General features: G+C 48.8%; 1 protein-coding gene and 2 long non-coding RNA genes across 3 annotated transcripts; all 3 read right to left on the bottom strand.

Moving 5' to 3' along the window:
- Positions 1-10,114: 10,114 nt before the first annotated feature.
- Positions 10,115-19,018, bottom strand: LOC137840416 (uncharacterized). The gene is made up of 6 exons (XR_011087054.1): positions 18,914-19,018; positions 18,566-18,736; positions 18,343-18,420; positions 16,725-16,815; positions 10,383-10,412; positions 10,115-10,234 (listed from the first exon to the last, which is right to left on the bottom strand). It is a non-coding gene; the product is annotated as an uncharacterized lncRNA (long non-coding RNA).
- Positions 19,019-19,849: 831 nt separating this feature from the next.
- LOC137840475 (janus kinase and microtubule-interacting protein 3-like) lies at positions 19,850-21,620 on the bottom strand. The gene is made up of 7 exons (XM_068651455.1): positions 21,488-21,620; positions 21,302-21,367; positions 21,172-21,240; positions 21,017-21,094; positions 20,727-20,957; positions 20,522-20,647; positions 19,850-20,152 (listed from the first exon to the last, which is right to left on the bottom strand). Exons 1-6 carry the CDS (start codon positions 21,518-21,520, stop codon positions 20,531-20,533), a joined length of 594 nt encoding a protein of 197 aa, XP_068507556.1. The 5' UTR covers positions 21,521-21,620; the 3' UTR covers positions 19,850-20,152; positions 20,522-20,530.
- Positions 21,621-21,627: 7 nt separating this feature from the next.
- LOC137840476 (uncharacterized) lies at positions 21,628-22,604 on the bottom strand. The gene is made up of 3 exons (XR_011087152.1): positions 22,283-22,604; positions 22,000-22,062; positions 21,628-21,913 (listed from the first exon to the last, which is right to left on the bottom strand). It is a non-coding gene; the product is annotated as an uncharacterized lncRNA (long non-coding RNA).
- Between the last annotated feature and the right edge of the window lie 37,845 nt (positions 22,605-60,449).

The raw sequence follows: 60,449 nt of genomic DNA, 5'->3' as shown, positions 1-60,449 counted from the left end.
AGTTACAGTGGGTCAGACAGGAAGTGAACTATTTAGGTCACACTTTGTCAGCTTCTGGAAGACAGATACAAAGAACCAGAAAGCAGATTATTTCAGATACACCGAAACCTGAAACAAAAAAACAAATGATGTCATTTTTGGGGCTCTGCAATTACTGCAGAGCATGGATCCCATATTATGCGGAAAAAACACAACCGCTGCTGGATATTGTGCATGGAGTTCCCATGACAATGACAGAAAAAATCACGTGGACACCAGCAGCGGATGATGCTTTTGTAGTGCTGAAACAGGCTCTGATAGAAACCACAACTCTTATCTTGCCAGACTACAATAAAACCTTTGTGCAAACAGCAGACTGCAGGAATGGTTTTATGACCTCAGTGTTGCTGCAGAGTCATGGCAGCAAACTAAGACCAATTGCATTTTATTCAAAAAAACTGGATCCAGTGGCGCTGTCTTTGCCAGACTGTGTCCAAGCAGTGTGCGCGGCGGCGCTTGCAGTGAGACAATCTGCAGATGTGGTGCTCTTTCACAAAATGGAGCTGCTGGTTCCACATGCTGTAGATGTGTTGCTGCTGCAAAGCAAAATGAACTTTTTGTCACCAGCCAGACATCTGTCCTACACTGCTATACTTCTGTCACAACCACACATTGTGATAAAGAGGTGCACAATCCTTAACCCAGCAACGTTGATCCCGTTGCCAGGGGATGGAACACCACATAACTGTTTGGATGCTACAGAACATCTACAGCTGCCCAGAGGAGATTTAAGTGACACGCCGCTTGACAAGGGGGAAAAGTGGTTTGTGGATGGATCATGTTCAAAGGATCCTAAAGGGAACAATCAAAGTGGTTATGCAATTGTGAAATTGCCAAACCAGATTGTTGAAGCAGAGAAGCTTCCATACACCAGGTCAGCGCAGGCTGCTGAGCTGATTGCTCTAACAAGAGCTTGTCAATTAGCGGAAGATAAGGAAGTCACTGTATACACAGACAGTCAGTATGCGTTTTCTACTCTGTTCTATTTTGCAAAACAATGGGAGCGCAGAGGGATGACAACATCAACCGGTAAGCCGGTTACCCATGCCTCCTTGTTAAAAGACTTGTTGCAGGCCATTCTTTTACCTGCTAAACTAGCTGTGTGTAAATGTGCTGCTCACACCACTGGCAGAGATGAAGTCTCAAATGGAAACAGATTAGCAGACAAGATTGCAAAAGAAGCAGCTGCAGGGAGACATGGCCATGAAATTTTTTTAATGGGTTCAGAGGACACACAACTCATAGATAAGACTGTACTGACAGATATGCAGGGCAATGCTCCAATGGTAGAAAAACGAATGTGGACGACAAAAGGTGCAATAGTGGATACAGATAATATCCACCGCATCAATGACAAACCTGTTTTACCAAAATCACTTTTTAAGGCAGCAGCGCTTGCGACACATGGGCCTTGCCATGTGTCGACAGGAGGGATGAAGTCCATCATAGACCAACAATTCACTACCTTTGGTTTAGATGCTTACTTAAAAAATTTTTGTAAAGCATGTCCTGTTTGTGTGAAACATAATCCACAAGGAAACATGAGACCTAAGAGAGGCTCATTTCCAAAACCCTCTTATCCATTTCAAATCATGCATATGGATTTTATTGAACTCACACAAAGTGGACCTTACAAATACTGCCTAGTGATAATTGATGCATTTTCAAAGTGGGTGGAAGTAGTTCCATCTAAACGCGCAGATGCCTTAACAGTGGCAAAAGCTATCTGCAAAACCATCATACCAACTCATGGCATCCCCCAAACCATTTACAGTGACAATGGTCCACACTTTGTGAACCAAGTTGTGCAGAACATGGCTGTACACCTTGGAATAACGTTAAAAAACCACTGTGCTTGGCATCCTTCGAGCGCAGGCCTGGTTGAACGGGCAAACTTTACTATCAAAAGCAGGTTGAAAAAATGCATGGAAACAACAGGCAGACCTTGGCCAGAGTGCCTCGACTTAGTGAAGCTCTATATGAGAATTACTCCCACTTCAGAAGGACTAACACCTTTTGAAATCATACATGGGAGACCATATAGACTACCAGTGTTCCCTGCAGATTTGCAAAAAGCAGATGAAGAACAGACCTTGGCAGATTATCTAATCAGGACGCTCAAACTGAAAGATGTGTCAAATGCAAATTTACTGCCGCCTGATCTCTCCCCCTCACAGGTGGACAACCCCATCAATCCAGGAGACTGGGTCTACATCAAGGTCATCAAAAGAAAGAACTGGGCCAGCCCGCGGTGGGAGGGACCGTTCCAAGTTTTGCTTGCTACTCCCACGGCGGTAAAAATCTCTCAACGGCCCAGCTGGATTCACCTCAGCCACTGCAAGTTGCAGAGAGTGCTGGACCCCTAATTCGGAGTGGTGGGGAAGGCTGACTACAAAGGGGCCCTGTCGTTTAGGGCGAGGCGTCTCAATGTTGGTGAAGAATTCATCGATCCCCACTCCGCTAGGCGAGGGGATGTCCCAGTGTCTCTGCCATCCTAGTAGCAACGGGGCTCCATATGCCAGATGGATCCTCTGCTGCGTTGTGGTTGGAGCGTGCTATGGTCTATTGACTCATCTGAACAGACCAAATGACAATGTTGCCCGTGGTAAACGATGGTCACATGATGAGAACTTTGAAGACTGGTCATGGGACCCCACAAACCCATACGAAACCAACATGGCTACACCATCGAACGGAACATACTTCATACAGAATGGCTGGTGGCTTTGTGGTCACAAGGTTTATCCGATGCTGCCCGCCAACTGGACAGGAGTGTGTGCACCAGTGTGGGTGACAGACCACACCTACAGGATACGACACCATTTGTTGACAGGAGCACGTAACTCTACTGGACGCCGACGCAGAGCAGTTACAACCTTTGACCCTCATGACCCTGTCTGGGGTGTGAACGTTCCAGAGGACCATAAAGTATGGTCTGCCGGAGACAAAGTTGTCCTTGCGCTCTTCCCTCAGATTGGGGTTGGGAAACTATCGCTCTTCATCGAGACACTGAACTATCGTTTTCAATCCTTTGTGAATCTCTCGCTGCAAGTCAACGATGGACAAAATAGAGAGATTCGGGCTATCAGACTGATGGTCTTGCAAAACAGGATGGTTCTGGACTTGTTGACGGCAGCACAAGGTGGTGTGTGCCACATCATTGGGACTTCCTGTTGCACATACATACCAGGAGAAAATGACACCCACATCAACGACGCCATGAATTCACTGAAGAACTTACAGCAGGCCATGTCTAATGACAAGGTCCCACATCAGTTTGATTTCTTTTCGTGGTTTTTCTCTGGCAACTGGTGGCAACTGCTTTTGAAATTGCTGTCTCCTGTACTTGTTGTGCTGGTGGTGTTGTGCTCGTTTACGACCTGCGTTATCCCATGTTTGAAGTCTGCTGTGTCGAAGTTTGTGTCCTCTACTGTAGCCCAAGTTCATATACAACTTCTTAGAGATGACGGATGTGATGACGATAATGACACGTGGATTGCGTAGATGCTGTTCTGTTGAGCATGTTTTACAGAAACTTGATGATTTGACCATCGAAAATGCTTCGCAAGTGATGGATACAATGATGTACTGTTTCTATGTTTTTCTTTTTATTTTTTGTTATTCATAGCATTCTGGCCGCCTGTGGCGACGGGGCCGTGTAAGAATTTTCCTGCTAATAACATCTGGCCAGCAGGTTTTTCGCTTACACAATAAGTTTGATCTGGGGTGTTGAGGTAATGCCTCATCTTCACTGGAAAGTGTTGCTATCATTGTTTGTTGTTTTTATTTTTCCTATTCTTCTTTCTTCATTATACATATATATGTGTTTTTTTCTTACTTGTCTTTGTTGTTTGGGGTGACATAATCATATGATAAAACAGGAGGGAGATGTTAGGGTTTTCCAGGTTATCTTGATCCTATGATTATGTTGGAATGTAACCTGTAATACTTAAACTCGCCTGTCCTGTCTTAACAAAAGTAGTAGAACAAAGTGACTAGCTGCAGAGGAAGCAATCAAAGTTGTTTAGTTCACACAACATCGTGAAGGACCCCCTGCTGTGCTTTGATCAGCCAGGGGCTTCGGCCATTTGTCTACTCTGACCCCCACTCTCACCCCCACTCTGTTCCTCCTAATAAATATGCCCTTGCAGGAAGGAGGTTCAGACTTCATTCCTTCAACGAGTGAACTCTCCACCTGCAGGTGTCTAAAAGAACTTGCCTTGTCTTCTTGTGGTTCTTGCAAAATAAGTTGGAGTGAGCAAATCTCTAACAGTGACAACTACAGGGTGTGTCAGGGTTTTCCAGATTATCTTTATCGTATGATTATGTTGCTTTGACTTTGACTGCAACCTGTAATAAATATTATTATTTATCCCTTATTTATCCCTATCGCTTATCCCTTCCTACACAAAGTCGTAAAACATCCCTTGCTATGTTTTGACTAGAGGTCAAGGGCTTTCTCTATTCAATCCACTCTTACACCCACCCTGTTTCTCTTAATAAAAATGCTCGTGCAGGAGCCGAGAGTCAGACTTCATTCGTACAACGGATGGACTCTCCACCTGCAGGTGTCCAAAAGAACTTGTCTCCCGTGTGGTTCTTGCAAAATAAGTTGGAGCGAGCGCAACTCTAACAGGGTGCATTTTGCCACTAGCTGCCTACGGACAATGACGTCGCGCTCGCGGCTCATGGTTGACGGGCTGAGCAGCCGGGCGAGTCCGTCGTTTTCAGCGCACAGCGAGTGGCAAAGGCGCTGACAAAACGGGAGCTTTGAGCTGCTGAAAATGGCAAAACAAGTCTAAGGCGTGTTCAAACGCGTGCGCACAATGCTCCTGCTTGAAAGGTCGGAATTTAAGGGGCCAACTTTTTGGATGGCGGCCGCCGGCCAAGCTTTGGACGGAAAAGGTTTCCTGGCGACAGCGAGCGAGCGCGGGGCGCTGCCGTACGTGCACCGAGTTGCCTGCCTGAAGACCTTGGACAAGTCGTCGATGATGTGCCGCTGCTCCACAACTTGAAGGAACTCCATTTCACCGTCCTGCTGGCCGCAACCGCGCTCCAGGTCATTGAGCGAACTAGGCCTTCTCTGTGGAACACAAATGCAGTGGACTCTGTTGGCACGCCGCCGTTGTCCGCGTCGACTTACCAAGCTTGCCATCTCCTCGTTCTCCTGGGTGACAAAGCGCACTTTGTTTTCAAGGCGACACAGCACCAGTGAGAGTTCTTCATTCTTCCTGCTCAGGCGTTTGTTTTTGTACAGGAGTGGCAGAAACTGGCTTTCTGTTTCTCTCAGTCGCTTAAGCTGCAAGCATGAAGTGCGGGATGCGAAAGACGCACAACACGCGGGCCAGAACGTATCCATTCCTTTTGCATCGGTTTGAACGGAATCGTGGCTTTGGCTCCCAATAAAAGACATCTACCAGGCAACCGACTCGCCGCGCCGCTCAACTAATAAGCAAGCGCAATGGGTGCCTCGCTGGATGGCGCGCATCAAACGTAGCGCAAACCTTCAAGCGTGCCGTCAATAAATTACCAGTTCATTGCGCTCTTCAGAAAGCAGGGCGTTTCGATCCTCCAGTTTCCTGATGACTGCGCTGAGCTCAGCGATTTTCAGATGAAACCTTCGCGTGTCCCGATCCTCCTGAGACTGAAAACGCCCCGCAACACACACACACAACCACTCGTTCAAAGTTCAAAACTGTTTTTGTGCTACCTTCCTCCAGCAACGAACTAAGTCATGCGTACTGCAAGTGTGTGATGAGGTGGCTTACGCTATGAAGAGGATTGCTAGTAGCGCCGTTGACCCCACTTCCAGGGTAGTTTAGGCCCGCCCTTTGGGAATCCCTCAGGGCAGCGATCTGCTGCTCGGCAGCCTGAGTCTGCAGCTGAAGGCGGTGGACGTGGCCGGCCCCAGGGATTTATCCAAAACACTAACCGCTCTGTCTTTCAGCTTGATCTCATCCATCTGGATGTACAAACGGGGAGCGCTCAGGCAGGCGGGCAAACTCATTTGCCAGAATTGTGACAAAAACAAAGAGAGCAACCGGCCAATTTTTATCTTGAATCGACTAGAACACCATTGCTGTGACAAAAGCGAAGCGAGCAACCGGACGTTTTCTTCTTGTGAAATAGAATAGAATAGAATGCCTTAGGTGTCATTGCACTGCAGGTATACAACGAAATTGGGAACATAGCCACGCACCGCGCATCTGATCAGTCCTACCAGTCGGCGGATCTCCCTCTCGCAGTCTCTCTTGGTTCGGCTCAGCTCCTCCCGATGCTGGTGATGAGCCGATCGGAGCTCGGCCGCTCGGGACTGCCAGGCCTGCTGGGCCGCTGCCAGGGCTTCTTCCGCGCTCCTGGTGGAGGCGACACCGCTCGGTCTCCCGACACCGCCGCGTCTCCTCCACTTCCGCCAGCAAAGCGCCCCCGCTCCTCACCTGAGCAGACATTGCGCCACATCGGGCCGTTGAGACCGCAACGGAGCGCCGCGACGCTTACTGGGGACAAGCTACACAATACGGTAGCGGCCGCATCGGAGCCCGACGTGGCGTGCGGATAGTCAGACACGGATTGAGCGGATCACCTTGTCCATGGAGCCGTCCCTCAGGCTGAGGACCAAGGCATTCAGTCGCTGGATCTCTCCATCTTTGATTTTGATCACTCTCATCAGCTCCATTTCATGCTGCCGCAGTAATGTCTCCCTGGTAACGGCTAACTCTTTCTGCTTCTCCTCATGGAGTTTGCTTTTGAGTTCCGTCATGGCGGCGGTGGCACGGTGGTGCTCCGCCCGCAGGTCCTGACTTCTCTCTCTCTCCAGACAGCTGACCTGACATGACTTAGACAAACTTTATTGTCATCTTGTCTGCACATGGTGCATACAAAACGAAATTTCGTTGCACACGGCTTACAACAAAGTAGTGATATTGCAGTTGAATAGAAGTAACATATCCTATGAAAATATATATATATATACATATACTGTATATATATATATATATATTACAAATAAGTATAAAGTGCAGCAGTGCTAATTATGCAATAGTGCAAGTAGGCAAAACAGTATTCAAGAGTGTGCAGAGGAATGCTAAACCATGTATTAAACTTCTATTTAAAGGGTTTACACAAGTTCAGTAAAGTTGGTAGTGCGAGATAGTGCAAGATAGAGGTCCGTAGTGTCATAAAGTACAGTTCTGTGAATGTGTGATGCAGAGTTCAGTTTAGAGCTCAACAGTTCTAATGTTCAACAGTCTGATGACAGCAGGGAAAAAGCTGTTGCAGAACCTGGTGGACCTGCAGCGGATTGTGCGAAACCTCTTCCCAGAGGGCAGGAGGGAGAACAGTCCATGGTGGGGGTGTGATGGGTCATTGATGATGTTACGGGCACGGGACATGCAGCGCTGAGATGAAATGTCCTGAATGGAGGGAAGAGGAGCCCCTATGATCCTCTCTGCTGTCCTCAGCACTCTCCTCACGTTCTTCCAATCGGAGGCGGTGCAGCCTCCACACCACACAGAGAGTCAGCTTGTCAGAATGCTCTCTATGGTGCTCCTGTAGAACGTCCTCATGATGGGTGGGGGCAGGTGGGCTCTCCTCATCCTCCGCAGGAAGTACAAGCGCTTCTGTGCCCTCTTGATCAGTGCCGTAGTGTTCATAGTCCAGGTGAGGTCTTCTGTGATGTGGACCCCCAGGAATTTGGTGCTGCTGACCACCTCCACAGCTGAGCTGTTGATGATCAGTGGAGCGTGGTGAGGCTGGTTTTTCCTGAAGTCGACGATGATCTCCTTCATCTTCTCCACATTCAGGATCAGGCTGTTGTCTCTGCACCAGCCCACCAGCTGCTCCACCTCCTCTCTGTAGTCCAGGTCGTTGTTGTCTCTGATGAGCCCCACCACCGTTGTGTCGTCTGCGAACTTCACGATGTGATTGGTGGTGAACCTGGGGACGCAGTCGTGTGTCATCAGGGTGAACAGCAGGGGGCTCAGGACGCAGCCCTGAGGGGAGCCTGTGCTGAGGGTGATGACATCAGAGCTGTTCTGTCCGACCCGGACTGACTGAGGTCTGTTGGTGAGGAAGTCTAGCAGCCAGTTGCGAAGGGGGGTGTTGAAGCCCAGGTGTTCCAATTTTCCTACTAGATGCTGTGGGATGATGGTGTTAAACGCTGAGCTGAAGTCCAGGAACAGCATCCGAACATGGGTGTTCTTCTCCTCCAGGTGAGCCAGGCTCAGGTGAAGAACGGAGGAGATGGCGTCCTGAGTGGAGCGGTTTTGCCGGTCGGCAAACTGGAACGGGTCAAATAATGGGGGGAGTCTGGAAACGATGTGATCTTTAAGCAGCCTTTCGAAGCACTTCATCATGACCGGAGTCAGTGCAACAGGCCGGTAATCATTAAATGAGGTGATTTGAGGTTTCTTCGGCACCGGAATGATGGAGGCAGTCTTAAAGCACGCTGGCACTGTGGCTTGGCCCAGCGAGGTGTTAAAAATGTCTGTGATGACCCCAGCCAGCTGACTTGCACATTCCCTGAACACACGCCCAGGAATGTTGTCGGGGCCAGGGGCCTTACGGGGGTTGACTCTCCTCAGGGTCTTCAACACATCGGCGGAGTCAAGGCAGAGTACCTCCTCTTCCTGATGGGGGACAGTTTTAACTGCTGGAGTGCCGTTTAGTGCCTCGAACCTCCCAAAGAAGTTATTTAGACCATTTAGAAAGTCAGCATCAACTTCACCCACCGGGGGGGGGAGGGTGAGTTGTAGTCTGTAATCGCCCGTATGCCTTGCCACATACTCCTGGTGTTGTTGGCGTCGTGGAAACGATCCTGAATTTTTCGACTGTGGTCTCGCTTCGCTACCCTGATGGCACGGTTCAAGTTGGCTCTCGCTGTCCTCAGTGTCTCCTTGTCGCCAGACTTGAAGGCAGAGTTCCGCGCTCGTAGCGTTTGACGTACCTCCTCAGTCATCCAGGGTCGTTGGTTGCCCCGGGTGATGATATTCTTAGTGGTGCTGACGTCCTCGGTGCATTTGTTGACGTAGGCTGACACAGTCATGGCACACGCATGTCAAATCTACATCGGGGAAACTGGGAGGGAGGGAGGGAGGGCGGGAGGGAGGCAAGCAGGGAGGCAGGCAGGCAGGGAGGCAGGCAGGGAGGCAGGCAGGGAAGCAGGCAGGGAGGAAGGCAGTGTCTGTCTGTTGAGGTTTTCACCTTGTTCTTCTCCTGCTGAAGTTATAACTGGACGTCCATCAGTTTGGCTCTCAGCTCGTCATTGGCGGCCTGAAAGGCGTCCGTTCGCTCCGCCTTGACCCGCCCTGCCGGAGCTCGTTTGGACATCTCTTACTCGAGTCTCGCCCGGTCGTCAGTCAGAGATCACAACATTTGTACCTGGAGAGCACAAACGCAATGCTGTTTTCCACTGGCTTCGGACTCAACTTCAATCGGTACCGTAACGTACAACATCATAAACATAGATCTAGCTTGACTTATTCATTGAATAAATGCATTTGGTTCTTCAAAACTGCATCACGCAACATAGCGTGACCGAGACGGCCGTTATCCACCTGCGTGAAGTTATTTGGTGAAATGAATGAGATGTTTAAGACACCATCGTTCTGTCTCTATGTAGATGAAGGGAAATAATCGATTGCTGAAGGTCCAAAGGTGTTGTGATAAACAAATAAACATATTAGTGACATATTTGTGATAAACATATTAGGCAGGATAATCACATATGTTAACTTGACTGCCCACACTGTATTTATTTATGGTTATTTGTTAAATCGAGTACTGTTAGACATGAAACAGGAAGTGTTTAACATAAATGGACGACGAAAGGGGTACTCACCATTGTAGCTCCTGCTGGTCAATGATACGAGCCTCTTCTTGCAGTGGAAAACATACAGCCAACAAACACCGTGGAACCTAAAGGAAGGAAATTAAACATTAACATTTAGCCTCAACCAACATTCACAGATACAACGCAACGCAAACTACACAAACGTAAATCTTTTTAAACACAATGAGTTGTACTTACCGTGTACGCTCTAGACGGTCCACTTGCAAGCAGAAAATAAAGATATTTCTGTTGATAATCGTCGTGTTTGTATCCGTTGTCTCGCTCAAGGCCATTGCGCCCACAGATTTGAATTTTGGCGAGAGTTCAGCCTATTGACGTCATTTCCGCGGTGTAATACCTGCATATCTGAAACGGCAAAGTTAAGAGTAGAGTTAAATAAAGTTTTTAATCAACGCAATAATTTACAAACGTTGGCCAGTCGAAATAATCGTCGAAATTTCGCTTTTCAGGCCAACAAAAAAACATATTTTTCAAAACAATGAGTTGTAATTACCTTGTACGCTCTAGACGGTCAAGTTGCAAGCTGAAAACAAAAATATTTGTCTTGTTAGTCGTCGTGTTACTAACCGCTGTGTCTTGTTTGCCAGCATTGCCGCTTTCCTACTTCCTGTTGCAAGCCACGCCCACGGATTATAATTTTGCCATGAGTTCCGCCTATTGACGTCATGTCCGCGTCGCATGACTGCGACGTAATATTATCTAAAACTGTTTGTGTGGCATGGTGTTGTTCTGTGCGGTATTGTGTTATTCTGTGCGGCGTCGTGTTGTTCTGTGCGGCGTAGTGTTGTTCAGTGCGGCGTCGTGTTGTTCAGTGCGACATGTTGTTGTTCAGTGCGGCATGGTGTTGTTCAGTGCGGCATGGTGTTGTTCAGTGCGGCATGGTGTTGTTCAGTGCGGCATGGTGTTGTTCAGTGCGGCATGGTGTTGTTCAGTGCGGCATGGTGTTGTTCAGTGCGGGATGGTGTTGTTCAGTGCGGCATGGTGTTGTTCAGTGCGGCATGGTGTTGTTCAGTGCGGCATGGTGTTGTTCAGTGCGGCATGGTGTTGTTCAGTGCGGCGTAATGTTGTTCAGTGGGGCATGGTGTTGTTCAGTGCGGCATGGTGTTGTTCAGTGCGACATGATGTTGTTCAGTGCGGCATAATGTTGTTCAGTGCGGCATAATGTTGTTCAGTGCGGCATAATGTTGTTCAGTGCGGCATAATGTTGTTCAGTGCGGCATAGTGTTGTTCAGTGCGGCATAGTGTTGTTCAGTGCGGGATGGTGTTGTTCAGTGCGGCATGGTGTTGTTCAGTGCGGCATGGTGTTGTTCAGTGCGGCATGGTGTTGTTCAGTGCGGCATGGTGTTGTTCAGTGCGGCATGGTGTTGTTCAGTGCGGCATGGTGTTGTTCAGTGCGGCATGGTGTTGTTCAGTGCGGCATGGTGTTGTTCAGTGCGGCATGGTGTTGTTCAGTGCGGCATGGTGTTGTTCAGTGCGGCATGGTGTTGTTCAGTGCGGCATGGTGTTGTTCAGTGCGGCATGGTGTTCAGTGCGGCATAATGTTGTTCAGTGCGGCATAATGTTGTTCAGTGCGGCATGGTGTTGTTCAGTGCGGCATAATGTTGTTCAGTGCGGCATAATGTTGTTCAGTGCGGTATATTGTTGTTCAGTGGGGCATAATGTTGTTCAGTGCGGCATGGTGTTGTTCAGTGCGGGATGGTGTTGTTCAGTGCGGCATGGTGTTGTTCAGTGCGGCATGGTGTTGTTCAGTGCGGCATGGTGTTGTTCAGTGCGGCATGGTGTTGTTCAGTGCGGCATTGTGTTGTTCAGTGCGGCATGGTGTTGTTCAGTGCGGCATGGTGTTGTTCAGTGCGGCATGGTGTAGTTCAGTGCGGCATGGTGTTGTTCAGTGCGGCATGGTGTAGTTCAGTGCGGCATGGTGTTGTTCAGTGCGGGATGGTGTTGTTCAGTACGGCATGGTGTTGTTCAGTGCGGCATGGTGTTGTTCAGTGCGACATGGTGTTGTTCAGTGCGGCATGGTGTTGTTCAGTGCGACATGGTGTTGTTCAGTGCGGCATAATGTTGTTCAGTGCGGCATGGTGTTGTTCAGTGCGGGATGGTGTTGTTCAGTGCGGCATGGTGTTGTTCAGTGCGGCATGGTGTTGTTCAGTGCGGCATGGTGTTGTTCAGTGCGGCATGGTGTTGTTCAGTGCGGCATGGTGTTGTTCAGTGCGGCATGGTGTTGTTCAGTGCGGCATGGTGTTGTTCAGTGCGGCATGGTGTTGTTCAGTGCAGCATGGTGTTGTTCAGTGCGGAATGGTGTTGTTCAGTGCGGCATGGTGTTGTTCAGTGCGGCATGGTGTTGTTAAGTGCGGCATGGTGTTGTTCAGTGCGGCGTAATGTTGTTCAGTGGGGCATGGTGTTGTTCAGTGCGGCATGGTGTTGTTCAGTGCGGCATGGTGTTGTTCAGTGCGGCATGGTGTTGTTCAGTGCGGCATGGTGCTGTTCAGTGCGGCATGGTGTTGTTCAGTGCGGCATGGTGTTGTTCAGTGCGGCATGGTGTTGTTCAGTGCGGCATGGTGTTGTTCAGTGCGGGATGGTGTTGTTCAGTGCGGCATGGTGTTGTTCAGTGCGGCATGGTGTTGTTCAGTGCGGCATGGTGTTGTTCAGTGCGGCGTAATGTTGTTCAGTGGGGCATGGTGTTGTTCAGTGCGGCATGGTGTTGTTCAGTGCGACATGATGTTGTTCAGTGCGGCATAATGTTGTTCAGTGCGGCATAATGTTGTTCAGTGCGGCATAATGTTGTTCAGTGCGGCATAATGTTGTTCAGTGCGGGATGGTGTTGTTCAGTGCGGCATGGTGTTGTTCAGTGCGGCATGGTGTTGTTCAGTGCGGCATGGTGTTGTTCAGTGCGGCATGGTGTTGTTCAGTGCGGCATGGTGTTGTTCAGTGCGGCATGGTGTTGTTCAGTGCGGCATGGTGTTGTTCAGTGCGGCATGGTGTAGTTCAGTGCGGCATGGTGTTGTTCAGTGCGGGATGGTGTTGTTCAGTACGGCATGGTGTTGTTCAGTGCGGCATGGTGTTGTTCAGTGCGACATGGTGTTGTTCAGTGCGGCATGGTGTTGTTCAGTGCGACATGATGTTGTTCAGTGCGGCATAATGTTGTTCAGTGCGGCATGGTGTTGTTCAGTGCGGGATGGTGTTGTTCAGTGCGGCATGGTGTTGTTCAGTGCGGCATGGTGTTGTTCAGTGCGGCATGGTGTTGTTCAGTGCGGCATGGTGTTGTTCAGTGCGGCATGGTGTTGTTCAGTGCGGCATGGTGTTGTTCAGTGCGGCATGGTGTTGTTCAGTGCGGCATGGTGTTGTTCAGTGCGGAATGGTGTTGTTCAGTGCGGCATGGTGTTGTTCAGTGCGGCATGGTGTTGTTAAGTGCGGCATGGTGTTGTTCAGTGCGGCGTAATGTTGTTCAGTGGGGCATGGTGTTGTTCAGTGCGGCATGGTGTTGTTCAGTGCGGCATGGTGTTGTTCAGTGCGGCATGGTGTTGTTCAGTGCGGCATGGTGCTGTTCAGTGCGGCATGGTGTTGTTCAGTGCGGCATGGTGTTGTTCAGTGCGGCATGGTGTTGTTCAGTGCGGCATGGTGTTGTTCAGTGCGGCATGGTGTTGTTCAGTGCGGCATGGTGTTGTTCAGTGCGGCATTGTGTTGTTCAGTGCGGCATGGTGTTGTTCAGTGCGGCATGGTGTTGTTCAGTGCGGCATGGTGTAGTTCAGTGCGGCATGGTGTTGTTCAGTGCGGCATGGTGTAGTTCAGTGCGGCATGGTGTTGTTCAGTGCGGGATGGTGTTGTTCAGTACGGCATGGTGTTGTTCAGTGCGGCATGGTGTTGTTCAGTGCGACATGGTGTTGTTCAGTGCGGCATGGTGTTGTTCAGTGCGACATGGTGTTGTTCAGTGCGGCATAATGTTGTTCAGTGCGGCATGGTGTTGTTCAGTGCGGGATGGTGTTGTTCAGTGCGGCATGGTGTTGTTCAGTGCGGCATGGTGTTGTTCAGTGCGGCATGGTGTTGTTCAGTGCGGCATGGTGTTGTTCAGTGCGGCATGGTGTTGTTCAGTGCGGCATGGTGTTGTTCAGTGCGGCATGGTGTTGTTCAGTGCGGCATGGTGTTGTTCAGTGCAGCATGGTGTTGTTCAGTGCGGAATGGTGTTGTTCAGTGCGGCATGGTGTTGTTCAGTGCGGCATGGTGTTGTTAAGTGCGGCATGGTGTTGTTCAGTGCGGCGTAATGTTGTTCAGTGGGGCATGGTGTTGTTCAGTGCGGCATGGTGTTGTTCAGTGCGGCATGGTGTTGTTCAGTGCGGCATGGTGTTGTTCAGTGCGGCATGGTGCTGTTCAGTGCGGCATGGTGTTGTTCAGTGCGGCATGGTGTTGTTCAGTGCGGCATGGTGTTGTTCAGTGCGGCATGGTGTTGTTCAGTGCGGGATGGTGTTGTTCAGTGCGGCATGGTGTTGTTCAGTGCGGCATGGTGTTGTTCAGTGCGGCATGGTGTTGTTCAGTGCGGCGTAATGTTGTTCAGTGGGGCATGGTGTTGTTCAGTGCGGCATGGTGTTGTTCAGTGCGACATGATGTTGTTCAGTGCGGCATAATGTTGTTCAGTGCGGCATAATGTTGTTCAGTGCGGCATAATGTTGTTCAGTGCGGCATAATGTTGTTCAGTGCGGGATGGTGTTGTTCAGTGCGGCATGGTGTTGTTCAGTGCGGCATGGTGTTGTTCAGTGCGGCATGGTGTTGTTCAGTGCGGCATGGTGTTGTTCAGTGCGGCATGGTGTTGTTCAGTGCGGCATGGTGTTGTTCAGTGCGGCATGGTGTTGTTCAGTGCGGCATGGTGTAGTTCAGTGCGGCATGGTGTTGTTCAGTGCGGGATGGTGTTGTTCAGTACGGCATGGTGTTGTTCAGTGCGGCATGGTGTTGTTCAGTGCGACATGGTGTTGTTCAGTGCGGCATGGTGTTGTTCAGTGCGACATGATGTTGTTCAGTGCGGCATAATGTTGTTCAGTGCGGCATGGTGTTGTTCAGTGCGGGATGGTGTTGTTCAGTGCGGCATGGTGTTGTTCAGTGCGGCATGGTGTTGTTCAGTGCGGCATGGTGTTGTTCAGTGCGGCATGGTGTTGTTCAGTGCGGCATGGTGTTGTTCAGTGCGGCATGGTGTTGTTCAGTGCGGCATGGTGTTGTTCAGTGCGGCATGGTGTTGTTCAGTGCGGAATGGTGTTGTTCAGTGCGGCATGGTGTTGTTCAGTGCGGCATGGTGTTGTTAAGTGCGGCATGGTGTTGTTCAGTGCGGCGTAATGTTGTTCAGTGGGGCATGGTGTTGTTCAGTGCGGCATGGTGTTGTTCAGTGCGGCATGGTGTTGTTCAGTGCGGCATGGTGTTGTTCAGTGCGGCATGGTGCTGTTCAGTGCGGCATGGTGTTGTTCAGTGCGGCATGGTGTTGTTCAGTGCGGCATGGTGTTGTTCAGTGCGGCATGGTGTTGTTCAGTGCGGCATGGTGTTGTTCAGTGCGGCATGGTGTTTTTCAGTGCGGCATAATGTTGTTCAGTGCGGCATAATGTTGTTCAGTGCGGCATAATGTTGTTCAGTGCGGCATAATGTTGTTCAGTGCGGCATAATGTTGTTCAGTGCGGCATGGTGTTGTTCAGTGCGGCATGGTGTTGTTCAGTGCGGCATGGTGTTGTTCAGTGCGGCATGGTGTTGTTCAGTGCGGCATGGTGTTGTTCAGTGCGGCATGGTGTTGTTCAGTGCGGCATGGTGTTGTTCAGTGCGGGATGGTGTTGTTCAGTGCGGCATGGTGTTCAGTGCGGCATAATGTTGTTCAGTGCGGCATAATGTTGTTCAGTGCGGCATAATGTTGTTCAGTGCGGCATAATGTTGTTCAGTGCGGCATGGTGTTGTTCAGTGAGGCATGGTGTTGTTCAGTGCGGCATGGTGTTGTTCAGTGCGGCATGGTGTTGTTCAGTGCGGAATGGTGTTGTTCAGTGCGGCATGGTGTTGTTCAGTGCGGCATGGTGTTGTTAAGTGCGGCATGGTGTTGTTCAGTGCGGCGTAATGTTGTTCAGTGGGGCATGGTGTTGTTCAGTGCGGCATGGTGTTGTTCAGTGCGGCATGGTGTTGTTCAGTGCGGCATGGTGTTGTTCAGTGCGGGATGGTGTTGTTCAGTGCGGGATGGTGTTGTTCAGTTTGGCATGGTGTTGTTCAGTGCGGCATGGTGTTGTTCAGTGCGGCATGGTGTTGTTCAGTGCGGCATGGTGTTGTTCAGTGCGGGATGGTGTTGTTCAGTGCGGGATGGTGTTGTTCAGTGCGGGATGGTGTTGTTCAGTGCGGCATGGTGTTGTTCAGTGCAGCATGGTGTTGTTCGGCATGGTGTTGTTCAGTGCGGCATGGTGTTGTTCAGTGCGGCATGGTGTTGTTCAGTGCGGGATGGTGTTCAGTGCGGGATGGTGTTGTTCAGTGCGGGATGGTGTTGTTCAGTGCGGCATCGTGTTGTTCAGTCCGGTATCGTGTTGTTCAGTGCGGTATCGTGTTGTTCAGTGCGGTATCGTGTTGTTCAGTGCGGTATCGTGTTGTTCAGTGCGGTATCGTTGTGTTGTTCGTATTGTGTTGTGTTGTTCGTAATGTGTTGTGTTGTTTGTATTGTGTTGTTGGTATTGTGTTGTGTTGTTCGTATTTTGTTGTGTTGTTCATATTGTGTTGAGTTGTTCATATTGGGTTGAGTTGTTCGTATTGTGTTGTGTTGTTCGTATTGTGTTGCCTCTAACACTTAGCCTCTAGCACCTAGAAGGTAAATAAATAGGAAGGAAGGACTCACCGGTGACGTCGTCGCCCACGTCCAAGCGTTGTACTTTGTATTTTCATCCTTCTGACAGTGGAAAACATATAGCCAACAAACACCGTGGAACCTAAACGAATGAAAGAAAACTATCATTTGGCCACAACCAACATTCACAGATACAACACAATGTGACGTGCGGTGTTGAGGTTAAAGGTTGAGTGAAGGGCCCTCGTTTTAAACTACTTTTTTGAAAAGGAGTGGGAACAAGTAAGACGTATTTAATTTATTTATTGGGAAGTAGTAAGACTTATTAAATTTATTTAATCTACTTTTCTTCCCAGGCAAAATTTGATGTGCTGCAATTCCAAATTTCCAAAGTGAATGAAGGAATGAAATCCTTTAAATTATGATTTTGTATAAATACTAGGCATAAACACAAAATCTACGGCACAAAATGGGCAGACTTTACTTGTTTGAAAAGGACTGGTTACAAGACAGAGTTTTTTAATTTATTTAATGGGAAGAAGGCTTATTTAGTTTAATTGATCTATTTTTGTTCCCTGGCAAAATTCGATTTGCTGCAATTTCAAATTTCCAAAGTGAATGAAGGAATGAAGTCGTTTAAATTATGATTTTGTATAAATACTAGGCATAGACACAAAATCTACGGCACAAAACGGGCAGACTTTACTTGTTTGAAGAGGACTGGTTGCAAGACAGACTTTTCTGATTTATTTAATGGGAAGAAGACTTATTTAGTTTATTTAATCTCTTTTTGTTGCCTGGCAAAATTGGATTTGCTGAAATTGTATTTTGCCAAATCTTGACTTGAGACCTGATAGGAAGTATTAAACGCTCAGTTAAATCGATACAAGTTGGTAATAAGAGCGAGTAATGTTGGTTGAAGCGATGAATGAAGGTTAAAAGCAATTTAAATTATGACTTTGTATAAATACTAGATATTAACAGAACATCCACCTCGCAAAATGGGCAGAGTTTACTTGTTTGAGAAGGAGTGGCTTATTTAAGTCTAAGATTTATTTAATCTGTTTGTTCCCAGGCAAAATTGGATGTGATGCAATTCCAAATTTCACCACATGATGGTGCCAAATTTTGACTTCATAGGACATATTCAACACTTAACTATTATGTTCAAGGTAATCAGATTTGTTTATTATTCTAATGGCCTTTTCAAAACTATTCTGGATTACTACTTTGGATCTATTCTACATTACTTGGCAACAACATACTCTGTAACAGATTAGGCAGTATAATCACATATGTTAACTTGAGAGTGCCCACACTCAATCTACTTACCGTGATGTGTTAAATCAATTACTGTTAGACATTATTATTCTGATAATCTACCAAATCTTTGAATTGAAGAATTTGTGATTTAATTAATAGCTTGTTGTTATGTTCAGGGTAATCAGACTTGTATATAATTCTAATGGCCTTCTTTTGAAAACTATTCTGAATTACAACTTTGGATCTTATATTACTTTGCAACAATATACTCGGTGACAGATTAGGCAGTATAATCACATATGTTAACTTCAGTGCCCACACTGTATTTATTTATGGTTATTTGTTAAATCAAGTACTGTTAGACATGAAATAGGAAGTGTTTAACATAAATGTTATGGCTACTCACCGTTGTAGCTCGCTCCTGGTCAATGATACGAGCCTCTTCTTGCAGTGGAAAACTTGCAGCCAACAAACACCGTGGAACCTAAAGGAATGAAATTAAACATTAACATTTCGCCTGGACCAATATTCACACGTACAACGCAACGCGGCTACACTTCTGCTAGCGCCTCAGCTACACGTTGCTATTACAAACGTAAATCTCTTTAAACACAATGAGTGTTACTTACCGTGTACGCTGTAGACGGTCCAGTTGCAAGCAGAAAATAAAGATATTTCTGTTGATATTCGTCGTTGCTCAGTGGCTCACGGCCATCGCGCCAACAGATTTGAATTTTGGTGGAAGTTCAGCCAATTACGTCATATCCGCGGCACATGACTGCGACGTAATACCCGCTTATCTGAAACGGCAGTTAAAAGTAGAGTTACATCAAGTTTTCTTTTTTAATCAACGCAATCATTTACAACCGTTGACCAGAAAGAATCGTCGAAATTCGACGTTCCCCCCAAACGCCACACTCACTCGCTTTTCAGGGCAACAAAAGTACTTCTTTTTAAAAACGATGAGTTGTACTTACCGTGTACGCTCTGGACAGTCCAGTTGCAAGCAGAAAATAAAAATATTTCTCTCGTTAGTCGTATGTTACCATCCGCTGTGTCTTTGTCAACATCGCCATTTTCCTACTTCCTGTTGCGAGCCACGCCCACGGATTTAAATTCTGGCGGAAGAGCCCGCCCATTGGCGTCGTTTTCGCGTATAGCAAATCCGATTGGTTGGGAAGGGGGCGCGGTTATGCAGCCGAGGGGTCCTGTGATCGGTGGGATGTAAAGTAGGCGTCGACGTCACGTCCGCGTCACGTGACCACGACGTGGCAGACGTCATATAGCAACCGCTGTTTTGTTTAGTAGACTTACAGTTGTTATGCATTGACATAATGGCGCACACTCCAAATAGATTTAAATAAATTAAATAATTCTTCTGCCCACTCCCTTTTAAACAAGTTAACTCTCCCCGCGGATTTGAATTCCGGCGGAAGTTCTTACAGTTGTTATGCGTTGACATAATGGCGCACTGGTTAGCATGTCCACCTCTTAAGCATGATGTTGCGGGTTCGACGCCTGATCAATGTTAGCATGGAGTGAGCTGGAGTGCATGGCGCTGAAGATTTGAATCTTTGAAATGCGCTGAGGTCTGACGTATCAGGCAGAATGGTTTGCCATCACGTTCAACAAAAAATAGAAACTTTCCCACTCTGATAAAAACGTCCTGTGTTCATCTACATATTTTCGTTTTGCTGTGCATCTTTTCCCTGCCATTTCGAGAGCCCAATTGACACTAATAGTTTACTGGAATGTGTTTGCCCATCCTACTTTGTGGAATTTCACCACATGCGCTTTTGACGAAAATACTAAATTGAACTCAAGTGAAGCCAACACGCACAACCCCCCCCCCACACACACACACACACACACACACACAAATGTTGATATGAACATAAAAGACCCGCATGCGGTTCGGGAGTTGCGGCTTGGCCAAACCTGTACTATACAACTTTATTTGTGTAAAATTTTCACAACAGCTGTCACACAAACAAAGCGGGGAAAACCGAAGACGTGCGTGTTCCGCCCACGCTGGATTTATTTGCACCTTTGAAAAGACACCGTATTGCCGCAGATGTGGCAAAGAGTACTTTTGGGCATCTGAGACGGAAGGATGTCCAAAGCATCACGTCACCTGCTCTGGTAGGAATGGTGGTGGGACGTTGAGGTCAACCGCTTTGGGGTTGGCTGAATCTTTGGTCGCAGGATGCCACACACTTGAAGACAGAAGCAGAAAAGCAGAGCTAAATGCAAAATGTACTCACCGGTGACTCCAATTTTTTCCCCCCCTGAAGAAATGGATGGACGGGTGGCCCCGGCTGGCCGGTGGGACTCTTGTTATTCTGACCCTTTTTAGTGCGCGTTTGGGGCAACAACCGTTTTTTGTGGCGCTCTCTTCTGGTTCAAGAGTGCCCTGCATGTGAATTTGCCTTTCCTGCCTTCTGATTGGATGAGCGCCGGTGTGACGCGGTGCCTCTGTCACCGTGGCGGGGGGTATACGTCGGCATCGGAGCGTCTGCCAACGTCTGAGACCGGCTGGCAGTGTATCGGAGGTGTCGAGTGCGGTGCCGCTGGAGCTCACTCACCAGCTGGTGTTAGGGCCACAGAATGAAGGCCAAGGAGAAGACTAGAAAGAGAAACAGAAACTTCTCCTCCAATTGTTTGATTTGTCTCTTCTGAGCTTCGATGAATTCTTTCAGCTCTTTGTTCCTCTAGGACGGACAAATGGAAAGTAGCCTTCAAAAGCCAGTAAGCGTGCAAGTAAGTGCCGGGCTGGCTTTGGGCCCTTACCTGTTGCGCGCTGTGCAGCAGATCCATTCTCTCTTGGAGGATGCAAGCGTCGCGCTCCCTCAACTCCCACATCAGGGCTCGCTTCCATTGGTCCACGGCGCTCCTAAGCTCTTGTCTCTGATCCGCCGTCAGCACGTCATTCACGCCAGCGTGGCTGGCTTTTTCGCCGTCCGTGGCGGGGCAGTCCCGCTGCGGTAGCGCCTCGTACAACATGGCCTCCAGCTCCATGATCTTCTGGGCCGCAATCCTCGTCCATCAGTGGTCCGGCGGGAGATTTGAGGGCGGCTTACCTTATGAGCCTGGTCCATGGAACGCTTCCTGAAGTCCAACTCTTCATCCAGGTAGCCCTTCTGGTTGCAGAACATATCCTAGCACAGCTCAAGGTCAGAATTGTTGGGGCACATTGCCCCGAGTTCCCCTTGGCTGATGTCGCGTGTCTGTCTACCTTCTCACTTTCAATGTCCAACATCTTCTGTTGAAGTGCTGACTTGGTCACTTTGATGTATTCTAACCACTGAGGAAAGGCTGCTGTCACATAAGCAGAATGCGAGAGCGTGCGTGGACGTGCGCGTTACCTTCTCGGCTAGGGTGGGAAGGGTCCTGGCGTGAATCACGACCACCTGCTCCTCGTTGGTGAGATTCTGCAAGAGCCCAAAGGCACAGCGTCAACAAGGTTCTTTCAGCGCAAAGCCTTCCAAAAGTCACATTTGAGCCGCCGAGTCTCGTGGAGTGCGAACATAAGGAGTTCGACATACACTTACGGCGTTATCGCCCAGGATGTCCAGCTTCTTCATCAGATCACTGATGACGATGTCCTGGGGAAAGGCGCAAGGAGCAATGTAAGGTGTTCTGGGACCTCAGGTTAAGGTTAGGGTTGCGAGGGACGCCTTACGTACGCTCACGCCGTCGGCCTCGCAGTAGATCTGCAAAGGGCTGAGGCCGTCTGGGAAACGGACTTGCAGAAACTTCAAGACGGGGGAGCGCCACTCCCTCTCCTGAAAGGCAGAGGCATGCATCCGTCCGTCCGTCCGTCCGTCCGTCCGTCCGTCACATCTCTGGCCTCAACACGCTCGTGCGAGTCTTCCCACCTCCAGCTCCAGGATGCGGAACTCAAGCAGTTCGTTTTGGTCTCGGATATCCTGGATGTGCTCTTTCAGACGCGCTTCTTCCGCCTCCATCCGCCTGACCTGAAAAGACAGTCAGACCTCATCTGCGGGGCTTCCGGACGGGTGTGACGCCAAGCGACTCCGCCCAGCGCCTTTCTTTCCGTCACCTTTTCGGCCAACTGCTGATTGCTCTGACGCAGCAGCTGCTTCTCCTCCACCCACTTGACATTCTAGAAGAGACAAACGCGTGGACAGCTTTGGAATGTTGTGTCATTTTCATCCACAAATTCTTTGGTTGACTGGAAAATGACATTTGCTTTTCTCCGCATTTTCCCAGCCACGTTCAGGGGGGGGGGGGGGTTGGGTTGGTCCAGTAATGCCAGACGAATGAGTGACTGAAGAATGTAGCTATTTAGTCTGAGAAAAAGGTGTGCTCATTGATAAGCTTACCTGTCCTTGTTGCTTCAGCGCTGACTCCAGATCTGCTACTCTGCTTTGATAGTGACCCATTTCTACTGTCATGTAACATGGGGGGAAGAGATGGTGCAAATGGTAAAATATGGATTGTTCACAGGAATAAATTGGCAGAGCTGAAATTCCAAATTTGTCCAAAAGATGGCGCCAGACCAAAACATGAGACCAAAAAAGGGGCCAAAATAAGCTAAGCAAGTTAAAATAGAAATAAAACAGGAACACGGTGTCGGATTGTGAGTCACGCATGGACGCACAAATGTGATTTTTACTTTTTGATTTCTTTGCTTGGCTAAAAATGTATTCTGTAACAGCTTAAAGCAATATTGTTAGTCAATTCGATCAAGGGACCCGTCACTATGAGAATAGTGGCGTGACATAAATTGTTTGGAGAAGCACAAATGTGATTTTTACTTCTTGATTTCTTTGCTTGGCTAAAAATTGATTCCCTCTTTCATGAACTGTGTTTTGCAATCGAATTGTTCTGGGATTGAATGATTTTATTAACACGGGTATCAGTGGGTGAAATTGTTCGGTTTCTGGAGTGATTAAGATTTGTAATTCTATTTCATGTTTCTTCAATAAATGTGTTGTGTATATTCATCTACTTTGTTGTGCGCTGATTTGTACTGAATGTACAATCGATGGTTCGGGGTTGATTTGACAATTTGATTAATGTGCGGGGGGTTATTATGGTATAACATAGGACCGTAATAAATAAAAGTAACATCAGACAATTTTAGAGAATTGAATAACTTTCGTAGTTATTTGAGACACGAGTGAATTTCAATCCGTTTGAAAGTTTGCTTCGTCTGAATAAATTAACGGAAGTGTTTGAATCGGATTATCGGTTTGGTGTAGAACTGAAAGTAATTTAATTATTTGAAAGGTGCAGGCCCGTTTCCCCTTTTGACGGGCCGCGTAAAAAGTAACTCCGAACATGTTAGAGAATTAAATAACTTTCGTAGATATTTAAGGGAAGAGTGATTATTGAAAGAGGTGCGTTTTACACTACCATCAGCTTTTCTCTGGTCTGAAAGGAGGAGGAGGGAGGCTCCTCCTCCTCCTCCTTTCAGACCAGAGAACACCCGAGGCTGGGTGAGAACGGGGAGGCTGCGACCCGGCCGGGGGTTGCGGGAAGGGGCGCCACCTTGATCTCCTTCTCGGCGTCGTAGTCCCCTCCGCTGGTCTGGGCTAGCAGAGCGTAGGCTCGTTGCAGCGCTTGATATTCTTGCGTCAGCTGGCGGTAGCGAAGCTCCGCCTCCTCATGCACACACCAATGCAACACAGCACTAGTACCAGAATCAGTCAGACCGGCGACAAAGCACCCGCGACGCAAAGACGAGTCCGATTCCAGGCTGAAGAGGAATGTTTGGCGCCAATACGCTGGCAGAAATGGCGGGCTACCTCTTCGGGTTCCGTGTCGGGGGTTCTGTCGGTGTGAAAAGACAAGGGCGATCCGTCCGAGTCCACCAACACGTCTTCGTCGTAGCCGTAAAATGTTTCGATGACCTGCGGGCGCGGAAGCAAACATCTCTCTGAACAAACTGAAGCGACACCTCACGATGAATCGACGAGAGGAACGATAGCGAGAAAAAGGCCATTTCATCTTGCGCAACACCAAGCAGCCGCAAACAAACAGACTCACCTTGCAGGACCTCACGCTTTGTTCCTCCTCAGAGATTCTCGACGTCGGTATCGTAGCAGCAAATCTCTCTCCTGTCGACACAAATAATCCGCCTTTGAGATTCTTTGGATGCAAAGGGAACAAACGGCTCCGGCGCAGAAACAAACGCGACTCACGATGACATTTCTGACATGAGCTCCTGTCTCCAGAGCCTGAAAAACCCGTCACCGGCGATGATTGGAGGGACGCTCGTCTTTTCCAAAAGTGACAACTACAGGGTGTGTCAGGGTTTTCCAGATTATCTTTATCGTATGATTATGTTGCTTTGACTTTGACTGCAACCTGTAATAAATAATATTATTTATCCCTTATTTATCCCTATCGCTTATCCCTTCCTACACAAAGTCGTAAAATATCCCTTGCTATGTTTTGACTAGAGGTCAAGGGCTTTCTCTATTCAATCCACTCTTACACCCACCCTGTTTCTCTTAATAAAAATGCTCGTGCAGGAGCCGAGAGTCAGACTTCATTCGTACAACGGATGGACTCTCCACCTGCAGGTGTCCAAAAGAACTTACTTGTCTCCCGTGTGGTTCTTGCAAAATAAGTTGGAGCGAGCGCAACTCTAACAGGGTGCATTTTGCCACTAGCTGCCTACGGACAATGACGTCGCGCTCGCGGCTCATGGTTGACGGGCTGAGCAGCCGGGCGAGTCCGTCGTTTTCAGCGCACAGCGAGTGGCAAAGGCGCTGACAAAACGGGAGCTTTGAGCTGCTGAAAACGGCAAAACAAGTCTAAAGCGTGTTCAAACGCGTGCGCACAATGCTCCTGCTTGAAAGGTCGGAATTTAAGGGGCCAATTTTTTGGATGGCAGCCGCCGGCCAAGCTTTGGACGGAAAAGGTTTCCTGGCGACAGCGAGCGAGCGCGGCGCTGCCGTACGTGCACCGAGTCACCTGCCTGAAGACCTTGGACAAGTCGTCGATGATGTGCCGCTGCTCCACAACTTGAAGGAACTCCATTTCACCGTCCTGCTGGCCGCAACCGCGCTCCAGGTCATTGAGCGAACTAGGCCTTCTCTGTGGAACACAAATGCAGTGGACTCTGTTGGCACGCCGCCGTTGTCCGCGTCGACTTACCAAGCTTGCCATCTCCTCGTTCTCCTGGGTGACAAAGCGCACTTTGTTTTCAAGGCGACACAGCACCAGTGAGAGTTCTTCATTCTTCCTGCTCAGGCGTTTGTTTTTGTACAGGAGTGGCAGAAACTGGCTTTCTGTTTCTCTCAGTCGCTTAAGCTGCAAGCATGAAGTGCGGGATGCGAAAGACGCACAACACGCGGGCCAGAACGTATCCATTCCTTTTGCATCGGTTTGAACGGAATCGTGGCTTTGGCTCCCAATAAAAGACATCTACCAGGCAACCGACTCGCCGCGCCGCTCAACTAATAAGCAAGCGCAATGGGTGCCTCGCTGGATGGCGCGCATCAAACGTAGCGCAAACCTTCAAGCGTGCCGTCAATAAATTACCAGTTCATTGCGCTCTTCAGAAAGCAGGGCGTTTCGATCCTCCAGTTTCCTGATGACTGCGCTGAGCTCAGCGATTTTCAGATGAAACCTTCGCGTGTCCCGATCCTCCTGAGACTGAAAACGCCCCGCAACACACACACACAACCACTCGTTCAAAGTTCAAAACTGTTTTTGTGCTACCTTCCTCCAGCAACGAACTAAGTCATGCGTACTGCAAGTGTGTGATGAGGTGGCTTACGCTATGAAGAGGATTGCTAGTAGCGCCGTTGACCCCACTTCCAGGGTAGTTTAGGCCCGCCCTTTGGGAATCCCTCAGGGCAGCGATCTGCTGCTCGGCAGCCTGAGTCTGCAGCTGAAGGCGGTGGACGTGGCCGGCCCCAGGGATTTATCCAAAACACTAACCGCTCTGTCTTTCAGCTTGATCTCATCCATCTGGATGTACAAACGGGGAGCGCTCAGGCAGGCGGGCAAACTCATTTGCCAGAATTGTGACAAAAACAAAGAGAGCAACCGGCCAATTTTTATCTTGAATCGACTAGAACACCATTGCTGTGACAAAAGCGAAGCGAGCAACCGGACGTTTTCTTCTTGTGAAATAGAATAGAATAGAATGCCTTAGGTGTCATTGCACTGCAGGTATACAACGAAATTGGGAACATAGCCACGCGCCGCGCATCTGATCAGTCCTACCAGTCGGCGGATCTCCCTCTCGCAGTCCCTCTTGGTTCGGCTCAGCTCCTCCCGATGCTGGTGATGAGCCGATCGGAGCTCGGCCGCTCGGGACTGCCAGGCCTGCTGGGCCGCTGCCAGGGCTTCTTCCGCGCTCCTGGTGGAGGCGACACCGCTCGGTCTCCCGACACCGCCGCGTCTCCTCCACTTCCGCCAGCAAAGCGCCCCCGCTCCTCACCTGAGCAGACATTGCGCCACATCGGGCCGTTGAGACACAGTAAGCGCCGCGACGCTTACTGGGGACAAGCTACACAATACGGTAGCGGCCGCATCGGAGCCCGACGTGGCGTGCGGATAGTCAGACACGGATTGAGCGGATCACCTTGTCCATGGAGCCGTCCCTCAGGCTGAGGACCAAGGCATTCAGTCGCTGGATCTCTCCATCTTTGATTTTGATCACTCTCATCAGCTCCATTTCATGCTGCCGCAGTAATGTCTCCCTGGTAACGGCTAACTCTTTCTGCTTCTCCTCATGGAGTTTGCTTTTGAGTTCCGTCATGGCGGCGGTGGCACGGTGGTGCTCCGCCCGCAGGTCCTGACTTCTCTCTCTCTCCAGACAGCTGACCTGACATGACTTAGACTTAGACAAACTTGCAGTGCTAATTATGCAATAGTGCAAGTAGGCAAAACAGTATTCAAGAGTGTGCAGAGGAATGCTAAACCATGTATTAAACTTCTATTTAAAGGGTTTACACAAGTTCAGTAAAGTTGGTAGTGCGAGATAGTGCAAGATAGAGGTCCGTAGTGTCATAAAGTACAGTTCTGTGAATGTGTGATGCAGAGTTCAGTTTAGAGCTCAACAGTTCTAGTGTTCAACAGTCTGATGACAGCAGGGAAAAAGCTGTTGCAGAACCTGGTGGACCTGCAGCGGATTGTGCGAAACCTCTTCCCAGAGGGCAGCAGGGAGAACAGTCCATGGTGGGGGTGTGATGGGTCATTGATGATGTTACGGGGACGGGACATGCAGCGCTGAGATGAAATGTCCTGAATGGAGGGAAGAAGAGCCCCTATGAACCTCTCTGCTGTCCTCACCACTCTCCTCACGTTCTTCCAATCGGAGGCGGTGCAGCCTCCACACCACACAGAGAGTCAGCTTGTCAGAATGCTCTCTATGGTGCTCCTGTAGAACGTCCTCATGATGGGTGGGGGCAGGTGGGCTCTCCTCATCCTCCGTAGGAAGTACAAGCGCTTCTGTGCCCTCTTGACCAGTGCCGTAGTGTTCATAGTCCAGGAATTCAAATCCGCGGGGAGAGTTAACTTGTTTAAAAGGGAGTGGGCAGAAGAATTATTTAATTTATTTAAATCTATTTGGAGTGTGCGCCATTATGTCAATGCATAACAACTGTAAGTCTACTAAACAAAACAGCAGTTGCTATATGACGTCTGCCACGTCGTGGTCACGTGACGCGGACGTGACGTCGACGCCTACTTTACATCCCACCGATCACAGGACCCCTCGGCTGCATAACCGCGCCCCCTTCCCAACCAATCGGATTTGCTATACGCGAAAACGACGCCAATGGGCGGGCTCTTCCGCCAGAATTTAAATCCGTGGGCGTGGCTCGCAACAGGAAGTAGGAAAATGGCGATGTTGACAAAGACACAGCGGATGGTAACATACGACTAACGAGAGAAATATTTTTATTTTCTGCTTGCAACTGGACCGTCCAGAGCGTACACGGTAAGTACAACTCATCGTTTTTAAAAAGAAGTACTTTTGTTGCCCTGAAAAGCGAGTGAGTGTGGCGTTTGGGGGGAACGTCGAATTTCGACGATTCTTTCTGGTCAACGGTTGTAAATGATTGCGTTGATTAAAAAAAAAAACTTGATGTAACTCTACTTTTAACTGCCGTTTCAGATAAGCGGGTATTACGTCGCAGTCATGTGCCGCGGATATGACGTAATTGGCTGAACTTCCACCAAAATTCAAATCTGTTGGCGCGATGGCCGTGAGCCACTGAGCAACGACGAATATCAACAGAAATATCTTTATTTTCTGCTTGCAACTGGACCGTCTACAGCGTACACGGTAAGTAACACTCATTGTGTTTAAAGAGATTTACGTTTGTAATAGCAACGTGTAGCTGAGGCGCTAGCAGAAGTGTAGCCGCGTTGCGTTGTACGTGTGAATATTGGTCCAGGCGAAATGTTAATGTTTAATTTCATTCCTTTAGGTTCCACGGTGTTTGTTGGCTGCAAGTTTTCCACTGCAAGAAGAGGCTCGTATCATTGACCAGGAGCGAGCTACAACGGTGAGTAGCCATAACATTTATGTTAAACACTTCCTATTTCATGTCTAACAGTACTTGATTTAACAAATAACCATAAATAAATACAGTGTGGGCACTGAAGTTAACATATGTGATTATACTGCCTAATCTGTCACCGAGTATATTGTTGCAAAGTAATATAAGATCCAAAGTTGTAATTCAGAATAGTTTTCAAAAGAAGGCCATTAGAATTATATACAAGTCTGATTACCCTGAACATAACAACAAGCTATTAATTAAATCACAAATTCTTCAATTCAAAGATTTGGTAGATTATCAGAATAATGTCTAACAGTAATTGATTTAACACATCACGATAAGTAGATTGAGTGTGGGCACTCTCAAGTTAACATATGTGATTATACTGCCTAATCTGTTACAGAGTATGTTGTTGCCAAGTAATGTAGAATAGATCCAAAGTAGTAATCCAGAATAGTTTTGAAAAGGCCATTAGAATAATAAACAAATCTGATTACCTTGAACATAATAGTTAAGTGTTGAATATGTCCTATGAATTCAAAATTTGGCACCACCATGTGGTGAAATTTGGAATTGCATCACATCCAATTTTGCCTGGGAACAAACAGATTAAATAAATCTTAGACTTAAATAAGCCACTCCTTCTCAAACAAGTAAACTCTGCCCATTTTGCGCAGTAGATGTTCTGTTAATATCTAGTATTTATACAAAGTCATAATTTAAATTGCTTTTAACCTTCATTCATCGCTTCAACCAACATTACTCGCTCTTATTACCAACTTGTATCGATTTAACTGAGCGTTTAATACTTCCTATCAGGTCTCAAGTCAAGATTTGGCAAAATACAATTTCAGCAAATCCAATTTTGCCAGGCAACAAAAAGAGATTAAATAAACTAAATAAGTCTTCTTCCCATTAAATAAATCAGAAAAGTCTGTCTTGCAACCAGTCCTCTTCAAACAAGTAAAGTCTGCCCGTTTTGTGCCGTAAATTTTGTGTCTATGCCTAGTATTTATACAAAATCATAATTTAAACGACTTCATTCCTTCATTCACTTTGGAAATTTGGAATTGCAGCAAATCGAATTTTGCCAGGGAACAAAAATAGATCAATTAAACTAAATAAGTCTTCTTCCCATTAAATAAATTAAAAAAGTCTGTCTTGTAACCAGTCCTTTTCAAACAAGTAAAGTCTGCCCATTTTGTGCCGTAGATTTTGTGTTTATGCCTAGTATTTATACAAAATCATAATTTAAAGGATTTCATTCCTTCATTCACTTTGGAAATTTGGAATTGCAGCACATCAAATTTTGCCTGGGAAGAAAAGTAGATTAAATAAATTTAATAAGTCTTACTACTTCCCAATAAATAAATTAAATACGTCTTACTTGTTCCCACTCCTTTTCAAAAAAGTAGTTTAAAACGAGGGCCCTTCACTCAACCTTTAACCTCAACACCGCACGTCACATTGTGTTGTATCTGTGAATGTTGGTTGTGGCCAAATGATAGTTTTCTTTCATTCGTTTAGGTTCCACGGTGTTTGTTGGCTATATGTTTTCCACTGTCAGAAGGATGAAAATACAAAGTACAACGCTTGGACGTGGGCGACGACGTCACCGGTGAGTCCTTCCTTCCTATTTATTTACCTTCTAGGTGCTAGAGGCTAAGTGTTAGAAGCTAAGTGTTAGAGGCAACACAATACGAACAACACAACACAATACGAACAACTCAACACAATATGAACAACTCAACACAATATGAACAACACAACAAAATACGAACACAACACAATACCAACAACACAATACAAACAACACAACACATTACGAACAACACAACACAATACGAACAACACAACGATACCGCACTGAATCACACGATACCGCACTGAACAACACGATACCGCACTGAACAACACGATACCGCACTGAACAACACGATACCGGACTGAACAACACGATGCCGCACTGAACAACACGATACCGCACTGAACAACACGATACCGCACTGAACAACACCATGCCGCACTGAACAACACCATGCCGCACCGAACAACACCATGCCGCACTGAACAACACCATGCCGCACTGAACAACACCATCCCGCACTGAACAACACCATCCCGCACTGAACAACACCATGCCGCACTGAACAACACCATGCCGCACTGAACAACACCATGCCAAACTGAACAACACCATCCCGCACTGAACAACACCATCCCGCACTGAACAACACCATCCCGCACTGAACAACACCATGCCGCACTGAACAACACCATGCCGCACTGAACTACACCATGCCGCACTGAACTACACCATGCCGCACTGAACAACACCATGCCGCACTGAACAACACAATGCCGCACTGAACAACACCATGCCGCACTGAACAACACCATGCCGCACTGAACAACACCATGCCGCACTGAACAACACCATGCCGCACTGAACAACACCATGCCGCACTGAACAACACCATGCCGCACTGAACAACACCATCCCGCACTGAACAACACCATGCCGCACTGAACAACATTATGCCCCACTGAACAACAATATACCGCACTGAACAACATTATGCCGCACTGAACAACATTATGCCGCACTGAACAACACCATGCCGCACTGAACAACATTATGCCGCACTGAACAACATTATGCCGCACTGAACACCATGCCGCACTGAACAACACCATCCCGCACTGAACAACACCATGCCGCACTGAACAACACCATGCCGCACTGAACAACACCATGCCGCACTGAACAACACCATGCCGCACTGAACAACACCATGCCGCACTGAACAACACCATGCCGCACTGAACAACACCATCCCGCACTAAACAACACCATGCCGCACTGAACAACATTATGCCGCACTGAACAACATTATGCCGCACTGAACAACATCATGCCGCACTGAACAACATCATGCCGCACTGAACAACACCATGCCGCACTGAACAACACCATGCCGCACTGAACAACACCATCCCGCACTGAACAACACCATGCCGCACTGAACAACACCATGCCGCACTGAACAACACCATGCCGCATTGAACTACACCATGCCGCACTGAACAACACCATGCCGCACTGAACAACACCATGCCGCACTGAACAACACCATGCCTCACTGAACAACACCATGCCGCACTGAACAACACCATGCCGCACTGAACAACACCATGCCGCACTGAACAACACCATGCCGCACTGAACAACACCATGCCGCACTGAACAACATTATGCCGCACTGAACAACATTATGCCGCACTGAACAACACCATGCAGCACTGAACAACATTATACCGCACTGAACAACATTATACCGCACTGAACAACATTATGCCGCACAACATTACGCCGCACTGAACAACACCATGCCGCACTTAACAACACCATGCCGCACTGAACAACACCATGCCGCACTGAACAACACCATTCCGCACTGAACAACACCATGCCGCACTGAACAACACCATCCCGCACTAAACAACATTATGCCGCACTGAACAACATTATGCCGCACTGAACAACATCATGCCGCACTGAACAACATCATGCCGCACTGAACAACACCATGCCGCACTGAACAACACCATGCCGCACTGAACAACACCATCCCGCACTGAACAACACCATGCCGCACTGAACAACACCATGCCGCACTGAACAACACCATGCCGCACTGAACTACACCATGCCGCACTGAACAACACCATGCCGCACTGAACAACACCATGCCGCACTGAACAACACCATGCCGCACTGAACAACACCATGCCGCACTGAACAACACCATGCCGCACTGAACAACACCATGCCGCACTGAACAACACCATGCCGCACTGAACAACACCATGCCGCACTGAACAACATTATGCCGCACTGAACAACATTATGCCGCACTGAACAACACCATGCAGCACCGAACAACATTATACCGCACTGAACAACATTATACCGCACTGAACAACATTATGCCGCACAACATTACGCCGCACTGAACAACACCATGCCGCACTTAACAACACCATGCCGCACTGAACAACACCATGCCGCACTGAACAACACCATTCCGCACTGAACAACACCATGCCGCACTGAACAACACGACGCCGCACTGAACAACACCATGCCGCACTGAACAACACCATGCCGCACTGAACAACACCATGCCGCACTGAACAACACCATGCCGCACTGAACAACACCATGCCGCACTGAACAACACCATCCCGCACTGAACAACACCATGCCGCACTGAACAACACCATGCCGCACTGAACAACACCATGCCGCACTGAACAACACCATGCCGCACTGAACAACACCATGCCGCACTGAACAACACCATGCCGCACTGAACAACATTATGCCGCACTGAACAACACCATGCCGCACTGAACAACACCATGCCGCACTGAACAACACCATGCCGCACTGAACAACACCATCCCGCACTGAACAACACCATCCCGCACTGAACACCATCCCGCACTGAACAACACCATGCCGCACTGAACAACACCATGCCGCACTGAACAACACCATGCCGCACTGAACAACACCATGCCGAACAACACCATGCCGCACTGAACAACACCATGCCGCACTGAACAACACCATCCCGCACTGAACAACACCATCCCGCACTGAACAACACCATCCCGCACTGAACAACATTATGCCGCACTGAAAAACACCATGCCGCACTGAACAGCACCATGCCGCACTGAACAACACCATGCCGCACTGAACAACACCATGCCGCACTGAACAACACCATCCCGCACTGAACAACACCATCCCGCACTGAACAACACCATGCCGCACTGAACAACACCATGCCGCACTGAACAACACCATCCCGCACTGAACAACACCATGCCGCACTGAACAACATTATGCCGCACTGAACAACATTATGCCGCACTGAACAACATTATGCCGCACTGAACAACACCATCCCGCACTGAACAACACCATCCCGCACTGAACAACGCCATGCCGCACTGAACAACACCATGCCGCACTGAACAACACCATGCCGCACTGAACAACACCATGCCGCACTGAACAACACCATGCCGCACTGAACAACACCATCCCGCACTGAACAACACCATGCCGCACTGAACAACACCATGCCGCACTGAACAACACCATGCCGCACTGAACAACACCATGCCGCACTGAACAACACCATGCCGCACTGAACAACACCATCCCGCACTGAACAACACCATGCCGCACTGAACAACACCATGCCGCACTTAACAACACCATGCCGCACTGAACAACACCATGCCGCACTGAACAACAACATGCCGCACTGAACAACAACATGCCGCACTGAACAACACGACGCCGCACTGAACAACACTACGCCGCACAGAACAACACGACGCCGCACAGAATAACACAATACCGCACAGAACAACACCATGCCGCACAAACAGTTTTAGATAATATTACGTCGCAGTCATGCGACGCGGACATGACGTCAATAGGCGGAACTCATGGCAAAATTATAATCCGTGGGCGTGGCTTGCAACAGGAAGTAGGAAAGCGGCAATGCTGGCAAACAAGACACAGCGGTTAGTAACACGACGACTAACAAGACAAATATTTTTGTTTTCAGCTTGCAACTTGACCGTCTAGAGCGTACAAGGTAATTACAACTCATTGTTTTGAAAAATATGTTTTTTTGTTGGCCTGAAAAGCGAGGCAGTGTGGCATTTGGGAGGAACGTCGAACTCGGCGTCTGCTTCCAGCCACAGACGCCAAATTTCGACGATTATTTCGACTGGTCAACGTTTTTAAATTATTGCGTTGATTAAAAACTTTATTTAACTCTACTCTTAACTTTGCCGTTTCAGATATGCGGGTATTACACCGTGGAAATGACGTCAATAGGCTGAACTCTCGCCAAAATTCAAATCTGTGGGCGCAATGGCCTTGAGCGAGACAACGGATACAAACACGACGATTATCAACAGAAATATCTTTATTTTCTGCTTGCAAGTGGACCGTCTAGAGCGTACACGGTAAGTACAACTCATTGTGTTTAAAAAGATTTACGTTTGTGTAGTTTGCGTTGCGTTGTATCTGTGAATGTTGGTTGAGGCTAAATGTTAATGTTTAATTTCCTTCCTTTAGGTTCCACGGTGTTTGTTGGCTGTATGTTTTCCACTGCAAGAAGAGGCTCGTATCATTGACCAGCAGGAGCTACAATGGTGAGTACCCCTTTCGTCGTCCATTTATGTTAAACACTTCCTGTTTCATGTCTAACAGTACTCGATTTAACAAATAACCATAAATAAATACAGTGTGGGCAGTCAAGTTAACATATGTGATTATCCTGCCTAATATGTTTATCACAAATATGTCACTAATATGTTTATTTGTTTATCACAACACCTTTGGACCTTCAGCAATCGATTATTTCCCTTCATCTACATAGAGACAGAACGATGGTGTCTTAAACATCTCATTCATTTCACCAAATAACTTCACGCATGTGGATAACGGCCGTCTCGGTCACGCTATGTTGCGTGATGCAGTTTTGAAGAACCAAATGCATTTATTCAATGAATAAGTCAAGCTAGATCTATGTTTATGATGTTGTACGTTACGGTACCGATTGAAGTTGAGTCCGAAGCCAGTGGAAAACAGCGCTGCGTTTGTGCTCTCCAGGTACAAATGTTGTGATCTCTGACTGACGACCGGGCGAGACTCGAGTAAGAGATGTCCAAACGAGCTCCGGCAGGGCGGGTCAAGGCGGAGCGAACGGACGCCTTTCAGGCCGCCAATGACGAGCTGAGAGCCAAACTGATGGACGTCCAGTTAGAACTTCAGCAGGAGAAGAACAAGGTGAAAACCTCAACAGACAGACACTGCCTTCCTCCCTGCCTGCTTCCCTGCCTGCCTCCCTGCCTGCCTCCCTGCCTGCCTGCCTCCCTGCTTGCCTCCCTCCCGCCCTCCCTCCCTCCCAGTTTCCCCGATGTAGATTTGACATGCGTGTGCCATGACTGTGTCAGCCTACGTCAACAAATGCACCGAGGACGTCAGCACCACTAAGAATATCATCACCCGGGGCAACCAACGACCCTGGATGACTGAGGAGGTACGTCAAACGCTACGAGCGCGGAACTCTGCCTTCAAGTCTGGCGACAAGGAGACACTGAGGACAGCGAGAGCCAACTTGAACCGTGCCATCAGGGTAGCGAAGCGAGACCACAGTCGAAAAATTCAGGATCGTTTCCACGACGCCAACAACACCAGGAGTATGTGGCAAGGCATACGGGCGATTACAGACTACAACTCACCCTCCCCCCCCCCGGTGGGTGAAGTTGATGCTGACTTTCTAAATGGTCTAAATAACTTCTTTGGGAGGTTCGAGGCACTAAACGGCACTCCAGCAGTTAAAACTGTCCCCCATCAGGAAGAGGAGGTACTCTGCCTTGACTCCGCCGATGTGTTGAAGACCCTGAGGAGAGTCAACCCCCGTAAGGCCCCTGGCCCCGACAACATTCCTGGGCGTGTGTTCAGGGAATGTGCAAGTCAGCTGGCTGGGGTCATCACAGACATTTTCTCGCTGGGCCAAGCCACAGTGCCAGCGTGCTTTAAGACTGCCTCCATCATTCCGGTGCCGAAGAAACCTCAAATCACCTCATTTAATGATTACCGGCCTGTTGCACTGACTCCGGTCATGATGAAGTGCTTCGAAAGGCTGCTTAAAGATCACATCGTTTCCAGACTCCCCCCATTATTTGACCCGTTCCAGTTTGCCGACCGGCAAAACCGCTCCACTCAGGACGCCATCTCCTCCGTTCTTCACCTGAGCCTGGCTCACCTGGAGGAGAAGAACACCCATGTTCGGATGCTGTTCCTGGACTTCAGCTCAGCGTTTAACACCATCATCCCACAGCATCTAGTAGGAAAATTGGAACACCTGGGCTTCAACACCCCCCTTCGCAACTGGCTGCTAGACTTCCTCACCAACAGACCTCAGTCAGTCCGGGTCGGACAGAACACCTCTGATGTCATCACCCTCAGCACAGGCTCCCCTCAGGGCTGCGTCCTGAGCCCCCTGCTGTTCACCCTGATGACACACGACTGCGTCCCCAGGTTCACCACCAATCACATCGTGAAGTTCGCAGACGACACAACGGTGGTGGGGCTCATCAGAGACAACAACGACCTGGACTACAGAGAGGAGGTGGAGCAGCTGGTGGGCTGGTGCAGAGACAACAGCCTGATCCTGAATGTGGAGAAGATGAAGGAGATCATCGTCGACTTCAGGAAAAACCAGCCTCACCACGCTCCACTGATCATCAACAGCTCAGCTGTGGAGGTGGTCAGCAGCACCAAATTCCTGGGGGTCCACATCACAGAAGACCTCACCTGGACTATGAACACTACGGCACTGATCAAGAGGGCACAGAAGCGCTTGTACTTCCTGCGGAGGATGAGGAGAGCCCACCTGCCCCCACCCATCATGAGGACGTTCTACAGGAGCACCATAGAGAGCATTCTGACAAGCTGACTCTCTGTGTGGTGTGGAGGCTGCACCGCCTCCGATTGGAAGAACGTGAGGAGAGTGGTGAGGACAGCAGAGAGGATCATAGGGGCTCCTCTTCCCTCCATTCAGGACATTTCATCTCAGCGCTGCATGTCCCGTGCCCGTAACATCATCAATGACCCATCACACCCCCACCATGGACTGTTCTCCCTGCTGCCCTCTGGGAAGAGGTTTCGCACAATCCGCTGCAGGTCCACCAGGTTCTGCAACAGCTTTTTCCCTGCTGTCATCAGACTGTTGAACATTAGAACTGTTGAGCTCTAAACTGAACTCTGCATCACACATTCACAGAACTGTACTTTATGACACTACGGACCTCTATCTTGCACTATCTCGCACTACCAACTTTACTGAACTTGTGTAAACCCTTTAAATAGAAGTTTAATACATGGTTTAGCATTCCTCTGCACACTCTTGAATACTGTTTTGCCTACTTGCACTATTGCATAATTAGCACTGCTGCACTTTATACTTATTTGTAATATATATATATATACAGTATATGTATATATATATATTTTCATAGGATATGTTACTTCTATTCAACTGCAATATCACTACTTTGTTGTAAGCCGTGTGCAACGAAATTTCGTTTTGTATGCACCATGTGCAGACAAGATGACAATAAAGTTTGTCTAAGTCATGTCAGGTCAGCTGTCTGGAGAGAGAGAGAAGTCAGGACCTGCGGGCGGAGCACCACCGTGCCACCGCCGCCATGACGGAACTCAAAAGCAAACTCCATGAGGAGAAGCAGAAAGAGTTAGCCGTTACCAGGGAGACATTACTGCGGCAGCATGAAATGGAGCTGATGAGAGTGATCAAAATCAAAGATGGAGAGATCCAGCGACTGAATGCCTTGGTCCTCAGCCTGAGGGACGGCTCCATGGACAAGGTGATCCGCTCAATCCGTGTCTGACTATCCGCACGCCACGTCGGGCTCCGATGCGGCCGCTACCGTATTGTGTAGCTTGTCCCCAGTAAGCGTCGCGGCACTCCGTTGCGGTCTCAACGGCCCGATGTGGCGCAATGTCTGCTCAGGTGAGGAGCGGGGGCGCTTTGCTGGCGGAAGTGGAGGAGACGCGGCGGTGTCGGGAGACCGAGCGGTGTCGCCTCCACCAGGAGCGCGGAAGAAGCCCTGGCAGCGGCCCAGCAGGCCTGGCAGTCCCGAGCGGCCGAGCTCCGATCGGCTCATCACCAGCATCGGGAGGAGCTGAGCCGAACCAAGAGAGACTGCGAGAGGGAGATCCGCCGACTGGTAGGACTGATCAGATGCGCGGTGCGTGGCTATGTTCCAAATTTCGTTGTATACCTGCAGTGCAATGACACCTAAGGCATTCTATTCTATTTCACAAGAAGAAAACGTCCGGTTGCTCGCTTCGCTTTTGTCACAGCAATGGTGTTCTAGTCGATTCAAGATAAAAATTGGCCGGTTGCTCTCTTTGTTTTTGTCACAATTCTGGCAAATGAGTTTGCCCGCCTGCCTGAGCGCTCCCCGTTTGTACATCCAGATGGATGAGATCAAGCTGAAAGACAGAGCGGTTAGTGTTTTGGATAAATCCCTGGGGCCGGCCACGTCCACCGCCTTCAGCTGCAGACTCAGGCTGCCGAGCAGCAGATCGCTGCCCTGAGGGATTCCCAAAGGGCGGGCCTAAACTACCCTGGAAGTGGGGTCAACGGCGCTACTAGCAATCCTCTTCATAGCGTAAGCCACCTCATCACACACTTGCAGTACCCATGACTTAGTTCGTTGCTGGAGGAAGGTAGCACAAAAACAGTTTTGAACTTTGAGCGAGTGGTTGTGTGTGTGTGTTGCGGGGCGTTTTCAGTCTCAGGAGGATCGGGACACGCGAAGGTTTCATCTGAAAATCGCTGAGCTCAGCGCAGTCATCAGGAAACTGGAGGATCGAAACGCCCTGCTTTCTGAAGAGCGCAATGAACTGGTAATTTATTGACGGCACGCTTGAAGGTTTGCGCTACGTTTGATGCGCGCCATCCAGCGAGGCACCCATTGCGCTTGCTTATTAGTTGAGCGGCGCGGCGAGTCGGTCAATCTAATTTCTGTACGACGCCAATCCCTCTCAAGTCACCCTAAGCTCGAGCCGAGTAACTCAATTCGAGGCAAGACTTCGAAGTGACCGCATCGTATTGATGGCTCCCCGCTAATGTTTGAAGTTCTTATTATGTTACGGATATTTTTAGATGTCTTTGTTAAGACCTCAGGGATTCGTTTGTATAGCGCACCCTAGCACTAGTTTTGCCGAAGTAAATGTTGATATGGGTCCGTTCTACTTGGTCGCTCAAGCAGCGAGCCGACCAACTTGTTTATTCGAAAGAGAATCGAATTAATAAAAGTGTGACAATAATAGCATTTAAGGAGAAAATTAATGCACTTTACGTTATTAATTCTAACTTCTTATATGTAGATCTAGCACTTAACTGTCGGCGTGCTTCACCCCACTTGATTGCTTTAAAAAGAATAACAACTTTCTTAAAACGAATAAAAATGTCTTACTCTATTTAGATTTGCCCAGTAATTAATTTGGAAGGCAAGTCTATTTTTCGATCGTGTCCTGTTTAACTTTTGACGCGGCCCGACAAAATTAAGAACTGGGCCGCGCCCGACGGACAATCGAAATACTTTTATCCTTCACCAACTCAAATGATCTATTTTAACCATCGTCGTTATTTTATTTAGAGGAAGTAAATTTTCAAACGAATTCACTTTTGACGAAATTCACTCTTCCCTTAAATATCTACGAAAGTTATTTAATTCTCTAACATGTTCGGAGTTACTTTTTACGCGGCCCGTCAAAAGGGGAAACGGGCCTGCGCCCTTCAAATAATTAAATTACTTTCAGTTCTACACCAAACCGATAATCCGATTCAAACACTTCCGTTAATTTATTCAGACGAAGCAAACTTTCAAACGGATTGAAATTCACTCGTGTCTCAAATAACTACGAAAGTTATTCAATTCTCTAAAATTGTCTGATGTTACTTTTATTTATTACGGTCCTATGTTATACCATAATAACCCCCCGCACATTAATCAAATTGTCAAATCAACCCCGAACCATCGATTGTACATTCAGTACAAATCAGCGCACAACAAAGTAGATGAATATACACAACACATTTATTGAAGAAACATGAAATAGAATTACAAATCTTAATCACTCCAGAAACCGAACAATTTCACCCACTGATACCCGTGTTAATAAAATCATTCAATCCCAGAACAATTCGATTGCAAAACACAGTTCATGAAAGAGGGAATCAATTTTTAGCCAAGCAAAGAAATCAAGAAGTAAAAATCACATTTGTGCTTCTCCAAACAATTTATGTCACGCCACTATTCTCATAGTGACGGGTCCCTTGATCGAATTGACTAACAATATTGCTTTAAGCTGTTACAGAATACATTTTTAGCCAAGCAAAGAAATCAAAAAGTAAAAATCACATTTGTGCGTCCATGCGTGACTCACAATCCGACACCGTGTTCCTGTTTTATTTCTATTTTAACTTGCTTAGCTTATTTTGGCCCCTTTTTTGGTCTCATGTTTTGGTCTGGCGCCATCTTTTGGACAAATTTGGAATTTCAGCTCTGCCAATTTATTCCTGTGAACAATCCATATTTTACCATTTGCACCATCTCTTCCCCCCATGTTACATGACAGTAGAAATGGGTCACTATCAAAGCAGAGTAGCAGATCTGGAGTCAGCGCTGAAGCAACAAGGACAGGTAAGCTTATCAATGAGCACACCTTTTTCTCAGACTAAATAGCTACATTCTTCAGTCACTCATTCGTCTGGCATTACTGGACCAACCCAACCCCTCCCCCCCCCAACCCCCCCCCCCCCCCCCCTGAACGTGGCTGGGAAAATGTGGAGAAAAGCAAATGTCATTTTCCAGTCAACCAAAGAATTTGTGGATGAAAATGACACAACATTCCAAAGCTGTCCACGCGTTTGTCTCTTCTAGAATGTCAAGTGGGTGGAGGAGAAGCAGCTGCTGCGTCAGAGCAATCAGCAGTTGGCCGAAAAGGTGACGGAAAGAAAGGCGCTGGGCGGAGTCGCTTGGCGTCACACCCGTCCGGAAGCCCCGCAGATGAGGTCTGACTGTCTTTTCAGGTCAGGCGGATGGAGGCGGAAGAAGCGCGTCTGAAAGAGCACATCCAGGATATCCGAGACCAAAACGAACTGCTTGAGTTCCGCATCCTGGAGCTGGAGGTGGGAAGACTCGCACAAGCGTGTTGAGGCCAGAGATGTGACGGACGGACGGACGGACGGACGGACGGATGCATGCCTCTGCCTTTCAGGAGAGGGAGTGGCGCTCCCCCGTCTTGAAGTTTCTGCAAGTCCGTTTCCCAGACGGCCTCAGCCCTTTGCAGATCTACTGCGAGGCCGACGGCGTGAGCGTACGTAAGGCGTCCCTCGCAACCCTAACCTTAACCTGAGGTCCCAGAACACCTTACATTGCTCCTTGCGCCTTTCCCCAGGACATCGTCATCAGTGATCTGATGAAGAAGCTGGACATCCTGGGCGATAACGCCGTAAGTGTATGTCGAACTCCTTATGTTCGCACTCCACGAGACTCGGCGGCTCAAATGTGACTTTTGGAAGGCTTTGCGCTGAAAGAACCTTGTTGACGCTGTGCCTTTGGGCTCTTGCAGAATCTCACCAACGAGGAGCAGGTGGTCGTGATTCACGCCAGGACCCTTCCCACCCTAGCCGAGAAGGTAACGCGCACGTCCACGCACGCTCTCGCATTCTGCTTATGTGACAGCAGCCTTTCCTCAGTGGTTAGAATACATCAAAGTGACCAAGTCAGCACTTCAACAGAAGATGTTGGACATTGAAAGTGAGAAGGTAGACAGACACGCGACATCAGCCAAGGGGAACTCGGGGCAATGTGCCCCAACAATTCTGACCTTGAGCTGTGCTAGGATATGTTCTGCAACCAGAAGGGCTACCTGGATGAAGAGTTGGACTTCAGGAAGCGTTCCATGGACCAGGCTCATAAGGTAAGCCGCCCTCAAATCTCCCGCCGGACCACTGATGGACGAGGATTGCGGCCCAGAGGATCATGGAGCTGGAGGCCATGTTGTACGAGGCGCTACCGCAGCGGGACTGCCCCGCCACGGACGGCGAAAAAGCCAGCCACGCTGGCGTGAATGACGTGCTGACGGCGGATCAGAGACAAGAGCTTAGGAGCGCCGTGGACCAATGGAAGCGAGCCCTGATGTGGGAGTTGAGGGAGCGCGACGCTTGCATCCTCCAAGAGAGAATGGATCTGCTGCACAGCGCGCAACAGGTAAGGGCCCAAAGCCAGCCCGGCACTTACTTGCACGCTTACTGGCTTTTGAAGGCTACTTTCCATTTGTCCGTCCTAGAGGAACAAAGAGCTGAAAGAATTCATCGAAGCTCAGAAGAGACAAATCAAACAATTGGAGGAGAAGTTTCTGTTTCTCTTTCTAGTCTTCTCCTTGGCCTTCATTCTGTGGCCCTAACACCAGCTGGTGAGTGAGCTCCAGCGGCACCGCACTCGACACCTCCGATACACTGCCAGCCGGTCTCAGACGTTGGCAGACGCTCCGATGCCGACGTATACCCCCCGCCACGGTGACAGAGGCACCGCGTCACACCGGCGCTCATCCAATCAGAAGGCAGGAAAGGCAAATTCACATGCAGGGCACTCTTGAACCAGAAGAGAGCGCCACAAAAAACGGTTGTTGCCCCAAACGCGCACTAAAAAGGGTCAGAATAACAAGAGTCCCACCGGCCAGCCGGGGCCACCCGTCCATCCATTTCTTCAGGGGGGGAAAAAATTGGAGTCACCGGTGAGTACATTTTGCATTTAGCTCTGCTTTTCTGCTTCTGTCTTCAAGTGTGTGGCATCCTGCGACCAAAGATTCAGCCAACCCCAAAGCGGTTGACCTCAACGTCCCACCACCATTCCTACCAGAGCAGGTGACGTGATGCTTTGGACATCCTTCCGTCTCAGATGCCCAAAAGTACTCTTTGCCACATCTGCGGCAATACGGTGTCTTTTCAAAGGTGCAAATAAATCCAGCGTGGGCGGAACACGCACGTCTTCGGTTTTTCCCGCTTTGTTTGTGTGACAGCTGTTGTGAAAATTTTACACAAATAAAGTTGTATAGTACAGGTTTGGCCAAGCCGCAACTCCCGAACCGCATGCGGCTCTTTTATGTTCATATCAACATTTGTGTGTGTGTGTGTGTGTGTGTGTGTGGGGGGGGGGGGGGGGGGGCGTTGTGCGTGTTGGCTTCACTTGAGTTCAATTTAGTATTTTCGTCAAAAGCGCATGTGGTGAAATTCCACAAAGTAGGATGGGCAAACACATTCCAGTAAACTATTAGTGTCAATTGGGCTCTCGAAATGGCAGGGAAAAGATGCACAGCAAAACGAAAATATGTAGATGAACACAGGACGTTTTTATCAGAGTGGGAAAGTTTCTATTTTTTGTTGAACGTGATGGCAAACCATTCTGCCTGATACGTCAGACCTCAGCGCATTTCAAAGATTCAAATCTTCAGCGCCATGCACTCCAGCTCACTCCATGCTAACATTGATCAGGCGTCGAACCCGCAACATCATGCTTAAGAGGTGGACATGCTAACCAGTGCGCCATTATGTCAACGCATAACAACTGTAAGAACTTCCGCCGGAATTCAAATCCGCGGGGAGAGTTAACTTGTTTAAAAGGGAGTGGGCAGAAGAATTATTTAATTTATTTAAATCTATTTGGAGTGTGCGCCATTATGTCAATGCATAACAACTGTAAGTCTACTAAACAAAACAGCGGTTGCTATATGACGTCTGCCACGTCGTGGTCACGTGACGCGGACGTGACGTCGACGCCTACTTTACATCCCACCGATCACAGGACCCCTCGGCTGCATAACCGCGCCCCCTTCCCAACCAATCGGATTTGCTATACGCGAAAACGACGCCAATGGGCGGGCTCTTCCGCCAGAATTTAAATCCGTGGGCGTGGCTCGCAACAGGAAGTAGGAAAATGGCGATGTTGACAAAGACACAGCGGATGGTAACATACGACTAACGAGAGAAATATTTTTATTTTCTGCTTGCAACTGGACCGTCCAGAGCGTACACGGTAAGTACAACTCATCGTTTTTAAAAAGAAGTACTTTTGTTGCCCTGAAAAGCGAGTGAGTGTGGCGTTTGGGGGGAACGTCGAATTTCGACGATTCTTTCTGGTCAACGGTTGTAAATGATTGCGTTGATTAAAAAAGAAAACTTGATGTAACTCTACTTTTAACTGCCGTTTCAGATAAGCGGGTATTACGTCGCAGTCATGTGCCGCGGATATGACGTAATTGGCTGAACTTCCACCAAAATTCAAATCTGTTGGCGCGATGGCCGTGAGCCACTGAGCAACGACGAATATCAACAGAAATATCTTTATTTTCTGCTTGCAACTGGACCGTCTACAGCGTACACGGTAAGTAACACTCATTGTGTTTAAAGAGATTTACGTTTGTAATAGCAACGTGTAGCTGAGGCGCTAGCAGAAGTGTAGCCGCGTTGCGTTGTACGTGTGAATATTGGTCCAGGCGAAATGTTAATGTTTAATTTCATTCCTTTAGGTTCCACGGTGTTTGTTGGCTGCAAGTTTTCCACTGCAAGAAGAGGCTCGTATCATTGACCAGGAGCGAGCTACAACGGTGAGTAGCCATAACATTTATGTTAAACACTTCCTATTTCATGTCTAACAGTACTTGATTTAACAAATAACCATAAATAAATACAGTGTGGGCACTGAAGTTAACATATGTGATTATACTGCCTAATCTGTCACCGAGTATATTGTTGCAAAGTAATATAAGATCCAAAGTTGTAATTCAGAATAGTTTTCAAAAGAAGGCCATTAGAATTATATACAAGTCTGATTACCCTGAACATAACAACAAGCTATTAATTAAATCACAAATTCTTCAATTCAAAGATTTGGTAGATTATCAGAATAATAATGTCTAACAGTAATTGATTTAACACATCACGGTAAGTAGATTGAGTGTGGGCACTCTCAAGTTAACATATGTGATTATACTGCCTAATCTGTTACAGAGTATGTTGTTGCCAAGTAATGTAGAATAGATCCAAAGTAGTAATCCAGAATAGTTTTGAAAAGGCCATTAGAATAATAAACAAATCTGATTACCTTGAACATAATAGTTAAGTGTTGAATATGTCCTATGAAGTCAAAATTTGGCACCATCATGTGGTGAAATTTGGAATTGCATCACATCCAATTTTGCCTGGGAACAAACAGATTAAATAAATCTTAGACTTAAATAAGCCACTCCTTCTCAAACAAGTAAACTCTGCCCATTTTGCGCAGTAGATGTTCTGTTAATATCTAGTATTTATACAAAGTCATAATTTAAATTGCTTTTAACCTTCATTCATCGCTTCAACCAACATTACTCGCTCTTATTACCAACTTGTATCGATTTAACTGAGCGTTTAATACTTCCTATCAGGTCTCAAGTCAAGATTTGGCAAAATACAATTTCAGCAAATCCAATTTTGCCAGGCAACAAAAAGAGATTAAATAAACTAAATAAGTCTTCTTCCCATTAAATAAATCAGAAAAGTCTGTCTTGCAACCAGTCCTCTTCAAACAAGTAAAGTCTGCCCGTTTTGTGCCGTAGATTTTGTGTCTATGCCTAGTATTTATACAAAATCATAATTTAAACGACTTCATTCCTTCATTCACTTTGGAAATTTGGAATTGCAGCAAATCGAATTTTGCCAGGGAACAAAAATAGATCAATTAAACTAAATAAGTCTTCTTCCCATTAAATAAATTAAAAAAGTCTGTCTTGTAACCAGTCCTTTTCAAACAAGTAAAGTCTGCCCATTTTGTGCCGTAGATTTTGTGTTTATGCCTAGTATTTATACAAAATCATAATTTAAAGGATTTCATTCCTTCATTCACTTTGGAAATTTGGAATTGCAGCACATCAAATTTTGCCTGGGAAGAAAAGTAGATTAAATAAATTAAATAAGTCTTACTACTTCCCAATAAATAAATTAAATACGTCTTACTTGTTCCCACTCCTTTTCAAAAAAGTAGTTTAAAACGAGGGCCCTTCACTCAACCTTTAACCTCAACACCGCACGTCACATTGTGTTGTATCTGTGAATGTTGGTTGTGGCCAAATGATAGTTTTCTTTCATTCGTTTAGGTTCCACGGTGTTTGTTGGCTATATGTTTTCCACTGTCAGAAGGATGAAAATACAAAGTACAACGCTTGGACGTGGGCGACGACGTCACCGGTGAGTCCTTCCTTCCTATTTATTTACCTTCTAGGTGCTAGAGGCTAAGTGTTAGAGGCAACACAATACGAACAACACAACACAATACGAACAACTCAACCCAATATGAACAACTCAACACAATATGAACAACACAACAAAATACGAACAACACAACACAATACCAACAACACAATACAAACAACACAACACATTACGAACAACACAAGACAATACGAACAACACAACGATACCGCACTGAACAACACGATACCGCACTGAACAACACGATACCGCACTGAACAACACGATACCGCACTGAACAACACGATACCGGACTGAACAACACGATGCCGCACTGAACAACACCATCCCGCACTGAACAACACCATCCCGCACTGAACACCATCCCGCACTGAACAACACCATGCCGCACTGAACAACACCATGCCGCACTGAACAACACCATGCCGAACAACACCATGCCGCACTGAACAACACCATGCCGCACTGAACAACACCATCCCGCACTGAACAACACCATCCCGCACTGAACAACACCATCCCGCACTGAACAACACCATCCCGCACTGAACAACACCATGCCGCACTGAACAACACCATGCCGCACTGAACAACACCATGCCGCACTGAACAACACCATGCCAAACTGAACAACACCATCCCGCACTGAACAACACCATCCCGCACTAAACAACACCATGCCGCACTGAACAACATTATGCCGCACTGAACAACATTATGCCGCACTGAACAACATTATGCCGCACTGAACAACATCATGTCGCACTGAACAACACCATGCCGCACTGAACAACACCATGCCGCACTGAACAACACCATGCCGCACTGAACAACACCATCCCGCACTGAACAACACCATGCCGCACTGAACTACACCATGCCGCACTGAACAACAACATGCCGCACTGAACTACACCATGCCGCACTGAACAACACCATGCCGCACTGAACAACACCATGCCGCACTGAACAACACCATGCCGCACTGAACAACACCATGCCGCACTGAACAACACCATGCCGCACTGAACAACACCATGCCGCACTGAACAACACCATGCCGCACTGAACAACACCATGCCGCACTGAACAACACCATGCCGCACTGAACAACACCATCCCGCACTGAACAACACCATGCAGCACTGAAGAACACCATGCAGCACTGAACAACATTATACCGCACTGAACAACATTATGCCGCACTGAACAACATTATGCCGCACTGAACAACACCATGCCGCACTGAACAACATTATGCCGCACTGAACAACATTATGCCGCACTGAACACCATGCCGCACTGAACAACACCATGCCGCACTGAACAACACCATGCCGCACTGAACAACACCATGCCGCACTGAACAACACCATCCCGCACTGAACAACACCATGCCGCACTGAACTACACCATGCCGCACTGAACAACAACATGCCGCACTGAACTACACCATGCCGCACTGAACAACACCATGCCGCACTGAACAACACCATGCCGCACTGAACAACACCATGCCGCACTGAACAACACCATGCCGCACTGAACAACACCATGCCGCACTGAACAACACCATGCCGCACTGAACAACACCATGCCGCACTGAACAACACCATGCCGCACTGAACAACACCATGCCGCACTGAACAACACCATGCCGCACTGAACAACACCATGCCGCACTGAACAACACCATCCCGCACTGAACAACACCATGCAGCACTGAACAACACCATGCAGCACTGAACAACATTATACCGCACTGAACAACATTATGCCGCACTGAACAACATTATGCCGCACTGAACAACACCATGCCGCACTGAACAACATTATGCCGCACTGAACAACATTATGCCGCACTGAACACCATGCCGCACTGAACAACACCATCCCGCACTGAACAACACCATCCCGCACTGAACAACACCATCCCGCACTGAACAACACCATGCCGCACTGAACAACACCATGCCGCACTGAACAACACCATGCCGCACTGAACAACACCATGCCGCACTGAACAACACCATGCCGCACTGAACAACACCATCCCGCACTGAACAACACCATGCAGCACTGAACAACACCATGCAGCACTGAACAACATTATACCGCACTGAACAACATTATGCCGCACTGAACAACATTATGCCGCACTGAACAACACCATGCCGCACTGAACAACATTATGCCGCACTGAACAACATTATGCCGCACTGAACACCATGCCGCACTGAACAACACCATCCCGCACTGAACAACACCATCCCGCACTGAACAACACCATGCCACACTGAACAACACCATGCCGCACTGAACAACACCATGCCGCACTGAACAACACCATGCCGCACTGAACAACACCATGCCGCACTGAACAACACCATCCCGCACTGAACAACATTATGCCGCACTGAACAACATTATGCCGCACTGAACAACATTATGCCGCACTGAACAACATTATGCCGCACTGAACAACATTATGCCGCACTGAAAAACACCATGCCGAACTGAACAACACCATGCCGCACTGAACAACACCATGCCGCACTGAACTACACCATGCCGCACTGAACAACAACATGCCGCACTGAACTACACCATGCCGCACTGAACAACACCATGCCGCACTGAACAACAACATGCCGCACTGAACAACACCATGCCGCACTGAACAACACCATGCCGCACTGAACAACACCATGCCGCACTGAACAACACCATGCCGCACTGAACAACACCATGCCGCACTGAACAACACCATGCCGCACTGAAAAACACCATGCCGCACTGAACAACACCATGCCGCACTGAACAACACCATGCCGCACTGAACAACACCATGCCGCACTGAACAACACCATGCCGCACTGAACAACACCATGCCGCACTGAACAACACCATGCCGCACTGAACAACACCATGCCGCACTGAACAACACCATGCCGCACTGAACAGCACCATGCCGCACTGAACAACACCATGCCGCACTGAACAACACCATGCCGCACTGAACAACACCATGCCGCACTGAACAACACCATGCCCCACTGAACAACATTACGCCGCACTGAACAACACCATGCCGCACTTAACAACACCATGCCGCACTGAACAACACCATGCCGCACTGAACAACACCATTCCGCACTGAACAACACCATGCCGCACTGAACAACACCATGCCGCACTGAACAACACCATGCCGCACTGAACAACACCATGCCGCACTGAACAACACCATGCCGCACTGAACAACACCATGCCGCACTGAACAACACCATGCCGCACTGAACAACACCATGCCGCACTGAACAACACCATGCCGCACTGAACAACATTATGCCGCACTGAACAACATCATGTCGCACTGAACAACACCATGCCGCACTGAACAACACCATGTCGCACTGAACAACACCATGCCGCACTGAACAACACCATGCCGTACTGAACAACACCATCCCGCACTGAACAACACCATGCCGCACTGAACTACACCATGCCGCACTGAACAACACCATGCCGCACTGAACTACACCATGCCGCACTGAACAACACCATGCCGCACTGAACAACACCATGCCGCACTGAACAACACAATGCCGCACTGAACAACACCATGCCGCACTGAACAACACCATGCCGCACTGAACAACACCATGCCGCACTGAACAACACCATCCCGCACTGAACAACACCATGCCGCACTGAACAACATTATGCCCCACTGAACAACAATATACCGCACTGAACAACATTATACCGCACTGAACAACATTATGCCGCACTGAACAACACCATGCCGCACTGAACAACATTATGCCGCACTGAACAACATTATGCCGCACTGAACACCATGCCGCACTGAACAACACCATGCCGCACTGAACAACACCATGCCGCACTGAACAACACCATGCCGCACTGAACAAAACCATGCCGCACTGAACAAAACCATGCCGCACTGAACAAAACCATCCCGCACTAAACAACACCATCCCGCACTAAACAACACCATGCCGCACTGAACAACACCATGCCGCACTGAACAACACCATGCCGCACTGAACAACACCATGCCGCACTGAACAACACCATGCCGCACTGAAAAACACCATGCCGCACTGAACAACACCATGCCGCACTGAACAACACCATGCCGCACTGAACAACACCATCCCGCACTGAACAACATTATGCCGCACTGAACAACATTATGCCGCACTGAACAACATTATGCCGCACTGAACAACATCATGCCGCACTGAACAACATCATGCCGCACTGAACAACACCACGCCGCACTGAACAACACCACGCCCCACTGAACAACATTACGCCGCACTGAACAACACCATGCCGCACTGAACAACACCATGCCGCACTGAACAACACCATGCCGCACTGAACAACACCATCCCGCACTGAACAACACCATGCCGCACTGAACAACACCATGCCGCACTGAACAACACCATGCCGCACTGAACAACACCATGCCGCACTGAACAGCACCATGCCGCACTGAACAACACCATGCCGCACTGAACAACACCATGCCGCACTGAACAACACCATGCCGCACTGAACAACACCATGCCCCACTGAACAACATTACGCCGCACTGAACAACATTACGCCGCACTGAACAACACCATGCCGCACTTAACAACACCATGCCGCACTGAACAACACCATTCCGCACTGAACAACACCATTCCGCACTGAACAACACCATGCTGCACTGAACAACACCATGCCGCACTGAACAACACCATGCCGCACTGAACAACACCATGCCGCACTGAACAACACCATGCCGCACTGAACAACACCATGCCGCACTGAACAACACCATGCCGCACTGAACAACACCATGCCGCACTGAACAACACCATCCCGCACTAAACAACACCATCCCGCACTGAACAACATTATGCCGCACTGAACAACACCATGTCGCACTGAACAACACCATGCCGCACTGAACAACACCATGTCGCACTGAACAACACCATGTCGCACTGAACAACACCATGCCGTACTGAACAACACCATGCCGCACTGAACAACACCATGCCGCACTGAACAACACCATGCCGCACTGAACAACACCATGCCGCACTGAACTACACCATGCCGCACTGAACAACACCATGCCGCACTGAACAACACCATGCCGCACTGAACAACACAATGCCGCACTGAACAACACCATGCCGCACTGAACAACACCATGCCGCACTGAACAACACCATGCCGCACTGAACAACACCATGCCGCACTGAACAACACCATGCCGCACTGAACAACACCATGCCGCACTGGACAACACCATGCCGCACTGAACAACACCATGCCGCACTGAACAACACCATGCCGCACTGAACAACACCATGCCGCACTGAACAACACCATCCCGCACTGAACAACACCATGCAGCACTGAACAAATCCATGCAGCACTGAACAACATTATACCGCACTGAACAACATTATGCCGCACTGAACAACATTATGCCGCACTGAACAACACCATGCCGCACTGAACAACATTATGCCGCACTGAACAACATTATGCCGCACTGAACACCATCCCGCACTGAACAACACCATCCCGCACTGAACAACACCATCCCGCACTGAACAACACCATGCCACACTGAACAACACCATGCCGCACTGAACAACACCATGCCGCACTGAACAACACCATGCCGCACTGAACAACACCATGCCGCACTGAACAACACCATGCCGCACTGAACAACACCATCCCGCACTGAACAACATTATGCCGCACTGAACAACATTATGCCGCACTGAACAACATTATGCCGCACTGAACAACATTATGCCGCACTGAACAACATTATGCCGCACTGAAAAACACCATGCCGCACTGAACAACACCATGCCGCACTGAACAACACCATGCCGCACTGAACAACACCATGCCGCACTGAACAACACCATGCCGCACTGAACAACACCATGCCGCACTGAACAACACCATGCCGCACTGAACAGCACCATGCCGCACTGAACAACACCATGCCGCACTGAACAACACCATGCCGCACTGAACAACACCATGCCGCACTGAACAACACCATGCCCCACTGAACAACATTACGCCGCACTGAACAACACCATGCCGCACTTAACAACACCATGCCGCACTGAACAACACCATGCCGCACTGAACAACACCATTCCGCACTGAACAACACCATGCCGCACTGAACAACACCATGCCGCACTGAACAACACCATGCCGCACTGAACAACACCATGCCGCACTGAACAACACCATGCCGCACTGAACAACACCATGCCGCACTGAACAACACCATGCCGCACTGAACAACACCATGCCGCACTGAACAACACCATGCCGCACTGAACAACACCATCCCGCACTAAACAACACCATGCCGCACTGAACAACATTATGCCGCACTGAACAACATCATGTCGCACTGAACAACACCATGCCGCACTGAACAACACCATGTCGCACTGAACAACACCATGCCGCACTGAACAACACCATGCCGTACTGAACAACACCATCCCGCACTGAACAACACCATGCCGCACTGAACTACACCATGCCGCACTGAACAACACCATGCCGCACTGAACTACACCATGCCGCACTGAACAACACCATGCCGCACTGAACAACACCATGCCGCACTGAACAACACAATGCCGCACTGAACAACACCATGCCGCACTGAACAACACCATGCCGCACTGAACAACACCATGCCGCACTGAACAACACCATCCCGCACTGAACAACACCATGCCGCACTGAACAACATTATGCCCCACTGAACAACAATATACCGCACTGAACAACATTATGCCGCACTGAACAACATTATGCCGCACTGAACAACACCATGCCGCACTGAACAACATTATGCCGCACTGAACAACATTATGCCGCACTGAACACCATGCCGCACTGAACAACACCATGCCGCACTGAACAACACCATGCCGCACTGAACAACACCATGCCGCACTGAACAACACCATGCCGCACTGAACAAAACCATCCCGCACTAAACAACACCATCCCGCATTAAACAACACCATGCCGCACTGAACAACACCATGCCGCACTGAACAACACCATGCCGCACTGAACAAAACCATGCCACACTGAACAACACCATGCCGCACTGAACAACACCATGCCGCACTGAACAACACCGTGCCGCACTGAACAACACCGTGCCGCACTGAACAACACCGTGCCGCACTGAACAACACCATCCCGCACTGAACAACATTATGCCGCACTGAACAACATTATGCCGCACTGAACAACATTATGCCGCACTGAACAACATTATGCCGCACTGAACAACATCATGTCGCACTGAACAACACCATGCCGCACTGAACAACACCATGCCCCACTGAACAACATTACGCCGCACTGAACAACACCATGCCGCACTGAACAACACCATGCCGCACTGAACAACACCATGCCGCACTGAACAACACCATGCCGCACTGAACAACACCATGCCGCACTGAACAACACCATGCCGCACTGAACAACACCATGCCGCACTGAACAAAACCATCCCGCACTAAACAACACCATCCCGCATTAAACAACACCATGCCGCACTGAACAACACCATGCCGCACTGAACAACACCATGCCGCACTGAACAACACCATGCCACACTGAACAACACCATGCCGCACTGAACAACACCATGCCGCACTGAACAACACCGTGCCGCACTGAACAACACCGTGCCGCACTGAACAACACCGTGCCGCACTGAACAACACCATCCCGCACTGAACAACATTATGCCGCACTGAACAACATTATGCCGCACTGAACAACATTATGCCGCACTGAACAACATTATGCCGCACTGAACAACATCATGTCGCACTGAACAACACCATGCCGCACTGAACAACACCATGCCCCACTGAACAACATTACGCCGCACTGAACAACACCATGCCGCACTGAACAACACCATGCCGCACTGAACAACACCATGCCGCACTGAACAACACCATCCCGCACTGAACAACACCATGCCGCACTGAACAACACCATGCCGCACTGAACAACACCATGCCGCACTGAACAACACCATGCCGCACTGAACAGCACCATGCCGCACTGAACAACACCATGCCGCACTGAACAACACCATGCCGCACTGAACAACACCATGCCGCACTGAACAACACCATGCCGCACTGAACAACACCATGCCCCACTGAACAACATTACGCCGCACTGAACAACACCATGCCGCACTTAACAACACCATGCCGCACTGAACAACACCATGCCGCACTGAACAACACCATTCCGCACTGAACAACACCATGCTGCACTGAACAACACCATGCCGCACTGAACAACACCATGCCGCACTGAACAACACCATGCCGCACTGAACAACACCATGCCGCACTGAACAACACCATGCCGCACTGAACAACACCATGCCGCACTGAACAACACCATGCCGCACTGAACAACACCATGCCGCACTGAACAACACCATCCCGCACTAAACAACACCATGCCGCACTGAACAACATTATGCCGCACTGAACAACACCATGTCGCACTGAACAACACCATGCCGCACTGAACAACACCATGTCGCACTGAACAACACCATGCCGCACTGAACAACACCATGCCGTACTGAACAACACCATCCCGCACTGAACAACACCATGCCGCACTGAACTACACCATGCCGCACTGAACAACACCATCCCGCACTGAACAACACCATCCCGCACTGAACAACACCATGCCACACTGAACAACACCATGCCGCACTGAACAACACCATGCCGCACTGAACAACACCATGCCGCACTGAACAACACCATGCCGCACTGAACAACACCATGCCGCACTGAACAACACCATCCCGCACTGAACAACATTATGCCGCACTGAACAACATTATGCCGCACTGAACAACATTATGCCGCACTGAACAACATTATGCCACACTGAACAACATTATGCCGCACTGAAAAACACCATGCCGCACTGAACAACACCATGCCACACTGAACAACACCATGCCGCACTGAACAACACCATGCCGCACTGAACAGCACCATGCCGCACTGAACAGCACCATGCCGCACTGAACAGCACCATGCCGCACTGAACAGCACCATGCCGCACTGAACAACACCATGCCGCACTGAACAACACCATGCCGCACTGAACAACACCATGCCCCACTGAACAACATTACGCCGCACTGAACAACACCATGCCGCACTTAACAACACCATGCCGCACTGAACAACACCATGCCGCACTGAACAACACCATTCCGCACTGAACAACACCATGCCGCACTGAACAACACCATGCCGCACTGAACAACACCATGCCGCACTGAACAACACCATGCCGCACTGAACAACACCATGCCGCACTGAACAACACCATGCCGCACTGAACAACACCATGCCGCACTGAACAACACCATGCCGCACTGAACAACACCATGCCGCACTGAACAACACCATCCCGCACTAAACAACACCATGCCGCACTGAACAACATTATGCCGCACTGAACAACATCATGTCGCACTGAACAACACCATGCCGCACTGAACAACACCATGTCGCACTGAACAACACCATGCCGCACTGAACAACACCATGCCGCACTGAACAACACCATGCCGTACTGAACAACACCATCCCGCACTGAACAACACCATGCCGCACTGAACTACACCATGCCGCACTGAACAACACCATGCCGCACTGAACTACACCATGCCGCACTGAACAACACCATGCCGCACTGAACAACACCATGCCGCACTGAACAACACAATGCCGCACTGAACAACACCATGCCGCACTGAACAACACCATGCCGCACTGAACAACACCATGCCGCACTGAACAACACCATCCCGCACTGAACAACACCATGCCGCACTGAACAACATTATGCCCCACTGAACAACAATATACCGCACTGAACAACATTATGCCGCACTGAACAACATTATGCCGCACTGAACAACACCATGCCGCACTGAACAACATTATGCCGTACTGAACAACATTATGCCGCACTGAACACCATGCCGCACTGAACAACACCATGCCGCACTGAACAACACCATGCCGCACTGAACAACACCATGCCGCACTGAACAACACCATCCCGCACTGAACAACACCATGCCGCACTGAACAACACCATGCCGCACTGAACAACACCATGCCGCACTGAACAACACCATGCCGCACTGAACAGCACCATGCCGCACTGAACAACACCATGCCGCACTGAACAACACCATGCCGCACTGAACAACACCATGCCGCACTGAACAACACCATGCCGCACTGAACAACACCATGCCCCACTGAACAACATTACGCCGCACTGAACAACACCATGCCGCACTTAACAACACCATGCCGCACTGAACAACACCATGCCGCACTGAACAACACCATTCCGCACTGAACAACACCATGCTGCACTGAACAACACCATGCCGCACTGAACAACACCATGCCGCACTGAACAACACCATGCCGCACTGAACAACACCATGCCGCACTGAACAACACCATGCCGCACTGAACAACACCATGCCGCACTGAACAACACCATGCCGCACTGAACAACACCATGCCGCACTGAACAACACCATGCCGCACTGAACAACACCATCCCGCACTAAACAACACCATGCCGCACTGAACAACATTATGCCGCACTGAACAACACCATGTCGCACTGAACAACACCATGCCGCACTGAACAACACCATGCCGCACTGAACAACACCATGCCGCACTGAACAACACCATGCCGTACTGAACAACACCATCCCGCCCTGAACAACACCATGCCGCACTGAACTACACCATGCCGCACTGAACAACACCATGCCGCACTGAACTACACCATGCCGCACTGAACAACACCATGCCGCACTGAACAACACCATGCCGCACTGAACAACACAATGCCGCACTGAACAACACCATGCCGCACTGAACAACACCATGCCGCACTGAACAACACCATGCCGCACTGAACAACACCATCCCGCACTGAACAACACCATGCCGCACTGAACAACATTATGCCCCACTGAACAACAATATACCGCACTGAACAACATTATGCCGCACTGAACAACATTATTCCGCACTGAACAACACCATGCCGCACTGAACAACATTATGCCGCACTGAACAACATTATGCCGCACTGAACACCATGCCGCACTGAACAACACCATGCCGCACTGAACAACACCATGCCGCACTGAACAACACCATGCCGCACTGAACAACACCATGCCGCACTGAACAACACCATGCCGCACTGAACAACACCATCCCGCACTAAACAACACCATCCCGCACTAAACAACACCATGCCGCACTGAACAACACCATGCCGCACTGAACAACACCATGCCGCACTGAACAACACCATGCCGCACTGAACAACACCATGCCGCACTGAACAACACCATGCCGCACTGAACAACACCATGCCGCACTGAACAACACCATGCCGCACTGAACAACACCATGCCGCACTGAACAACACCATGCCGCACTGAACAACACCATCCCGCACTGAACAACATTATGCCGCACTGAACAACATTATGCCGCACTGAACAACATTATGCCGCACTGAACAACATCATGTCGCACTGAACAACACCATGCCGCACTGAACAACACCATGCCCCACTGAACAACATTACGCCGCACTGAACAACACCATGCCGCACTGAACAACACCATGCCGCACTGAACAACACCATGCCGCACTGAACAACACCATGCCGCACTGAACAACACCATCCCGCACTGAACAACACCATGCCGCACTGAACAACACCATGCCGCACTGAACAACACCATGCCGCACTTAACAACACCATGCCGCACTGAACAACACCATGCCGCACTGAACAACACCATGCCGCACTGAACAACACCATGCCGCACTGAACAACACCATGCCGCACTGAACAACACCACACAAACAGTTTTAGATAATATTACGTCGCAGTCATGCGACGCGGACATGACGTCAATAGGCGGAACTCATGGCAAAATTATAATCCGTGGGCGTGGCTTGCAACAGGAAGTAGGAAAGCGGCAATGCTGGCAAACAAGACACAGCGGTTAGTAACACGACGACTAACAAGACAAATATTTTTGTTTTCAGCTTGCAACTTGACCGTCTAGAGCGTACAAGGTAATTACAACTCATTGTTTTGAAAAATATGTTTTTTTGTTGGCCTGAAAAGCGAAATTTCGACGATTATTTCGACTGGCCAACGTTTGTAAATTATTGCGTTGATTAAAAACTTTATTTAACTCTACTCTTAACTTTGCCGTTTCAGATATGCAGGTATTACACCGCGGAAATGACGTCAATAGGCTGAACTCTCGCCAAAATTCAAATCTGTGGGCGCAATGGCCTTGAGCGAGACAACGGATACAAACACGACGATTATCAACAGAAATATCTTTATTTTCTGCTTGCAAGTGGACCGTCTAGAGCGTACACGGTAAGTACAACTCATTGTGTTTAAAAAGATTTACGTTTGTGTAGTTTGCGTTGCGTTGTATCTGTGAATGTTGGTTGAGGCTAAATGTTAATGTTTAATTTCCTTCCTTTAGGTTCCACGGTGTTTGTTGGCTGTATGTTTTCCACTGCAAGAAGAGGCTCGTATCATTGACCAGCAGGAGCTACAATGGTGAGTACCCCTTTCGTCGTCCATTTATGTTAAACACTTCCTCTTTCATGTCTAACAGTACTCGATTTAACAAATAACCATAAATAAATACAGTGTGGGCAGTCAAGTTAACATATGTGATTATCCTGCCTAATATGTTTATCACAAATATGTCACTAATATGTTTATTTGTTTATCACAACACCTTTGGACCTTCAGCAATCGATTATTTCCCTTCATCTACATAGAGACAGAACGATGGTGTCTTAAACATCTCATTCATTTCACCAAATAACTTCACGCAGGTGGATAACGGCCGTCTCGGTCACGCTATGTTGCGTGATGCAGTTTTGAAGAACCAAATGCATTTATTCAATGAATAAGTCAAGCTAGATCTATGTTTATGATGTTGTACGTTACGGTACCGATTGAAGTTGAGTCCGAAGCCAGTGGAAAACAGCGCTGCGTTTGTGCTCTCCAGGTACAAATGTTGTGATCTCTGACTGACGACCGGGCGAGACTCGAGTAAGAGATGTCCAAACGAGCTCCGGCAGGGCGGGTCAAGGCGGAGCGAACGGACGCCTTTCAGGCCGCCAATGACGAGCTGAGAGCCAAACTGATGGACGTCCAGTTAGAACTTCAGCAGGAGAAGAACAAGGTGAAAACCTCAACAGACAGACACTGCCTTCCTCCCTGCCTGCTTCCCTGCCTGCCTCCCTGCCTGCCTCCCTGCCTGCCTGCCTCCCTGCTTGCCTCCCTCCCGCCCTCCCTCCCTCCCTCCCAGTTTCCCCGATGTAGATTTGACATGCGTGTGCCATGACTGTGTCAGCCTACGTCAACAAATGCACCGAGGACGTCAGCACCACTAAGAATATCATCACCCGGGGCAACCAACGACCCTGGATGACTGAGGAGGTACGTCAAACGCTACGAGCGCGGAACTCTGCCTTCAAGTCTGGCGACAAGGAGACACTGAGGACAGCGAGACCCAACTTGAACCGTGCCATCAGGGTAGCGAAGCGAGACCACAGTCGAAAAATTCAGGATCGTTTCCACGACGCCAACAACACCAGGAGTATGTGGCAAGGCATACGGGCGATTACAGACTACAACTCACCCTCCCCCCCCCGGTGGGTGAAGTTGATGCTGACTTTCTAAATGGTCTAAATAACTTCTTTGGGAGGTTCGAGGCACTAAACGGCACTCCAGCAGTTAAAACTGTCCCCCATCAGGAAGAGGAGGTACTCTGCCTTGACTCCGCCGATGTGTT

Source organism: Syngnathus scovelli, chromosome 7 (assembly GCF_024217435.2).
Source record: "Syngnathus scovelli strain Florida chromosome 7, RoL_Ssco_1.2, whole genome shotgun sequence".
In the NCBI taxonomy this organism is placed as follows: Eukaryota; Metazoa; Chordata; class Actinopteri; order Syngnathiformes; family Syngnathidae; genus Syngnathus; species Syngnathus scovelli.
Note: the sequence above shows the minus strand (reverse complement) of the source record. Positions and strands in the feature narration are given on the sequence as shown.

Bases quoted from the DNA above. Each gene is read 5' to 3' on its own strand.
- LOC137840475 (XM_068651455.1), bottom strand. From the start codon at position 21,520: ATGAAGAAGCTGGACATCCTGGGCGATAACGCC. The intron at 21,368-21,487 runs GTAAGTGTATGT...GGGCTCTTGCAG, and splicing joins ACATCCTGGGCGATAACGCC to AATCTCACCAACGAGGAGCA. The intron at 21,241-21,301 runs GTAACGCGCACG...GCCTTTCCTCAG, and splicing joins TTCCCACCCTAGCCGAGAAG to TGGTTAGAATACATCAAAGT.